Raw genomic sequence first — 72,089 nt, 5'->3', positions numbered from 1 at the left:
CAATGATACGTTTCCCCTAGGCCAGTGGTCTCTCTTTGATGACAGCCATCTGAACAGCAGTGAGAATTTTCTCAGTGGGAGCAAAGCTTTGATCTGCTGTAGAGTACAAATGTGATTTATATGCAATCGGGATGGCCTCACCCTCATTGAATGTTACATAGGTGAAACCAATGGCACCAGCAATTATTCTGATGACCAGGTATTTTTTGTTGTCCCTTTTATGTAGATATTTTGCTTCAGGCATGTCTCTTTCAGCAAACCCCCCAACAATGCAGGCTGCCCGTCTTATATGTTGCATGAGGTCATTGTCTGTAAGGTAGATATCATCCACATATGACATTGCCTCAGGGTCAATCTTGTGTAAAATGGATGTAGCATGAGCTGAGAACAGTCCTGGACTGTTCCTGTACCCCTGTGGGAGTCAACAATTTTTTTTCTGAGAGCCTAAGGCACTGAAGCTTGTTAAGTCCCTGGTTTCAGGTGCTATATTTTGGCAGAAAAAACGGTTGGAAATATCCAGGGTCATTTTGCATTTTTTACGCACTACATTGTTCATAAGTGCTGTGCTGTGTGCATTTTGTATAGCAAATATGTGAGTGTTACTGTTAAAATGTCTGTATTCCAAAACTATTTGTATGAATGGTTCGGTTTAGCTACGGGGAGCAATGGAATGTTCATTGGTGTGATACAGGGTTCAATTGCGCCCTGGTAATCTAAATGTTTGAGGATTTCCCTCATGGGTGGTTTAACTTCCTGTTTTACTGTATATTGGGGTTGAGGTTGAGATTTGATTAGTATTACGTGATAAGGGGAATCCTTATCCCACCCTATGTGGTATAATGCAGGGGCCTGCGCCACTGCTGAATCAATGGCATGTATTTCTACAAGCTTTCTGGGGAAATGGTGTGACAAAACTTTTTCAATAATGTCTTCTCCATAAGGGAGATCACGGACAAATTCTGGTGGCCAATCCTTTTCGGCCAGTACAGTATCATAAATGGTGACAATACGGTCCCAAAAGATAGTATTGATTGTGCGTTCAATGTCTCCTTCTAACTGTATAGTTACTTTATACACCCTTTTGGGTGTGGAGACACGCATGTCTACAGTCGCAACTTGTACGAAGTCATCAGTTGCTTTCTCTTGCAGATGCTCTTGAAGATCCTAGTGAACCATTGTGACCTCTGCTGTACTGCCTAGCAATGCCAATGCCCACTTCCTGTTTTTCAGTAAAGCCTTCTTCCTGAGTGGCATGTCGTATTGCAACTGCGGCTACTTTTTTCTTTTTGAACTGGGTTTTTGTTTGAGAAGTTTCTTTTCTTTCTTAACAGAAACTTTGAACAAGCGCTGTGAGTCCTTTCTTGGTTTCACTTACTCTGCTCGCTGCTCTGACTCGCCCCCTCTCTCACTGCATTTTTCCAGAGAGTCCTGAAAGGAACGAGATTGGCATGTATCAGTATATTGATATCTGTCAAGTGTTTTTAAATGATCTCTATTTCTGTGATTATATCTATTTTGAGGGGTCTCCGAATGCAGAGATTTTACCCTTTCTTTTTTAGGTGTTTGTTGTTTTTTATCCCAGCACTTTTTGGAACCTTCAGGTCGCTTACTTAGTATAATTTTTATTGGATCTACCTTGGAATTATGATTTAATGGATCTGGCCCACACTATCACAACCAATACTAGAGTAGGTCTTAGCGATAATCTTTGGCAGCTCACATTCTTGATCCTGTACAGGAACGTCCCAGAGCCACATACGTACTGCTAGTGCAACTGCCTCCCCTTTAAGGTTACTTAATATGATTGAAGACACAGTGGCAACATTTCCCATTAACTTCATTCCCAAGTCCAGGGCGGGGGAAGCCCTGTATTTGTCTGGAATTTGTTTTAACACTTCTGGGAGATTGGCAAGTGCTTGTGTACTGTGTGCAGTAGTATAGAGCATGGCAAATACCATGCCTCATGTGTTGCAGTTATCTACTGAGGGAACCATTCCATATGTCAAGCACATAGTGAGGATTCTATGTTTATTCTGAGGACCCTTATGCGGAAAGACTACTCCTAGCCCATTTGTTTTTTGAGTTAACCAAAACGGGATTTCCTCCCGTTTGGTGGGTGCTTGTAAACACCAGAACAGTACGCGCTCTATTGGCGTAAAAAAATGCAAAAAAACATCACTTCAAAAATAACATGATTCATGCATTGTGCTGATATGTTGTATTTTACCCTTTTGCATTGCAGAGTTCAATCCTAAACACTTATTCTTAATATGTTTACAAATACTGTTTCTTTGCAAGGTATTGCTACAGGTTTTCAGAGTGGGTTAGGGTGTGGCCTCTTTCCAGGGCCTTCCAGAGACTTTCCATGCAACATGCCTGGGCGTGGTTCTGGGCTGGGCCAAGACTCTATATAAGGAGAGTCATCCCAACTCCCAGTGCTCACTATTCAGAGGTTCCAGTGCAGAAGAGCAGCTATTTCCAGAACTTCAGTTCCAGTGGCCTTTTTGATCTCCCAGTTCTGCTTTGAAATCTTCATTGGTGCATCTTGTTCCTGGGTGGTAAGACGGTAGTTGGGTTTATTCCCAATACCGTTTATTTTATCTAGAATGATCTAATTCTAAGATCTGATCGTTTATTTATGTTAAAAATTTGTTTTAAGGTCATAGTCATAAAAAGTGCACTCGAGTATTTTTGTTAAAGTGTGTACATGGATGTTTATGAAACGGCAAGAAGCGCGATTCGTTTATAGTTTTGAAACTCATGTTACATTGCGCGCCAGTGTTTATTGACATACACGTGGATATTTATGAATCAGCAGGAGGCGCGATTCGTTTGAAAACCTTTGAAATCTTGAGTTGCATTGCGCGCTGGCATTTATTGACACATACATGATTGATCACGAATCAGCAAGAGGCGCGGTTCGTTTATGAAGCTTTAAAAGCTTGTGGAACATTGTGTGTTACTATTTATTGACATTTAAAAGAAGGTTTTGAAGTGGCACGATGTATAATTCAATTTAAGATAATTTCAAAACCTGTCGCTATTTATTGTGCAACCATTTCTTGACTTTGCATGGTGGCATTCGAGTCAGCAGGACATGCAATTTTTTACTAGAGTTTATTTATGTTGTGAACTGCATATTACCATTCCAGGATAATTGCTTGGTACAATTCGAGTTGACAAGTATGGGAAATATTTCTTGAACTATTGAACCCATTGAAAAATATTTCTTCTCTAGTGTTTTAAGAGTGTAATCTGTGTTGAAAACATTTCAAGGAAAATATATATAGGATCAGAAGTTCTAGATGCAATATTATATGCTCCTATTATGCATATTCTTGTTATTCTAATTCATGCTTGAATAAGAAAAGTTTTATTTCAATTAATCTTGATTCCATTACAGGTATCTGATCTTCACAAAATCTGTTCATTTTTAAAACTGCAATTCAAGATTGCTCATATTTTCAGAAAGACTATGTTTATTAATATTTACTTCAGGTTATATTGTGTGTTCTAACCTTTTTTCCCATTAAAGGTCTCCTTCCCAGCAGTACCCTTCCTAATCCCCTCTTCCCCTCTTGAACTCTCACAGTCTCTGTGAATTGTCTATCAGAGTCTTGGAGTTGTTCATTAGAGGACGTGTTGGGAACATGCGCAAACCCCGAGGATCTGGTGACTCTGACAGAATAGTGAGCCCACGAATTATTATCCTCCTGGTTTGTGTATGTTCTCAGCATGGCCACGCTAGACGAGTTAGTTAAGGCTATCACCCAGCTCCAAGCAGAGGTGGTATCATCCAAAGAATTGACAACCAGCTTAGCAGAGAGAGTGAGTCAGTTGCAAGATAAAGTAGAGAAGAAGGAGCAAAGTCCCACAGGGGTGTTTTGGCCAGGTACTTCTTGTCAGGCTTCTGGAAGTAGTCCAATTTCCCTAAATGTTCCTGCTGCTATTCCTTTAGCTCCCCCAGAACGTTTCTCAGGTGACCCATTGAAAGCGCAATCTTTCCTGGTTCAAGTGGAACTACACTTCACCTGCAGACCAAATACCTTTCCCGATGCCCAGTCCAAAGTAGCTTTCTTGTTATCATATCTGACTGGAGATGCAGCTACTTGGTCAATTCCTCTTGTGCGTAAAAATAGTCCCTTGTTGTATAATTGGAGAAATTTTGTTCGTGAATTTGAGAGAGTTTTTGATCGTAGAACTGTAACACAGTCAGAAGATCATGAATTATTAAACTTACGCCAAGGAAATTAAGACCTAGTGTCGTATTTAGCCAACTTTAACCGGCTGGTTGCCGAGACTTCCTGGCCTGAAGAAAAACAAGCGGTCTTGTTTTACAAGGGACTCAAAGAGGAATTAAAAGATATCTTAGCGCAAATCGATCCACAACCTACAGACTGTCAAGAGTTAATAAATCTTGTCTTGAGACTTGACCATCGTTTAGCAGAACGTAAAGGAACGCACAGAAAGATTGAAAAATATTCATGGCGCGTTCATGATAACAGAGATTCAACACTCCGAAAGAAAGAACGTCGGAACCGATGGAAATTGGAACCATCAGAAGACCTTTGACTAAAGATGAAAAGGACTTACGCAGAAAAAATTGACAATGTCTTTATTGTGGGCGAAAAGGTCATTTTGCCAAAGATTGTCCCATCAAACCAAAGAACAAGCAAGGTCCAGTTCAGAAGGTCGCAGCCAATGCACCAGTCGAGTTGGAAAACTAAAACACCTGAGATGCAGAGAAGGGTTGTTCTTGAGTGTCACCGTGGACCCTTCACAATCTAGACATCTTAAACTGGAAATAAGAGTTCAGGTCAAGAAAGAGATCTATTTCAAAAAAGCTCTAGTCGATTCTGGACCTACTGGGAATTTTGTTGATGTCCAATTGGTTCGTGCATGGGGGATCCCATGTATTGAAAAGAAAAACCCAGAAATCATCCAGGCAGTCGATTGAAAACTCTTGACTGGTGGTCCGGTAACTCTTCAGACTATCCCCTTGTCAATGATTTGTGAAGATAAGATTCTAAGAAAGAAACATGAAGAGTCTAGATGTGATCCAGGCTCCCCAATGTGGGATTATCCTCGGCTTGCCATGGTTAACTCATCACAATCCAGAAATCAATTGGGCAGAACGACAAATCGTGTTCTCATCTGTGCTATGTAATGAACAATGTCTCCAAAAAAATCAAGTACCAACAGTTTGCAACTCTAACATAGCTACTGCTGCGGAGAAAGAAACTCAGTTGCCCAAACAGTATTCATCGTACAAAGATGTATTTGATGAGAAAGGAGCAGAGACTCTACCTCCTCATAGATCTTATGACTGTCAAATTGACCTAGCCCCAGGTGCGACACTTCCCAACTGTCGTGTATATGCTCTGTCAGAACATGAAAACCAACATTTACGAAAATACCTAGATCAATTTTTGGAGAATGGCTTCATTCGCCCCTCTAAGTCTCTTGCAGCTTCGTCTTTATTTTTTGTTTCAAAAGCTAATGGAGAACTTCGAACTTGCATTGACTATAGAGGTTTAAACAAAGTCACCATCAAGAATAAATATCCTTTACCCCTAATTCCGGTTTTATGGGAACAAGTAAAGAGAGCAAGGATCTACACGAAGCTTGATCTTCGAGGTGCTTATCATTTGGTCAGAATGAGAGAGGGTGACGAATGGAAAACAGCGTTCAAGACAAGATATGGCCTTTTTGAATATACCGTCATGCCTTTTGGTCTGTGTAATGCTCCAGCAGCTTTTAAATTTTTCTTGAATGACGTTCTTAGAGAGTACCTCGACATATTTGCCATAGTCTACATCAATGACATTTTGATATACTCAGACAATGAAAACGAACATGTACAACATGTCAAGAAAATTCTTGCTGCCCTTCGAAAACACCATTTATATTGTAAACTAACCAAGTGTGAGTTTCATGTTACCACGGTGGAGTTTTTGGGGGTTATTCTTACCCCTCAAGGTATGGTGATGGCAGAAAAGAAAGTAAAAGCTGTATCTGAGTGGCCCATTCCAAAAACTGTTTGTGATGTACAGTGGTTCCTGGGGTTTGCAAATTTTTACCGGAGGTTCATAAGTCATTTCTCCCAGACAGTGGCTCCAATCACTAAGCTACTAAGAAAGAAAGAAAAGTTTGTATGGTCCCCAGAAGCTGATCAAGCCTTCTCGACTTTAAAGAAAGCTTTCTCCACTGCCCCAGTTTTAACTCATCCTGATGCGAATCAACCTTTTATAGTGGAAGCTGATGCTTCAGATGTAGCAATAGGAGCCGTCTTATCACAACGAAATAAAGACACTGGTCAACTTCATCCTGTAGCTTATATGTCTCGGAAGTTGAACGAAGCAGAACAAAACTATGTCATTGCTGAAAAAGAACTTCCGGCAATTCGGGACACCTTTAAAGAATGGAGACATCATTTATTGGGTGACAAATACACTGTTACAGTATATACTGATCATCGTAATCTTCAATTCATGAGCTCCGCCAGACTTTTGACCCCTAGGCAATTACGCTAGATGTTTTTTTTTGCCGAATTTGATTTTGTAGTAACCTTCCGGCCTGGTAAAGATAATCGCAAGGCTGACGCCTTGTCCCATCAAGAGTCTACCACGTTGCCTGCATTTCAAGCCTCCAGAGCTATCATTGCTCCAGACAAGGTTCTATGTATCATAAAAACTGAAGATTTCTTTGAAGAAATTCGCAATTCCTTCACTGTTGAAAAATGGCAAACATGGGCCCAAGCTGATCCCAAAAGGTCAATCAAACAAGGTTTACCCTTTCATGACGCTCGTTTATTCATACCCACTATCAAACTTCGCAAGATAGTGTTTCATTGGTTACATGTTATACCTACGGCAGGTCATCCAGGTATTCCTAAAACTCTTGAACTGATCCAATGTTATTTTTGGTGGCCTACCCTAACAAAAGATGTAAAAGCAATGGTAAACAACTGTGAAGTTTGTGCTCGCATTAAAACAAGTCATTCTAAACCAAAAGGATTATTACATCCACTTCCAACTCCAAGTCGTCCATGGGAACACATTTCATTAGACTTTATTACAGGTCTGCCAGTGGTTCAACAGCATTCAGTAATTCTGGTGGTAGTAGATAGTCTCACAAAATATGAAATTTTATTGCCTGTAAAAAATTGCCCACTTCTAGTGAATTGGCAAACATTTTACTGAACAGAGTGGTTCGTTATCATGCACTACCAAAGGTTATCCTCTCCGATCGGGGGTCACAATTTTACTCCAATTTCTGGAAGACATGGTGTAAAACACTCCAAGTGACATCTACACTATCTACTAGTCACCATCCTCAAACAGATGGTCAAACAGAAAGACTAAATCAGACTTTAAAACAATACCTACGTGCCTACGCTGAAAAGGCACTTCATTCTTGGACATCTATGCTCTGGTTAGCTGAGTTAGCTTACAATAACTCATTCCACACTTCCATTGGCGTTACACCCTTTTTTGGTTTATTTGGTTATCATCCTGACACCTTGCCCATCACAATTCCTCAAGAAAGTTCTCTTACTCCAGCTGTGTCAGAAACCATTCAGCATTTACATCAAACCCAGAAGCTGATTCAACAGTATCTAGAAAAAGCCAAACACAAATATAAAAGACATTATGATAAGAAACATTGTGAGGGACCGCAATATCAACCAGGTGACAAAGTGTGGCTTTCCACAAAACATATAGACTTCAAGAAGAAGCACATGTTTAACCCCAAATTCATAGGTCCTTATACTGTCCTTCAGCAAATCAATCCAGTGACTTATAAACTACAATTGCCCGGATCCTTACGGATTCATCCAGTGTTCCACACTTCCCTCTTGAAAAAGGCAGTCCAAAAGGTCCATCCTCATCCAGCTCCTGTTTTAGTACAAGGGGAAGAAGAATATGAAGTCAAGAAAGTGTTGGATTCTAAACTGAGAGGATGTAATCTTTGCTATTTAATCTCATGGAAAGGTTATGGTCCTGAAAGTAACTCATGGGTTTCCGCATCTGATGTTCATGCTCCAGTACTTGTGAGACACTTTCATCGTCTTAATCCAAGCAAACCAGGCCCTAGAGCGCGTCTGGGAGAGGGGAGTACTGTCAACACCAGAACAGTACGCGCTCTATTGGCGTAAAAAAATGCAAAAAAACATCACTTTAAAAATAATATGATTCATGCATTGTGCGGATATGTTGTATTTTACCCTTTTGCATTGCAGAGTTCAATCCTAAACACTTATTCTTAATATGTTTACAAATACTGTTTCTTTGAAAGGTATTGCTACAGGTTTTCAGAGTGGGTTAGGGTGTGGCCTCTTTCCAGGGCCTTCCAGAGACTTTCCCTGCAACATGCCTGGGCGTGGTTCTGGGCTGGGCCAAGACTCTATATAAGGAGAGTCAGCCCAACTCCCAGTGCTCACTATTCAGAGGTTCCAGTGCAGAAGAGCAGCTATTTCCAGAACTTCAGTTCCAGTGGCCTTTTTGATCTCCCAGTTCTGCTTTGAAATCTTCATTGGTGCATCTTGTTCCTGGGTGGTAAAACGGTAGTTGGGTTTATTCCTAATACCGTTTATTTTATCTAGAATTATCTCATTCTAAGATCTGATCGTTTATTTATGTTAACAATTTGTTTTAAGGTCATAGTCATAAAAAGTGCACTCGAGTATTTTTGTTAAAGTGTGTACATGGATGTTTATGAATCGGCAAGAAGCGCGATTCGTTTATAGTTTTGAAACTCATGTTACATTGCGCGCCAGTGTTTATTGACATACACGTGGATATTTATGAATCAGCAAGAGGCGCGATTCATTTGAAAAGCTTTGAAATCTTGAGTTGCATTGCACGCTGGCATTTATTGACACATACATGATTGATCATGAATCGGCAAGAGGCGCGGTTCATTTATGAAGCTTTAAAAGCTTGTGGAACATTGTGTGTTACTATTTATTGACATTTAAAAGAAGGTTTTGAAGTGGCACGATGTATAATTCAATTTAAGATAATTTCAAAACCTGTCGCTATTTATTGTGCAACCATTTCTTGACTTTGCATGGTGGCATTCGAGTCAGCAGGACATGCAATTTTTTACTAGAGTTTATTTATGTTGTGAACTGCATATTACCATTCCAGGATAAATATTTCTTGAACTATTGAACCCATTGAAAAATATTTCTTCTCTAGTGTTTTAAGAGTGTAATCTGTGTTGAAAACATTTCCAGGAAAATATATATAGGATCAGAAGTTCTAGATGCAATATTATATGCTCCTACTATGCATATTCTTGTTATTCTAATTCATGCTTGAATAAGAAAAGTTTTATTTCAATTAATCTTGATTCCATTACAGGTATCTGATCATCACAAAATCTGTTCATTTTTAAAACTGTAATTCAAGATTGCTCATATTTTCAGAAAGACTATGGGGGTTATTACAACTTTGGAGGAGGTGTTAATCCGTCCCAAAAGTGACGGTAAAGTGACGGATATACCACCAGCCGTATTACGAGTCCATTATATCCTATGGAACTCGTAATACGGCTGGTGGTATATCCATCACTTTACCGTCACTTTTGGGACGGATTAACACCTCCTCCAAAGTTGTAATAACCCCCTTTGTTTATTAATATTTACTTCAGGTTATATTGTATGTTCTAACCTTTTTTCCCATTAAAGGTCTCCTTCCCAGCAGTACCCTTCCTAATCCCCTCTTCTCCTCTTGAACTCTCACAGTCTCTGTGAATTGTCTATCAGAGTCTTGGAGTTGTTCATTAGAGGACGTGTTGGGAACGTGCGCAAACCCCAAGGATCTGGTGACTCTGACAGAGCTTTACCCATGATTGAATGCAGAGTTGTAGGGTTAATGCGTGGGGTAACTGCATGTGGTTGTGCTGGGGCAGCACGTGCTGGGTTAGTATTTAATGTTTGCATTAGAAACTGTACTAACAGTCTGTGTATTCTAGTGAGCTCTGTATGTAAGCGGCAAACCTCAGCTAACACTAAGGTTGCTGCATCAGGGAGCGGTGTATATGTGGACCATAAAAGCCAGGTCGGGCCCTCATTGCTCAGAGGTCCTAACCTAACCTGTAATTCTGTGTGTGGTAGGGCACCATCAAGCCAATTATTATGGTATTGATAAGATAAAGTTATTTCTAAATATGCTTAAGCTCTGTAATGTACAGGTATGTTTGCAGGTGTATAGTGATGAAATGTATTTGTGTTCCCATCAACTGCTAGAAAAGTGACCCAAGAATAAAATGTTTCTGTTCTGTAGGCTGATTGAACCTCAACAACAAATGTGACTTGACCCTCTGTATGCTACGCAAGACATTCAAGTGGATACCGATAGAAACCAGAAGAACGATCACCCACGCCCTCGTCAACAGCAGACTGGACTACGGCAATGCCCTGTACGCGGGGACCACAGCCAAGCTTCAGAGAAAACTCCATCTCAGATTTATTGAAGTAACTGCTTCTTAGGTAAAATGGCATGTATTGCAATAATTAGGATAATAAAACACAGCAAAAGCAAAAGGGTGACAAGGAGTGTGAAACACAAAAACAGTCCCACCATACTGTCACTAGGAGTGATATATATATATATCTTTCCTACCTAAGCTATGTTAGAGCACAGCATAATAATCATAATCCACCATTCAGGTTTCCCCCCTGCGGAGACATTATCCCCCACACTTGAGCAAGGAAGCCTATAGTCTAGAGAGACATAGGTGGTCATTCTGACCCTGGCGGTCTTTGACCGCCAGGGCGGAGGACCGCGGGAGCACCGCCGACAGGCCGGCGGTGCTCCAATGGGGATTCCGACCGCGGCGGTAAAGCCGCGGTCGGACCGGCACCACTGGCGGGGTCCCGCCAGTGTACCGCGGCCCCATTGAATCCTCCGCGGCGGCGCAGCTTGCTGCACCGCCGCGGGGATTCCGACCCCCCCTACCGCCATCCAGATCCCGGCGGTCGGACCGCCGAGATCCGGATGGCGGTAGGGGGGGTCGCGGGGCCCCTGGGGGCCCCTGCAGTGCCCATGCCACTGGCATGGGCATTGCAGGGGCCCCCGTAAGAGGGCCCCTACATGTATTTCACTGTCTGCTGCGCAGACAGTGAAATACGCGACGGGTGCAACTGCACCCGTCGCACAGCTTCCACTCCGCCGGCTCGATTCCGAGCCGGCTTCATCGTGGAAGCCTCTTTCCCGCTGGGCTGGCTGGCGGTCTGAAGGCGACCGCCCGCCAGCCCAGCGGGAAAGTCAGAATTACCGCCGCGGTCTTTCGACCGCGGAACGGTAACCTGACGGCGGGACTTTGGCGGGCGGCCTCCGCCGCCCGCCAAGGTCAGAATGAGGGCCATAGTCCCCATACAGGCCAGGGATTCGGTAGTCAAAGCAGGCTGCTGTAGCAAAGGCAATCAGCAATCAGCATGCAGTCGTGATCGTCTGGCTGGAATCTCTATCTAATGTGTATGGGGCAAAGGAGTGTTTTTATAATAAAATAGTTTGCTATTCTAAGAAAGGGTCCCCACATAGGAGTATGTGTATTTCTGTGAATGTTGGAGACACATTGTACCACTTTTGTCGGCAATCCAATCTGACTGCAGCCTTGAGGAAAGCACACAGTGAAATGAAAGTCTTGCTAAGAACATAGGGGGTTATTCTAACTTTGGAGGAGGTATTAATCCGTCCCAAAAGTGACGGAAAAGTGGCGGATTTACCACCAGACGTATTACGAGTCCATTATATCCTATGCAACTCGTAATACGGCTGGTGGTATATCCGTCACTTTACCGTCACTTTTGGGACGGATTAACACTCCTCCAAAGTTAGAATAACCCCCATAATGCTTTCCTAGAGGAAAGAACAACTATATAGAGAAAAATAAAACAATACCACAAATGTGGCTAATGCTAGAAAAATAAAGGGATCAGAATAAAATATACCTGGGCTAAAGTGCACAACGAGAGGCCTAGTTTTGCTAAAATAACATTTATAAAATATGGCTAAAATAGCTATACAACAGTGTATTTTGATTGGCCTGATTGTGAAGATTGCCATCTGAAGAGGGATGAAAAAGTATTACAAGGTGTCTCTGAAATATATTGATTGGAAGAACATTGACAGGACATCCCACGAGTCGAAAGAGCTGATTCATGCATATTATGAAAGATTGTTGCAGACTTTCAAACAGCATAGTGGTACAGAAACAATCAATACTAAAGATAGGGGTCATTTCATGTTTAGGTTTGTGCAAGGATTGAAGCCAGACATTGGTGGGATGATTCAGCAGCTCCTGATTTTTTGCAGAACAAACTGATTGATGAGATCCTATACAAAATACAGCAGCAATGAACTAGAGTTGAAGAAGAAGCTTAAGGAAAAGATAATGGTGATGCAATTAAAGGCTGCACAGAACGTTAATCAGAGTCTGCAGATGATGGTGAAAACTGGTGGAATGTAAGGTGTGCCACAGCAAGTGACAAATGTTGTTCAGCCTAGAGGTAGAGGACATGGTGTTCATGCAGATCAGAGTGGAAATGTTGTTGATGCTAAGACTTTGAAGGAACTAATCCTTGTCATGCTTGCAGAATTGTCAGACACTGGTGGAGGGAGTGACCCTATAGCAATTTCAATACTGATGTTCAGAATGTTGGAGTTGCCAATACACAAGGCTATAATCAGGTTCAAATCCAGAGTGTTCAAATACCCTGAGTACACAATGTGAATGTGTTCCCAGGAAAACAGATAAAAGTACCCCAACCCCAGATGGCTCAACAGCAAATGGCTGTTCCCCAACAGAACATGAACAACATCAGAAATGCAAATATGAATCAGATAGCCTAAAAATTTCCCCTGATAGACCTAGCCTGAGTGAAGAGGAACTTTCAGAAATTCATGAAGCTGATAGCTCAGATGATGAGGATTGCATGTTAGAAATAGATCAATGTGGTCCCTATGTAAATGCCAACGTTATGGGACTGGAGCAACATGTTCCACTGTCAGAACAGCAGAAGTACCAAATTTGCCCCTTTCAGAAAATAGTATTCAGGTTGTAGGAGTTGCAGATGAGCAGTTAACCAACCCTGAAACAGAATATGTCCCTCTAAAATAGAATCATTTAAAGATGAGCACCAATTTGTGGTTTGTGATTCAAGTCTTGTAAGCTTACTTGGACGCGACCTGCTGTGTATACAAAATTGTTCTATTAGTTGCACACTCCATGGAATAGACATCCAAACAAAAGAAGAAGATGTGCCTTGTAAAATTGTGAAAGAGTATCCGAGTGTCACATTGTACTCAATGCTGACATGTAATTATTTGCCTGAAGAATTACAACACACAATTACATCAGAAGTTTAGAATTTTTAATGAAAAGGACTCATTAAAGGATTTGAGCCTGGTAAAATAACAGTGGACCCAAATGCAGTGTATTCAAAGACACCCCCATATAATAGGACACCAGAGACAACTGCAGGTATTACGCCCTAAATAAACAGTTTAATTGAGCATGGTATCCTGAAAGAAATATTGGAAAGTCCATGTAACTCTCCCATTCTAGGGTTGCAGAAGCCCAATGGAAAGTATTGCATAGTCCAAGACCTGAGAAAAGTGAATGAGGTTGTTGTTCCATTTTGTCCGGTAGTACTGAATCCTGTAGTGGTTTTATTTCAGATTCCCTATAGAGCAGAATGGTTTAGTTAAATTGAACTTTGTTGGGCTTTCTTTTTCATTCCCATGCATGAGGAGGGCCAATTCTTCTTTGTGTCCAATTCAGCAGTCATATTTTGGCATGGTGCCAAACTCCTCACGGGTATACTGAGTCACCATCCATTTTGAACCAGATCTTGAAAAAGAATCTGGAGTCCCTTAAATGCCCTGTCATTCAATTTAAGTGCAGTATATAGATGAAGTAATTAATTGCCTCTAATTCCCCAGAAGCATGTAGAAGAGATGCAAAAGCTATCTTGAATCATTTAGGGGAAAATGGGCATAAAGGTTCCCCAGCAAAATGACAGTATTACAAGAAAGAAGTCCTATATTTAGATCACCATATTGAGAAAGATGTGAGGAAGGTGTCACAAGAAAGAATCTCAGCAATCATGCCAATGAATCCCTATGTCACCCAGAAAGAAGTCTGAATGTTTCTGGGATTCTGTGGCTACTGTTGCCAGTGGATTCCAAACTTTTCCCTTTTGTCCAGGCCTTTCAAGAGTCTGACACACAAAAGTGTGTGTGATCTGGCACCATTGAATGAGAACTGCATGAGTGCCTTCACAGAGCTGAGAAAAAGCCTATGCTGAGCCCCAGCTTTGGAAATGCCTGATTATAGCAAATGATTTTCTTTGTTTTTTTGTGAGAGTGATGGACATGCTCTCTCAGTTTTGACACAGCTGCATTGAAATGCAAACACGCCTGTGGCTTATTTTACTGCTACACTTGGTCCTGTAGCATCAGCATTGCCTGGTTGTTTAAAGGCTGTCACTTTCATTAGTATCACTATTGAGTAGTGAAAAGGCATTGTTTTGGGCCATCCCCTCAACATGTTTACTCCCCACTCAGTGGAAATTTTGCTGGCCTATACAAAGACACAGCATTTAGCAAGTGCATGTTGACCCGTTTGCCTCCCCGAATGTTAAGATCAAATGCTGAAATGATTTCAATCCAGCTTTTGCCCAATCCTGTTGAAAATATTGATGACCGAGAGGATGAGATTGAGCAGTACTGTCTTGATGTAACTGAACTGTGCACCAAACTAAGACCTGGCATTAAAGATGTACCCTTAGATTAAAATGACTGTCATGTTTGTTGATGGCTCCTGTTTAAAAGATGGCCCCCTGAGAGCTGGTTATGCAGTTTTCATGGTCTCAGGTGTGATAGAAGCCTCCTGGCTTCGAGGAGCCTTTTGAGATCAAGTAGCCCAAATGGTCACTCTTACCAGAGCCTACTGTGTTTCTGAACAGCTTAAAGTGACTATCTTCACTAATAATCAATATGGTTTTGGTGTTCATGATTTAGGACAGTTGTGGTCCCTATCTTGAATGGTAATAAGATTTACAATTTGTTGAATGCATTGCGGTTGCCTACAAAAATTTCTGTCATGAAATGTGTTGCTGATAGAAAAGTCACTGACTATGTAATGTTAGGAAATGCGTAAGATGATGAGGTGGTGAGATATTGTGCACTCAGCTGCACCTCCTTTAAGGGGGAGTGGAGTGGAGTGCACCTCCTTTAAGGGGGAGTGAAGTGGAGTGGAGCAATAAAAACAGTGATGAGACAAGTTAACATTTCTTTTTAACCGCTATTGATATTTGAGAAGAAGTTAAAAGGAAGAAATAATAGAGGAATTTAGCAGAGTTGGGTCAGAGCAGGATGTATCAAAAAGAATGAGATGATGTTTGGGTGTTGAAAGGACAGTGTTGCCAAATAGCTTATTGTGCCCTATGACTAGACATTACCATGGGCAGGTAGATATAGATATGGATGCAATGAACAGAACATTCAGACAAAAATGGTTTGACCCTAGATTCAGATATATTGCGAAGCCTTGGGCCACAGATGTGTCACAAGTCAGCAAATGAATGTAGAGAAGTGTACTTTTGTTGCATTGAGGCAAATCAGGGTGACTGTTCAACAGAATGTAGCTTGACTTTATAGAATTACCTGTGCGAATTGGACTTAGATACATCTTAGTTGTTTGCGTTTTTTGACACTGGGTCGAAATGTAACTGACCCGGAGAAATGAAAGTCTCTCAGTAGCAAAGCTGTTACTTAGAGAGCTCATTCCACTTTTCGGCTTTCTGACTTCTTTGCAATTAAACCAAATAACTCATTTCAACAGTGAGATCCGTAAATTGTTGTGTGTGGCATTATGGCCCTCATTACAACCCTGGCGGTAAAAGGCGGTTACCGCCGTGCAGAAGACCGCCAAAACACCGCCGCGGGCACGGAATTCCGCCACAGCTATTATGACCCACATCTTGGAATCCGCCGAAATTCAGACACCCACACAACTCCGCCACACCAAAGGTCAGTGTTAAACTGGCGAAAACAAAACCTCCACCGTCACGCCAACAGAAATACGCCCACTCTTTCACGACCCACGAATCCAGCCGGCGGTCTTTCAACCGCGGTACTCCATTGGCGGTACACACCGCCGCGCTCAAAATACACACACATCTCCAAAACACCGCCACATTGGACAATTCGAAATACACACACCTGATACACATACAAACACCACTCCCACACACCCAACACTATATAAAACACACACCCACATCACCCACAAACCCCTATGACCACAATTCACGGACGAAGGCCAGATAGACAGAGAGCACAGCAACTGAGAACCCCACCACACAGAGGCACACAACACCATCACCCATACAACATTACACGCACAAAACACCACACGCCACTACACATCAACACACACATCAACACTTACACCACCCCACACATCATCCACACCACCCCCTGTCACGCCAAAGACATCCCCGGTTTACTGAGGAGGAGCTCAGGGTCATGGTGGAGGAAATCCTACGGGTAGAGCCACAGCTATTTGGCTCACAGGTGCAGCACAGATCCATAGCCAGGAAGATGGAGCTATGGCAAAGAATCGTGGACAGGGTCAATGCTGTGGGACAGCATCCAAGAAATCGGGAGGACATCAGGAAGAGGTGGAACGACCTACGGGGGAAGGTGCGTTCAGTGGTCTCCAGGCACAACATCGCGGTACAGCGGACTGGCGGCGGACTCCCACCTCCTCCCCCACAACTAACAACATGGGAGGAGCAAGTCTTGACCATCATGCATCCAGAGGGCCTCGGAGGAGTCGGTGGAGGAATGGACACTGGTAAGTCAAATCTCAACTATCATATCCCCCACCCTACCTGCATGCTATCACACACCCCCACCCCCACCCTCACCCCCTCCCCTAACACTCACACTCCTCACTAATGTCCTAATAACACAATCCACTCATCCCAACACCAAGCCCTGCATGACACAACTAAGCATGGTCACCCCTCACCAAAGCATGCTCACTGCACATACCCAGAACAATCCCCTAACCATCATCACACAAACCCACATACAGGAATGCTTGCACTGGGGTACACAAACACCCACCCATTGCACACCATTACACACACACATGCAATAATCATGCTCTTATATCCCTGCAGGACCACTAAGGAACGTCACCACACCGGAGGGTCCAGACAACTCCACTCCACCCACAGGAGAGGCCCACAGTGACGACAGCAGCTCTGCCCTACTGGATCCTGATGACCAGCCCGGACCATCGTGGGCCTCGGGACAGTCGGTTCCCCTTGCACAGGCACAGCCCAACACTGACTTTCCACCCTCTGGTAACACCAGCACAGCACCCACCCAACGGGCCCATACCTCCGTACCCAGGACACTTCAATCAGCGGTGTGTCCACCACTACAGGGAACCCAGGATAACCCACCACCCCAACAACAACAGAGACCTGGGGGCAGTGGTAGTGGGCACACGGTCCAGGGGACGGAGGCACAGGAACACAGGGGAACTGGGAGGGCTGCTGTGCGACAGGGGGCGGACAGGTCAAGGGAACCCACTCTCCACGAGGCCCTCTCCTCCATCATGGGAGCATACCACCACTCCCAGGAGACGATGGCGACCGTCCTGGACAAGTTTCAGGAGACCCAGTGCCTGCAGGAGGAGCAGTATTTGGGGTTCAGGGAGGAGCTCAGAACCATCTGCTCCGCCCTGGGCACCATCGTAGGGGTGCTGAAGGACATACATGAACATGAGGGACACCGTGGCACTCCAAGGGGCCCCTGACACTAGCCAGGACGATGAACTGCCCACCACCTCCGCCGGCGCTAGTGGACAGGACGCCCCGCCACAGGACCACCACACCAGCACCCCACCCCCTGCAGACGGACAACCACCACGCAAGCGGTCCCTGAGATCCAGGATCAGGACAGAGCAAGATGGCAAGACCCCCGCCAGGAAATGAGATCACTCTGATTGTCCTCCCACTGTCCCACTTTGTTACCCTGTCCATACTGAAACTGCCCCAGCTTCACTTCCTATGCCCATATGGGCAGTGCACCTGTGAGACTAATAGACTGGACTCTGCCATGGACATTCCTCCACCGTCCCCCATCACCATATTACTACCCCCCTCCATATTAGGGCACTTAATTAACACCCTTGAACCACAAAACAATCTGGAGTCAGTCTGTGATTTGGTAAATATGTATAATCAATAACAGTGTCAAAATGCGTTTCCAATTGTAAAGCCAACATACCTATGTCACACATCACAAGTCCTTGAAGGATGCAAGCAGATGACACACATTGCTAACCACACATGTGAAACCGTAATGGAAAGGTACAACTCACTGACCAAATACTGCTATGAAATAACAGACAGGATAGAGGTAAAGTGTGAAAGTGAATGTAATAGTAAAAAGAAAACTGTTCTCACCTGTGTGTCACTGGAAATATTGCTGTATGACTGACTCCCTGTTGTCTATGTCTCCTTCCTCAGCGTCCTCCTCATCACTGCCACAGGCTCCACAGGCTCCACAGCTGCCACAACACCGTCATCTGGACCATCCTCCTGCAGAAAAGGCACCCGGCGTCGCAAAGCAAGATTGTGAAGCATCGAGCAGGCGATGATGATCTGGCACACCTTCGTGCGTTCAATCATCCTCCTAGTCCGCCCATGGGCCTCATTGTAGCGTTCCTCTGCCCTGGTCCTGGGATTCCTCACTTGGGTCAATAGCCAGGACAGGTTGGGGTAACCAAAGTCCCCTAATAGCCACACGGTGCCTCTGGAGTTGACCCATCATATAAGGGATGCTGCTATTCCGCAGGATGTAGGCGTCATGCACTGAGCCAGGGAACATAGCATTTACCTGTGAGATGTACTGGTCTGCCAAACATACCATCTGTACATTCATCAAATGATAACTCTTCCTGTTCCTGTACACCTGTTCACTCCTGTGGGGGGGGACCAAAGCTACATGGGTCCCATCAATAGCACCTATGATGATGGGGATATGTCCAAGGGCATAGAAGTAACCTTTAACAGTAGCCAAATCCTCCACCTGAGGGAAAACGATGTAGCTCCTTACGTGTTTCAGCAGGGCAGACAACACTCTGGAAAACACATTGGAAAACATAGGCTGAGACATCCCTGATGCCATGGCCACTGTTGTCTGAAAAGACCCACTTGCAAGGAAATGGAGCACTGACAGCACCTGCACGTCAGGGGGGATTCCTGTGGGATGGCGGATTGGTGACATCAGGTCTGGCTCCAACTGGGTACATAGTTCCTGGATAGTGGCACGGTCAAACCTGTAGGTGATGATCAAATGTCACTCCTCCATTGTCAACAGGTCCACCAGCGGTCGGTACACCGGAGGATTCCGCCATCTTCTCAAATGTCCCAGCTGACGGTGCCTAGGAAGGACAACAGCGACCACAGACTCAACAAAATCCCAGGTATGTACCCACAGATATACAGAACACGACACCAAAGACAAAAATCTTCCTGTATGTGTGTCGAGTGTAGGCCTAGGTATGTGTGACGCAGTAGTAAATGAAGCCATGTGGGCCCCTGAAATGGCGGCTGCCTGACCTCTAAACTGGGACAATGGGGTAACTGCGCTGGCGTTGTACACCGTCGCGGTAGGCGGTCGTAGACCGCGGCGCAATGCTGCATTGGTTAATATTGGACCCTATGGGTCCCAGGAGCCAATGACTTGACCGCCATTTTCTATCTGTTCAATCACTCGATACCTGATCTTCGACAGGAGAGGACCTACACTGCAAGTGCTGCTGTGACCACGGTCTGGAAGAGACAATGGCTGCTGCGTCTGGGGAAAGGGCCCCTGCCTTCACTGCTCAGGAGTTGGAGAAGCTAGTAGACGGGGTCCTCCTCCAGTACACGCTACTCTACGGTCCTCCAGACCAACAGGTATGTACACAGGGAGTATGTTGTATGGGCTATGCCTGTGTGGAGAGGGCTGGTTGTAAGAGGGAAGGGGGAAGAGTTCAGGGAACATGAATGAGTTGGAATGCATGTGCCACATGGCAAGGGCAGGGATGTGGGCCACTCACTTTGACGGTGCAGTTGGTAATGACTTCTCTTCTTCCCCTGTGTATGTCATGTAGGTCAGCGCCCACCAGAAGAAGGACATTTGGCATGCCATCGCCAAGGATGTACGGACCCTGGGGTCCACCAGAGACGGGGCACCCACTGCCGTAAAAGATGGCAGGACATTCGCCTCTGGAGCAAGAAGACGGCGGAGGCTCAGCTGGGGATGGCCTCCCAACATGGGAGGGGTGCCCGTCGCACCATGACCCCCCTGATGTTCCGGATCCTGGTGGTGGCCTACCCGGAGTTGGATGGGCGCTTGAGGGCATCACAGCAGACACAAGGGGGTGAGTACACCCTCATTCTAGGGACTTTGCACGCAGTTGAGTGGTCTGGGTGGGGAAGGAGGGCTCTGGCTTTCCCTAGGCCAGGGCGACTTCCGTAGGCTAGGCCACTCCGTAATGCATGCCATGTGCCACTCCACCCCACCTCAGTAGAGTGCTAAGTACAGGTATACATGCCCCTGTGGCATCCATGTGCGCAGATGGCCACCATAGCGATGTAGGCCAGATCCCAGGAATAGCATCTGTAGAGGCCTAGAGCGCGGCATAGTGCAGGGGGCTGCTGTGTCTGTATTGTTCGCCAACGGTAGCGGTAAGCCATGCACTCAACCTCTTTTTCTTCTGTCGTCCCCCCCTTTTTGTGCTCTCCCTGTTCTTTTGTGCATCAGCATCATCAGGCGGAGGTACAGTGGCACCGGGGCACGAGGGAGCTGCATCCCACATGGCCATGGAGGGCCACACCACGGACTCAGAATGCACCAGTGGGACGGAGGGCGAGGGGAGCTTCACGTCGGTCACCGGATCACCAAACAGCGACACGGACTCGTCTGCCGATGGGAGCTCCCTTGTGGTGGCGGCACCATCTGTGCCCACCACTTCTACAGGTACAGCCGCCACCTCCCCTACCAGCACCGCCCTCCCAGCAGCCCCTCAGCGTTCGTCCCGTGCCCGCTCACCCAGGAGGGTGGGCATCACCTTTGCCCCAGGCACCTCAGCCCCTGCCCCTGTCACCCCTGCTGCCCTCGGTGAGGAGGCCATTGACCTCCTCAGGTCACTCACTGTTGGGCAGTCTTCCATAGTGAATGCCATCCAGGGTATAGAAAGGGAGTTGCAACACGGTAATGCATTCCTGGAGGGCATTCATTCTGGTCAGGCTGCCCTTCATCGAACCCTGCAATCTCTGGCCTCAGCACTGATGGCAGCCATTGTCCCTGTGTCTAGCCTCCCCCCTCCAACTTCCTCCACCCAGACCCAATCCCCTCTACCTCAGCCTATCCCAAGCACGCCATCAGACAAGCATGCATACACCTCAACACACAAAAGTAGCTCAGGCAAACATAGGCACCACACATCCCACAGGCACTCACACAAGCATCACACACATACAGACACAGCAACATCCACTGCCTCCACTGTGTCCCCCTCCTCGTCGTCTCCCTCCTCCCTCCCAGTCTCGTCTACACTCTCACCTGCATGCAGTACATCTACAGGCACTAGGACTCGCACCAGAACACCCAGCACCACACCCCGCTCACCTGCACTCACCACCCCCACTACCATTTACACGTCCCCTGTGTCTTCTCCCAGTGTGTCTGTGACGCCCCCTCCCAAAGTACACAAACGCGGGCCCCCACACACCCAACATCCATCCACCTCACAACAGCCTCCAGTACCTGCACCTGCACCCAAAACACCTAAAGTGACATCTCCTACAACCACCTCCTCTTCCTCCACTCACAGACCCCCTCCAGCTACCCATCCCAGTGTTCGTCAGAAACTCTCCCTCAGCAACGTTGACCTCTTTGCCCCCACCCCCACCCCCACCCCTCCAATTCATAAGTCACGTAGTAGCGCCTCAGCCAAAAAGACTCCAGTACCAGTGGTGCGTGTTCAAGGTGTATGGAGTGACCAGGCCACCAGGGCAGGCAGTGTGACACGGAGCCAAAGCACTGCCAGTCCACCCCCTGTAAAGCATCTCAAGTTGGAAAGTGGCCGACGGGACAGGGTGAAGAATCCTGGTGGACAAACTGCTCACAAGGGTCCCATGGGGATTGCTGAGTCAGCTGTGACTCCTCCAAAGGTGGTGAAGTGCCAGAAGAAGTCTGCGCAGTCTGGTAAGAGCGGCACGGCGGAGAAGGGCGCCATCCTCCCCGGCGGCCGGCACGCCACCGCCAGCACCGTCGTAACTGGTCAGGAGACCACTGCCGGAGTCAGTGCCCAGGAGGGCAGGAGTATCCCATGTACAGCTGGGACAGTGATGGAACAGGAAGCGTCACGGGGAGCCTGATGCAGTGTGGGCACCATTCCCCCTCCAGAACCAGTGGAGACATGCATCCACTCCGTCTGTCCTTAACAGGATGAAGCACTCTGGGCACCAGTCCACCTCCAGAACCACTGGAGACTGTTATCCACTTGAGAGACTGTGGCTTTGCACTCCCCAGGATGTAACGGTGGGCAAACCAACCACTGTAGAGACTTGAGAGACTGTGGCTTTGCACTCCCCAGGATGGAACAGTGGGCAAACCAACCACTGTAGAGACTTGAGAGACTGCGGCTTTGCACTCCCCAGGATGGAACAGTGGGCAAACCAACCACTGTAGAGACTTGAGAGACTGTTGCTTTGCACTCCCCAGGATGTAATAGTGGGCAAACCAACCACTGTAGAGACTTGAGAGACTGTGGCTTTGCACTCCCCAGGATGGAACAGTGGCCAACCCACCCACTGTAGAGACTTGAGAGACTGTGGCTTTGCACTCCCCAGGATGGAACAGTGGGCAACCCACCCACTGTAGAGACTTGAGCGACTGTGGCTTTGCACTCCCCAGGATTGAACAGTGGGCATGGAGCCCTGTCGTGGATCTGGCGTGGTACTGTCATCCGGCTGAGGTGCCCCCTCCTTCCCTTCCCCCTGAGTTGCCTGTTGTATTTCTATCTGATGCCCCAGCAGTGTTCTCTCCGTTTGTGGACAGGTATCTAATGTGGGCCTCGTCCATGCATTTTTGGCCCAGTGGTGCACGGACATTGATATGTGCATACCTGCACTACTTCTCGTAATGTATAAGAGCTGGAATGTGTATATATATCTGTATATATTTGGTAACTGTATTTTGATACATTACAATTTTTGGACTGATTTCCTTTGGTCTTTGCATTCTTCCGGGGGGGTTTGTGGGTTGTTCCTGTGATTTTGGAAATGCATTGGTGTGTGTGTTGTAATGTGCGAGGGTGAGGGTGGGGGTGGGGGTGTTGCGTGTGTGTCCGTGACTTTTGCCTCCCCCCTCCCCTATGTCGTAGGTGCAGTACTCACCGTTGTCTTCGGCGCCGCCGTTGCTGGTGTTCGTAAATGAGCAGGAAGACAAGGGCAGGTAGGATTTGTAATTCCGGCTCCATGGTGTCCTCCTTCCTCGTGGGATGTGTAGAAGGTGAGCGTTTCCCCATTGCAAAAGCTGTTTCCGCCGTGTTTTTATCCACGGTGAATCCGCCCCGGAAAAGGTGGCGGATTGGCGGGTTGTGATACTGTGGGCGATACATTGTCTCCCGCCTGTCTGTTGGCGGTGACCTCCGCGCTGCTTGTCTGTACCGCCGTGGCGGTCGGAGTGTTAAAGTGGCTGTCTATCTTGGCGGTTTCCGCCACGGTCATGATTCCCTTTTTTTGTCCGCCGGCCTGTTTGCGGTATTACCGCACCCTTTAACACCATCCGCCAGGGTTGTAATGGCCCCCTATGTGTTGAGCAAAGACTGCATTGGAGCTACAGACCTGAGGCTTCAGGACTTGTAGAACAGATTAATGGTGCCCTGAACTCCAGACTGGCGAATGAATGCGCATTGCCTGTTGTTTTAATGAGTATGCACAGTACACCTGACTGAAAGACAGGGTTATCCCCCATTGAGATTATGATGGGGTGAGCCATGAGATTGTCAGCAGTGCCTGCAAATGCACTGGTGAAAATAACAGATGACTTTGTACTTAATTATTGCGAAGGACTGGCTGATATGGTTCATTCTTTGTCTCATCAGGTTGGAGAAGCCACAGTGCAGCAGCTTTATCATAACATAACATGTGCATTTGTTTCATCAGGGCACTGAATAACAGATGTTTATTGTTACCCAAATCCATGGTACTCATTTTATCGACCTCAGAAGGATGATAGGATGAGTGGACTTGCTGGGATTTGAACCTGTTACCATGAGGTTGAACGCAGGCCCCTACAGTGGACGCATTAGTCCACTAAGCCACCAGACCGGCTATGTCCTGCCTTGACCAAGAAGCAAGTGAGGAAAACGTGCTTGGGACATTGTTGGAAAGGCCCTCACCAGGTGTTTCTAGTAACCACCACAGCAGTAAAGTATGCTGGTCTCCCGAACTGGGTGTATGAAAGCCACACTTGCAAAGTTGAAGGTCCCCCTGATAATACAGCACCTGTTCCAGAAGGGTTGGTTACAGTTAGTGGAGGGATTAGTTTAGCCAAGCTGTTGGGACTGGACAAATGGCTGCTGATGCACAGACTCAGTCTGATGGGGTTCTGAGGAAGTCAACAACAGTGGATGGTACAGATGGATCGAGACAGAATCAGTTGACTCATGTAAGCTGAGATGCTGACAAATGATGTGTCATGCTAGATAAAAGATTTGCACCTGGAGACAATTGACCTAAGACACATTCAGTGCCAGCTGTAGAAGGGCCTCCAACAACTGCTGAGGAGATTAAAGAGTTGAGTCAGAATGACAGTATTACTGAGGGTCGAGTAAACAGAATATCAGAGACAAAGAGTGCCAAGTCGAAGATACTCAGCACCTGAATGGACATAGTTTGCTGCAAATGCCTAGGATAAGGAGTTTGTCACCTTTTGTGCCAACAATTCAAATCCAGTTCAACTTTCTAGAAATTGAAATTGCGGTGGAGTTGAACTTTGAAATCTAATTGTTGTTTGATGAAGAGAGACATTACACTTTGTAAGTAATTATTAGTGAATATGAAATGTGTCTTTATTAGAGACATTTAAGGGATAATTTTGACCCCAGCTGGAGGCAATATGTGGCGGTAGTACCGCCAACAGGCTGGCCGTACATACCGCCACATTATGAACATGGCGGTCCCCCAACGGTAGTACCGTTGGGGGACCGCCATGGTGCCGCCAGCCTGCAGCCTGGCAGTCCCGGTGGTTGTAATCCACCAGGGCAGCACTTGGCATAGGCATTGCAGGGGCCCTCATGCACAGCCCCATCGCGCATTCCACTGCCCAAATTACGGGCAGTGGGGTGCGCGACGGGTGCTGCTGAACCCAACGCACCTCAACATTGCTGTCGGCTCCATTACAAGCCAGCTTCAATGTTGTGGTGACTTTTCCGCTGGGCTAGTGGGCGGAAATGCTGTTTCCGTCCGCTGGCCCAGCGGAAACATCATAATGTGGTGCCAAACATACCACCAGCACTGGCGGTATGTTGGCACCCGTGGCTTCGGCTGTCTTTTCAAAAGATTGACGAAGTCGTAATGAGGGCCTTAATGAACTTTCTAGAAGAAAAAGGAACTTAGGGCCAGAAGTATGAAGCCTTTTTCCAGTCGCAAATGGCATATCGGGCCATTTGTGACCCAAGAAATGCTTTTTGCCATGCACCAAAGGTAAAATGCTACTCAGTAACTTCCTACCAAATCACATTTCACTTTTGTGATTCGGTATTAGGAAGGTGAGTGTTTGGGGCATCCCTTCCTAATACCGAATGGCACTGGTATGTATGAATGTTTTGCGACCGGAATGTGGTTGCAAAACATTCATATTTTACTGACTCTGTAGAGGAGGTGGTAACCCATTTGCAAATGGGAAGGAGCCCCAAAGGACCCCTTCCCCTTTGTGAATACATGCAAAAACATTTTTAAGGGCAAGCAGTGGTCCCATGGCCCACTGCCTACTCATAAAAAATGAAACTGAAATGTTTATTTTTTCTTTTTCAATTGCATTCTGTTTTCCATGAAGGAAAATGGGCTGCATTTGAAAAAAAACTTGCTTTATTTAAAAGCAAGCAAACATGGCTGTCTGCTGTCCCCAGCAGGCCACCATCCTTGTGCTTTTAGCCGTTCCCAATGAGAAACAAATTGCGGCCTAACTCATGAATATTAATGATATAGATCAAATGCACCCACATTAAGAATCGCTAAATGTGTCAAGGACACAGTACAAAGATTTGCTACGAGAAACTCACAAAATGGAACCTACGTCAATGTAGCCCTTTGTGAATAATTTGCATTTTTGAAAAGACTATTTTTGTTTTTGATTTTTGAATTCTGACTTTTTTGTTTGAATTTAGAAAAGTCATGGAGTCGAATCACAATAGGTGAAGCAAATGCAAGTATGTATTTATAGGTCTAATAGTAGTGACAGTAATTATGATCATATTAATGTTCATCAGATTGAGTTTACCATTAGAAAGTGATTCAGAGAAAGTTACATCCACAAGTACCCCATGCTCAGTATATCCCTTTGAAAATCAAGATCCCCTGTACGAAGACAAGAACTTTTTACACATTGATGATTCTAGAGGTGATTTGTCACCAAATAAGTATTACAAGCTCTTGTATGAATATGTAGATACAATGGAAGCTAGAGACTGCCATGTGTGTATACAGTTGCCTTCATCAGTAAGTAGGGGAATCACATATCATAGTTTACCCCTAACTTATGGAATTTCTTGTAGTCTTGTATTAACACTATTGTATCAGTAGTACTACTCAAAATATGTCCTAGTGTTTTCAATGCCCCATCATAAAACATTTGAGTAGAGTTGCTAAAACAAATAACCTCAACACAGTGGGAGGTTTCTTTGAACCAACATTGACATTTGGAACAGTTCATAACCATGAGAATAATTTGACCTGTATTCTTATCCCAGTAGAGAAGGAGTTCATGGGACAACTTGAGGAGAGATGAAGAGCAATGAAATCCAAAATAGAAAAAGGAATATTTTTACAGACTTGGGAAAAGATTCAACATATTCACTGACTGGACGTCAAGGATTCTTGGCCTTAGATTGGCAACATGTAGGAACATTATGTGTACATAGACCTAAATCAAAGACACACACTTTTTGTAGGATCTAGTGAATGTAGACGTGTTTTTGTTTAAAAGTGGTTGGACGTTTATTTTGAATGGACAGGATCCCGCCATACCATGTGTTTATTTCATATGTGGGAAAAGTGCCCATTACAAGCTGCCGAAAGCAGGCATAGTACATGTTACCTGGGAGTAGTTTTTCCAAATATATATCATGTGGACTATTTTAATGATCCAGTCTGGGGTGAGAAATCTTATTTCAGAGTCAAAGAGCAACTAGTGGTTCAGAGATTGTGGCAGATATTTTTGGTGCCATAATTCTATCCATAGGTATCATCTTGAATGATATCAAAATTAGAAAGCTGTCAACAATAGTAGATACGTTTTCTACAGACACTGCAGTTGCTGTATTGTTAAAGGGCATGGAAATGGTTGGTATGAGATCAATGGTTTTGAAAAATCGCCTTGCGTTAGACATTCTTCTCACAAAAGAAGGTGCAATTTGCAAAATATTACATGTGCAGAAATGTTGTACTTACATACCACTATAGTAAAGAGATAAGAAAGTACATTGCAAACCTGACTGACCAGAAGAAGAATTTGAAAGGATTGACAGCAGCGGGTGCCTGGGAAGTTAAGGTTGTGGTTTTCAGCTATTGGAAAGTAGCTTGGAAACTTGGGAAGAGGAATTTTGGGAACCATTCTGAGACCCCTGTTAATCATAGCTCTGTGTGGGCAAAAGTGGGTAGGGCTAACCATCAGCTGTGGGTAACTTCAATCCATTATTAATGACTATGCCAAATCACCACCTGCAGAGCCCCCAGCCCCTCACTCCTTCTCGTTATCCGAGTGGCCCCGCATGGCATGAGAAGAGAGACACATGTCCTTCAGCCTGAGCCACCCCTGGAGACCTGCTTGTCTGTTGTCTGACACCCTGAGGGAGAGCAAATGCCCTGGACCTCCCAGCCTGCATACCTTAGAGCCCAGATCGGTATGCTGCCTCAGCAGGGCCCGCTGCCTCTTGTGACCTGCACTTCGGGCTGGATATCTCCAAGCTACCACCCACCCTTAGCTAGTCCCTACACATTGTCATGACTCATTGTGACTCATTGCACTTGTAAGGAGAGTCCACTTTCCGGGCCCATCTGACATGAGGAGCCACATTGGGGAAGACCCAAACCCCTGGTGGAGTGTACATATTGCCACAAATCAGATGGCTAGCCCTGTGGTGTTGTTGGCGGGCAACCTCTAGCTGCAATGTAGTTTTCAACTGGCGAAAAGAGATCCAAAGCTGTATGGGGCCCCAGACGCCATTATACAACTGTGGTCGCACCTGTGAGTGGGAGCTTGGCAGTGTCACAGGGGAGGACTACATCTCTCATTCAGTACCTAGGTCCCAGGAGGTGGTCCTGCTCACCTGCCTGTGCTTAGCGCTATAAAGCTCCATCATCTTTACCACAATGCGGGACGGGCGCAGGATCTGTCCAGGCTCATCTTTGTCTGTCGTCGCCTGGAAGAAGCTGGGCTGGGCCTCCCTCTTTCACCCAACACTCAACAGGACCACTTGCCAGGTATGCCTTCTATTTTTCTCTGCATTCCTTTAATTACTGCTTTATTTCCTGGGAACACCGTGCAGGATTTTTGTGTCTATTGTAGAATCAAAAGATAGCGAAGCACACCATATGTAATTCCAAGCACATTTAACTCATATAATAAGAGATAATAGAAACTAAATGAGAAAGGATGATAAATCCCTTAATTTGAAAAAGGTATTAACAAAAATGTATGAAAGTGTTCAATCTTCTATCTAAGTACAAATAACAACCAATATGTACACAGCTACAATATTAATAAGTAAATATAAAGAATAAATGCACAAAACAAAACAAACGTATAACAAAATGATACATATATACAAAAAATATTATATGCAATATTACATAAACACAGACAACGTGATATATTATAATGTTCACAAATACTCCAAATTTGAAAATGAGAAGGGCCAGATGAAGTAAATTTCGGCCCCTAGGCTAGTGCTTCATGTCTATTGATCTACTGAGTTTGTACATCCTGGATGCCCATGGAAAAGCAGAAGCTGCAGGGACCCAAGGATGCTGCCCCTAGATTTACCAGCAGTTCCACCCTTGATTCCTTTTTGGCACGAGCAGTGGGGGTGATCTAAAAAGATATTGACTTGGCGAACCGAACGGTCTCCTTGGATGTGGGGGAGGGGCTCAGCACCCTGCTAGGTATTCAGTCTACCCACTGTGTGCACTCTGCCCACATCCACAGCCATGTGTGGAGTATATTCCCAGCTCCCCTAACTCATCTTCAGCTGCCCAGGAATTAATGACTGAGAGTGTTGCATTTGATGCTCTTAACAATAGCATTTGTCCACTGCAAGATAAAAGGAAGCGTCAACTGGGCGTACCAATACAACTAAACGCTTATTCCACTCTCCAAGAAAACTGGATTTCTCTGGTCAATCAGAGTCTCTGGCTATTTTAAGCTCAGCTTGGGGACATATAATTGACAAATTTAAAGGCACCATTGTACAGTGTGTTGCCCCACTTGTGGAAAGACTGCACCATCTGCAGTCAGTTGTGTCAGATTTGACCAAATCAATTGCATCTGTTATTGTGGATAATAACTCCTTTCTCTCCGCAGACTCAGATTCTTCTGCAACGTCTAACACAATCAATGGTGTGGATAAGCCCCCCGGTTCTGTTCTTGAACATTCTGAACATTTTTCTCCAAGCACTTCATTAACCATTCATCCTACTTAGCAGTCTAGTCAACCTCTGGTGGTGAATACCTCGGTACTTACATTTGGAGGTGAGAGGTCAAACAGCCGTTTGGCTGATGTTCCTGACACTGGATCTGACAGTGGGAGGGGGCTCCAATCTGCTAAAGATCTGCCTGGTCTATATTTACCTTCTGAATGCAGTCCTTATGTGGCTATTTTGACTGGGGTTCCACATATTAGTTCAAACACCAGTGAATCTACTTCTCAATTAAAAAGCTAAGTTTGTCACTGGCTGTGTACAATGCTAACTTTAATGTTGCTGAGTACAATGACATTTCATTTGTGAGAGGGGTAGGGTGGGTGGGTCCTGCGACTAAAACCTTGTAAGGGGATTGCATAGTGATCAAATGTAGCTTGCCCAATTGGCCAGATGTTTGATTACCAGTACTAGTCAACTGCCCCCAAGGGATCTGGGAATTAACATCCTTCAGTTGGGCTTTTTCTGTAGCATTGACAACTTAAGCCTCTTCCGCCTGTCATCAGGAGGCCCCATCCTTTGACACAGCCCACTATACCCAAATCAAACCGCTTTCTCCCTTTGGAGGATTTAGATCACAATGACTGACTTCAGGCCCTTTCTCTTCTATCCATCAGCTCAGAGGCCAGCACGTCAGCTCTTCCGATTCCACCCTGGGACAATCCTGGGCTGTGGCTCAGCCCTAAGAAACCTCTGCTGGAATTTTTCTGGCATCAGGGCCAAGCTCCAGGATCCTGAATGGTTTAACTTTTCACTCAAGTAAGATGGAGTCATTTTGTAGGAAACCTGGGCTCAAGAATCAGTGATTGTGGATGGCTTTGACAGTATGATTGTTGCAGCTACTTCTTCCCCGGGTCATAGGGTGCATAGGGCCATAGGGCACATGGTGGATCAACCACCCTGGTCCATATTTCTAGGCAATTAAGGGTTGCACCAATCCCTCTTAGACACACTGGGATATAGATTCCATAGGTGGTTTGTTCTTGTTAGTTCCACGTTTTCCTTGTCAATTTTTTTTAACTCAATTAGTGAGTCTGGGTGTCAGATTGAGGGTCTTTTTCAAGGTTATCCATCCTCAAGGCCAGATGCCTTGCTCACTTTAAGTCATTCAGTGTTATACTGGGTGGGAATTTTATTGGGAAGCTGGGTGCGAATCAAATCGACTCTGATCTCTTTTTGGTTGAAGCTCACTTTTTCAGTGTATATACCTCAGACCACGGGGGAAGCTGTTTACATTTTTAGGGCATACCGGCTTATGTCACATGATGTCTTCAGGGGTAAATCCATCTGCTGAACTACCAACCTTTGTTGGTCATGGAAAAGGATCCACCATTGATTATGTTTTCATCTTGTGGTCTCCAATTGGTATTGTTAGTACAGGGGTGGTGTATGAAACTTGTTTTAGTGATCATAACCCTATAGAAATTAGAGTGGTAATAATTGGAGGTAGTACCATGGACCATGTTTCGGGCCTGATTGACTTGTCTTCTAAGGATAAGGGACTCAGGGTAAAATGGCATAATCCCCCAATCCCGTTTTTGCTCCAAACCCTAGTTAGGGCCAATTTAGAAGTAATTTTAGAGCCCTTATTATCTTTTGAATCATCCCCCGCATTGGTCTTGGATTCTTTTCCCCACCTGAATAGTTCCATCAATGTTATTATGAGGGAGTTGTCGGGCCCTGTAAAGTTGTTCAATGTGACTGGTTTAACAAAGCTTATAGGGTGGCCAAAAAACAGCTACACAAGGCCCTCAACACTAAGCCGCGTATACAGCATAACATTACAACCACCAGACTGACTTATAAACAAGCTATAAGCAGCACTCAAAGAGGCATCTTGGGAGCGGCTTGTGTCCACTTGTGATGCAGGGGACTCCAGGGGTTTTTGGGCTATCATCAACAGGAAGCAGCTTTGTGTGGCTTCACCCAGCAATATAGGCTCCTCTATTATCCCTTCATGTAGGGTGGCCCAGGGTCTATGCTTTTGAAAAGGATGTACCCCTAGCCATGGACGGGAGAGCTGCTTGTTCCCATTGGAGGTCAGGTTTGGCCTTCGGAGGTATGTGCAACAATTATGGCTAGTAATTCAAACAAAGCACTGAGCCCGATCAACCTTTACAATGCAGAGGTCTCTCTTTGGCCTCTCATCCTCACAAATGCTCTAAATGCAGCTGTAAAGGTTAGCTTGCCCCCCTCATGAAAATCTGCAGTCATAGTGCCTGTTTTAAAAAGGGGAACAGACATGATCCTTCCTGTTAGAGACTCATCTTCCTTTTAGATTCAGTGCTGAAGGTGGTGGAACACAACATTTTACAGCATGTGCAAGACTGGGCCCGGGCAAATAACATTCTCTGTCCCTTACCATATGGTTTTAGGGAAGGAAGAGGCACCATGGAGCAATGTTTGAATGTAAACTTACTGACAGGGAAATACGTTGTTGCAAAGCAAGGGTCCATCTACTTGGCACTCATGGACCTCAGTATCACCTTTCACTGGGTTAATATGTCAAACTCTGGAACAATTTAGCAGACCTAGGGCTACCTCTCCCATTGGTTAACTTTTTTAAGAGCTCTGCATACTGACGTAAATGCGTGTGTCAGATATGGTGTGGGAGGGATGTGCAGAATCATTTAGCCTTCTGCGGGGGTTATACAAGGCTGTGTGTTGGTGCCTATCCTTTTTTTGTATATTAATGGCCATAACACCTATTTGACAGCCAATGGGAAATATCTGCCCAAGGTAAAGACAGTACCTCTACCCTCCCTGTTCTATGCTGATGACATGCTTTTACTGTCCAGAACGGCCAACTGCCATAAGTTATCTGATGATCTCTTTGTCCGTTTCATGGATGAGCTGGAGTTGGATACTAACACCACTAAAACAAACTATATTGTCTATGGGAGGAAATCCCTCAAAACTAGACCCATCGCTATTAGGGGGAAGATAATTTCCAGGGTGCCTTAATTTCCCTACTCAGGGTTTCATTTGATCAGCAAAATAATTGGCTCACTTGCATATCCAATCACTGCGTATGCTTTAGCCAAGCCTGCAGTGCCCTCTTTAGGTTTGCAACCTCGGTAGGGTGTAAGCCCATTCTGCCACTACTGCAAATATATAAAATAAAATGTCTCCCCGTACTGCTGTATGGTGCTTCTATCTGGGGGTATCATAAGCTAGAAGAGAAATGTTTTTGTAGGAAGCTTTTGGGCTTGGGTTTAAATAGCCCTTCGTTGTTTTTTCATGAGCAGTTGGTCCCCAACTGGCACCATTGTTGTTGTGGATTTCAGTATGGTATGGTAGACACACAGCGTTCAATAGGGATGTGATTGAAGATTGTCTTGGGCTTGAACATGGCCATAAGATATCATGGATCTTATAGTATATTAACTTTATATTAAGTTGACTTCCCAATCTTATATTATATTAATTTTATATTAAGTTGACTGTCCAATCCCTGGACTATGCTGACTTATTGAAGAGACCCCACCTCCTTAAAAGGAGGATAGGAGAATAGCCAGGGAGACATTTTCTAACCATCTAAAGGGAAATAAAGAATCTACGATAATAGACAAATCCTTCACCAGATGCCTTTTGCTTCTGAAAACTACTGTTGGCCCTGAACCATGCCTTTCTATTATCAGACATTCATGGGAAAGATCACTTCTAACTAAATTTCTGAATATGATGACTCAGTTGTTTTCCTCTTGGTCAGTTTGATCCTAAAGTATGTCCTTGTGATGGCTGCTCTTCTCAGATTCTGGAGCGTCTGGTGTTATTTTGCAGCAAAGGTACCTATTACCATTCCTAAAGTCTAGGGGCTTTCACCAGTTCCAGCCAGCATTTCTCCATCTGTAGTTGTGACCTGACCATGCTGTAATGCTGGCTGTTTTGTCTTTTCTGAAAAGTGTCTTAAATTGCAATGAAAATCATTAACTTTTAGATTGTCCTATTGTCCTCTGATGATAAGACTGGTCAAACTCATTTGACTTATTTTATATATTTTATTGAAAATTGCTTTATTTGTTTTATCCAGAGTTAAAGTAGTAGTAATTGTAGGATTGAGATAGTTTTCTTCTATTTTGATCTAGGTGCTTGGATTTACATGTTTTATGTTTTATGATTATGTTTTATAATCGAATAAAGATCTATTGACTCCCCCTGACTCCATAGCTTAGTGTGCCCTTGTTGCCCTTGGCCTATACAAACTGATCGAAAGGCTGAAAGAAAAGAGAGCAAGGAATAGACAGAGAAGGGAGGAGAGTGAAATGGAGACTAGGGGAAGTATATATTATCTTAACACTAAACTGTTGAAGGATTGCAGAAGGTCTTGTCAGAATAAGCCTCAGAAATTTGGAGCTGTCTAATTAATATGAGAATTGGAGTATTTTGTGATGGCCAAAGTCGCCATCAAAGAAGGGACTGATGTAGTCTAAATATTAGTGGTATCCCCATATCAGTAAAGTCATCAAAATGTGACAGTTTATGCATTATGTCAATGTAGGAGGCTGGCCTGGCTTATAGTGGGTACCTGATGGTACTTACACCTTGTGCCAGGTCCAGTTATCTCTTATTAGTAGATTAGTAGTGTTCTAGCAGCTTAGGCTGATAAAGGTAGCTATAGCTGAGCAGCTTAGGCTGAAGTAGGAGACATGCAAAGCTCCTACTATACCACTTATATCATAGAGCACTATCTCATAAGAAGCACAATACTCAGAGTTACTAAAAATAAAGGTACTTTATTTTAGTGACACTGTGTCAGAAATATCTCAGAGAATATACTCCCATAGGAGATAAATAAAATACACAAAATATACACACAAACCAAAATCAGGTAAGTAAACAGTTGGAAAAGTAGTGCAAACACTGTAGAATACAATAGGATGCAATAGGCCTAGGGGCAACACAAACCATATACTAAGAAAGTGGAATGCGAACCACTCAGGGACCCCAGGCCTAGTGTAGTGTGTAGAGGGTCGCTGGGAGTGTAAGAAAACACTAAGGGTGTCCAAGATACCCCACACAAGACCCTGAAAAGTAGGAGTAAAGTGACCCTACTTCCCCAGAAACACACTAAAGTCGTGATAGGAGATTCTGCAAAGACAACAACTGACTGCAAAGCACTGAAGAGTGATTCCTGGACCTGAGGACCTGCAAAGTCCAAAAGTCACGAAATGTTCCGGGGGGGCAGGAGCCCACTGAGCCCCAGATGAAGGTGCAAAATGGCTGCCACTGGGTGGAAGAAGATGAAGATTCTACAGCAACAGAAGATGCCAGGAACTTCTCCTTTGCACAGAAGATGTCCCACAGTGTGCTGGAGGATGCAGAGTTGTTTCCACGCAGAAAGACTGCAAACAAGCCTTGCTAGCTGCAAAGGTCGTAGTTAAAGAAAATGGGTGCTGCCCAGGCCCAGGAAGGACCAGGAGGTCGCCCCTTGGAGAAGGAGACAGAGGGGGCACTCAGCAGCACAGAGAGCCCAGGCAGAACCAGGCAGCACCCGCAGAAGCACTTGAACAGGGGTTCAAGAAATCTGAGCATGGCGGTTGTCTCAACACTCCAAAGAAGAGTCCCACAAAGCCGGTGGTCAACTCAGCGAGTTGAGCAAAGCAGGATGGAGTGCCAGGGACATGGGCTATGCTGTGCATAGAGGATTCCTTGCAAAAGTGCACAGAAGCCCTAGCAGCTGCAGTTCACGCAGTACACAGGATTACTGTCTGGCGTGAGGAGGCAAGGATTTACCTCCACCAAATTTGGACAGATGGACCATTGGACTGTCGGGGTCACTTGGATCCAGCTCCTGTGCTCCAGGGACCAAGCTCATCCAGATGAGAGGGGACCCAGAGGACCAGTGATGCAGAAGTTTGGTGCTTGCGTTAGCAGGGGGAAGATTCCATCGACCCACTGGAGATTTCTTCTTGGCTTCCAGTGCAGGGTGAAGGCAGACTGCCCTCAGAGCATGCACCACCAGGAAACAGTCGAGAAAGCCGGTAGGGTTAGGCGCTACAATGTTGCTGGTAGTCGTCTTGCTACTTTGTTGCGGTTTTGCAGGCGTCCTGGAGCAGTCAGCGGTCGATCCTTGGCAGCATTCGAAGAGGGCGATGCAGAGGAACTCTGGTGAACTCTTGCATTCATTTTCTGACGAGAAACCCACAGGAGAGACCCTAAAAAGCCTTCAGATGAGGATTGGCCACCTAACCAGGTAAGCACCTATCAGGAGGGATCTCTGACGTCACCTGCTGGCACTGGCCACTCAGAGGCCTCCATTGTGCCCTCATACCTCTGCATTCAAGATGGCAGAGGTCTGGGACACATTGGAGAAGCTCTGGGCACCACCCTTAAGGTGGTGATGGACAGGGGAGTGGTCACTCCCCTTTCCTTTGTCCAGTTTTACACTAGAGCAGGGGCTGGGGGGTCCCTGAACCGGTGTAGACTGGTTTACACAAGAAGGGTACCATCTGTGTCCTTCTAAGCATTCCCAGAGACCAGGAGAGGCTACTCCTCTCAGGCCCTTAACACCTATTTCCAAAGAGAGAGGGTGTAACACCCTCTCTCAGAGGAAATCCTTTGTTCTGCCTTCCTGGGACTGGGCTGCCCAGACCCCAGGAGGGCATAAGCCTGTCTGTGGGTTGGCAGCAGCAGTAGCTGCAGTAAAAACCCCAGAGAGCTAGTTTGGCAGTACCTGGGGTCCATGCTGGAGCCCCCGGGATGCATGGGATTGGCACCCCAATGCCAGATTTGGCAGTTGGGGGACAATTCCATGATCTTAGACATGTTACATGGCCATATTCGGAGTTACCATTGTGAAGCTACATATAGGTATTGACCTATATGTAGTGCACGCATGTACTGGTGTCCCCGCACTCACAAAGTTTGGGGAAATTACCCTGAACTATGTGGGGGTACCTTGGCTAGTGCCAGGGTGCCCTCACACTTAGTAACTTTGCACCTAACCTTCACCAAGTGAGAGTTAGACATATAGGTGACTTATAAGTTACTTAAGTGCAGTGTAAAATGGCTGTGAAATAAAGTGGATGTTATTTCACTCAGGCTGCAGTGGTAGTCCTGTGTAAGAATTGTTTGAGTTCCCTATGGGTGGCAAAAGAAATGCTGCAGCCCATAGGGATCGCCTGGAACCCCAATATCCTGGGTACCTGGGTACCATATACAAGGGAATTATAAGGGTGTTCCAGTGTGCCAATCAGAATTTGTAAAAATGGTCACAAGCCTATATTGACAATTTTAAAGGCAGAGAGAGCATAAGCACTGAGGTTCTGGTTAGCAGAGCCTCATTGACACAGTTAGCCACCGCACAGTGAACACATTTAGGCCACAAACTATGAGCACTGGGGTCCTGGCTAGCAGAATCCCAGTGTGACAGGCAAAAACAAACTGACACACAAGTAAAAATGGGGGTAACATGCCAGGCAAGATGGTACTTTCCTACAGTCAATCAAAAGCAGACAGGTTGTAGAAATTGCACTGACGCCTTATTTAATGTGTTTTCATTTACATATTAAATGTCCATGCAAAAATTAAAGTACTTCTCCATCATATCTAATGAAATGTATTAACAAAGTACTTTCTCTGTTTAAAGTGAATGTAATCCATATTAGTGAAGCATTATTCCTGTCGAGTTCTATTATAAGTGTGACTATTAAAACTAATTAATTAATGCTTTAACTCACTTGTGTTAGCCTAAGTGAGGCCTGTTAGATGTGTATTTTGTTACTGTGCAGGAAATGCTGATTCATTATTTACATGAGCTTTCTTTCAGACTTCCTTCTCATGAGAAGACTAGCTTTGGTAGTAGACCCTATTGTTTAGACAGAGAGAAAGTGTAACTGTGTCCTTGAAATCAGAACATCCTAAATAGATGGGCTAATAAATTATACATATGTTTCAATCAAGTGTGGAGCTACATGGATAGATGAGGTTCCCATGATAGACCTGGGAATTGATATAGGTTTTGCAACTTGGAGGCATGTGATCGGTTTCTTTTAGACAATGACCGTTCAACATAATATGGACTGCTTTTTGGAGCAAATCAAATTGTTTTATGAACTTTAATATGCTGTTGATCAGTTGGACTTTGGACAGATGCTTTGCAGATTTCCAGATGTCCTGTGACCAGAACCTTTGCTGATGAAGAAACCCGGAAGCTGAACCTCTTGATAGGTATCTTCCTCTCTGCTTGCCCTTTTGAAATGCCCCACTGAGACTTTAAGAATCTTTCCTATACTCTTTCCAGAAGACTTTTCTTCAAGCTTCTGACATGCTGATGCTGTCCCTTTTTACCTATCTTTTACCACCTTAGTCCACGCCCTTTTGGCCAAGATTTCCTTTTCCCAATGCATTTTGCCCTTTTTTGTCCTTTTTGTTTTTTGCCCACATGTGTTCCACCAACACATAATGGGCCATATGTACGAACACTTGTTCCCATTGACACAGAATGGGAAAAACCCTTTGCTACATCTGGCCCAACAGTCCTTAATTTGGACATGGTAGGGTTTCCCCTTGCTCTGCTGATAATTACAAATTTAATGATTTGAAACTGAAGCTTGCTAAGCCTGAGCAATATTTACTTTCTATATCACAGTTGATATTAATAATGTTTTGGGTTTTTCTTATATAATGCTTAGTCCTATTAATGCTAGTCTGCCTAAATCTATTTAATCAGCTTGGGCAACCCTTGGTGATTCTGTTGCTTTATAACTTTGCCTTGAAAATTATTTACCTGACTTTGAGCTTGAGTTTGTAATAAATCCCTTAATTTTATTAGTGACTGGAGTTTTCCTTGTATGGTCAAATGGGTCATAAAGTTTAATTTAATTGTTCTGTATTAAAATTGAGTTGCATGGTTCTATTACACCCTGTTAAAGGATTCAAAGGCCTGTTGGCCTCAATGAGCACATGTGAGAAAGTAGCCTCTTTCAAGCATGTCATGGGACCCAGCTAGTCAGGACCCCAGTGCTTATGGTTTTCGGCCTGTTTGTAGGAATGTTTGACTGTTTGTCAGTATGCTTGACGGTGTCACTGGGATCCCACTAACCAGGACCACAGTGCTTATACTTTCTCTGTTCCCACATTTGTCACTACATACTGGTAACCCAGTATTTCATCCCAAATTGGCATACTGGTGCCCCCTTATAAGTCCCTAGTATATGGTACTTAGGTAACTAGGGCATTGGGGTTCCAGAGGATCCCTATGGGCTGCAGCATTACTTTTGCCACCCATAGGTAGCCTATGCAAAGGCATCTACAGGACTGCCATTGCAGCCTGTGTGAAATGGTGCATGCACCATTTCATAGCCATTTACACTGCACCAGGTCACTTATAAGTCACCTATATGTCAGGCCTTCCAACCATGAAAGCTGGGTGCAAAGTATTTGTGTGTGAGGGCACCGCTACACTAGCAGAGATTCCCCCACGTCATCCAGGACCATTTTCCCAGACTTTGTGAGTGCGGGACACCATTTTATGTGTGCACCAGATAATATGGTCAATACCTTTGTCCAGCTTCACAATGGTAACTCTGAATATGGCCATGTAAGGTGTCTAGCAACTGGGAAATGTACCCCAACACTGATTCTAGTATTTGTTTTACAATTCTATGCACTCTGGGGGTTCCACAGTGGACCCCCAGCACTGCCATACCAGCTTTCTGAGGTTTTCCAGGAAGCACCAGCTGCTGCCTCCTCACAGACAGGTTTCTGCCCTCCTGTTGCTTGAGCAGCTCAAGCCCAGGAAGGTAGAACAAAGGATTTCCTTTGGGAGAGGGGTGTTATACCCTCTCCCTTTGGAAATAGGTGTTACAGGCATGGGAGGCGTAGCCTCCCAGCGCCTCTGGAAATGCTTTGAAGAGCATAGATGGTGCCCTCCTTGCATAATCCTGTCTACACCAGTCTAGGGACCCCCAGTCACTGCTCTGGCATGAAACTGGACAAAGGAAAGGGGAGTGACCACTCCCCTGTCCATCACCACCCCAGGGGTGGTGCCCAGAGCTCCTCCAGAGTGTCCCTAGGTTTTGTCATCTTGGAATTCAAGGAGGTGGGGCACTCTGGGTGCATCTGAGAGGCCAGTGCCAGCAGGTGACATCAGAGCCCTCCCCTGATAGGTACTTACCTGTGTAGCTAGCCAATACCCCTTTCAGGGCTATTTAGGGTCTCTCTCCTGGGTGTTTCCTCAAGTTCGGATTACAAGACATCAGCAGGAATCCTCTGCATCCTTTACTTTATCTTCTACCGAATGAAGCGCAGCTGAACCCTCCAGGAACCCTACAAACTGCAACAGAGAAGCAAAGATTACTTTTGCAACACTGTATCTTCAGCTTCTGCCAGCAATTGCAACTGTTTCCAGGTCGTGCATCCTCCGAAGACTGCCTGTCTCCAGCCTGCAACAGAAGAACCAAAGGAATCTCCTGTGCAGTGATGAGTCACTTGCCAGCTTCAGCAGGCACCTCTCTGCAGTGATGACCAGTGGCATGGGTCTCCTCTCCAGACAATGAGCGTGGATCCATCAACACAGGTAGTGGACTAAAGTGACCCCAACAGTCCCAACTTCCAGCTGTCGAACTTTAGTGGAGGTAAGGACTTGCCCCCCCACACAAGGCAGTACCCCCATCCACCGTGTGACTTGCAGTTACCAAAACTTGAAGTTCTTTGTGCACAGCACAGCTTAGGCCCCCAGTACTCCATCCTGCGACGCACAGCTTCCTTAGTGGTTCTCCGGCACAGTGGGATCCCTTTATGTCATGCTGCATGGGCCTCCATTTGCACCTTTTTGTCCCCGTGTTGTGGGTCTCCTGTGCACGCTGCCTGGTCTTATGAGGGCTCTCTGAGTTGCTGAGAGACCCCTATGTCTGCCCCCCCTGGGGAGAGGCCACCAGGTCCCTCCTGGTCCCAGGCAGTGCCATTTTCTGCTAACTGGAATCTCTGTGTGTTCCAAGGCATGTTGGCAGAATCCAGCGCCGCAAACCAGACTGCAATCATCCATCCGGCATGGGACATCTTCTGCACCAACCAGGAACCTACATCTTTCTTCTTGGTTGCATAAATGACTTTGGGGGTCATTTTGACCTCAGCGGTCTTTTTTGAAGACCGTTGAGGGACCGCCGGGCGGAAGACCGCCATTGGTGGCGGTTTGCCGCTCGGCCTATTATGACCGTTGGCAGCTCTCTGTCCTTTTGCGGACAGAGAGCCGCCAACAGCCATACTGGCGGGAGGCGGGGAAGTGGAGGTTGCTCCACCTCCACCGCCACGCCAACAGAACACCGCCCAGCGAATCACGTCCTGTGATTCACCATGGCGGTGTTCTGTTGGCGGTGTGGTGTCGGCGGAGCTGCGCCCATGGCTCCCGTCCCCTCCCGGAAGATCGTCGGACCAGGTAAGTCGATCGTCCGTGAGGGGAGGGGGGTGGAGGGTGTTGTGTGTTGTGTGGGTGCGTTCAGGTGTGCGTGTGTGTATGTAGAGAGGGTGTGTGAGTGCGTGTATGCCTGCGGGGTGTTGTGTGCATGGGAATGAGTGTGTGTATGTCTGTGGGTATGTCTGTATGGATGTGTGCGTGTATGTTTGAATGTGGGTGTGCGTGTATGACTGTGTGCGTGGATGTAGGCATGTATGTCGGCGTGTGTGCGTGTAAGTATGTAGGTGGTGCCTGCGTGCGTGTCGTGTGGGTATGGGTGAAGTGATGTTGGGGGTCGGGGTGGGGAGGGGGGCCCTGCCACCTTTGTGGGGTGGCAGGGGTGGTGGGGGGGTAGGGGAGGGAGTCGGGGTGGGGGTGGGAGGTGGGTGAGACCCCTATCAGTGCCAGGGAAGGTATTCCCTGGCACTGATAGTGCTTACCCCCATGGATTTCATAGCGGTTCAAACTGCTGGAAATCCATGGCGGTAAGCCGGGTCCAAATACCGCTGGCGGTATAGTGACGGCCGCCAGGCTGGAGACCCAGGTCTCCAGACCGGCGGTCGTCTCCGTCCTGGCGGGCGGAACGGAGAACCGGCGGATGACCATGGCGGTAACCGCCATGGTCATAATTTCACAGAGTGAGACCGCCAGCCTGTTGGCGGTCTTACCGCCGGTTCTCCGCCTTCCGCCAGGGTTGTAATGACCCCCTTTGTCTTCTCACCTGTGGTTCTTCTTTTGCCCCTTCATCCGGGTTAGCAGGGGCTCCTGTTCTCCCTGGACTCTTCAGTGCTTCTTGGACTTGGTCTCCTTCTTCCACAGGTCTTCAGGTCCAAGAATCCATTGTTTGTGACTTGCGGTCTCTTCTGGTTCTTGCATAATCTTCTATCATGACTTCATGTTTGTTTCAGGAAACAAACTGTGATTTACTCCTGTTTTCCTGGGCGCTGGGGTGGGTTCTATTACTTACCTTTGGTGTTTTCTTACACTCCCAGTGCCCTTTACACACAACAGTTGCCTAGGTGGGAGACCGACTGTCGCATTTCACTATTTTAGTACATGGTTTGTGTTCCCCCTAGGCCTATTAAAACTTATTGTTGTTTTCACAATTTGCTGTTTTCTAACTGTTTTTACAGCTATTTCTGCATTCTAGTGTATATACTGTGTATATTACTTACCTCCTAGGAGAGTATAGTCTCTGAAGTATTTTTGGCATTGTGTCACTATTAATAAAGTACCTTTATTTTTGTAACACTGAGTATTTTCGTTCATGTGCGTGAGTACTGTGGGACTACAGTGGTATTGCAAGAGCTTTGCATGCCTCCTAGATCAGCCTTGATTGCTCAGCTACAGCTACCCCTAGACAGCCTGGCTGCTAGACACTGACTACATTTCACTAATAAGGGATAACTGTACCCCGTATAAGGTGTAAGTACCTTTGGTATCCACTGTGAGAAGTGTGCCTGGTTAGGTGACAAATCCCCCTTACAGGGTTATTTAGGGTCTCTTCCTGGGTGTTTCCTCAGATTCAGTTTTGCAAGATTCCAGCAAGACTCCTCTGAAAACTCTGCTTCACCTTCTACCATTGGATCAAACTCAGAACTGCTCCAGGAACTCTACAACTGCAACAAAGTATCCAAGAAGGCTACTGAAACTCTGTAACTTCAGCTCCTGTCAGCAACTGCAACAGTTTCCAGGTCATGCACACACTGAGGACTACCTGTCTTCACCCTGCACCAGAAGGACCAAAGGAATCTCCCATGGAGTGACGGAGTCACTTCCCTGCTTCAGCAGGCACCTCTCTGCAGTGATGATCGGTACTCTGGGTCCCCTCTCCTGACGACGAGCATGAATCCTGGAACACAGGTGGTGGACCAAAGTGACTCAGGCTGTCCAAAGGTCCAACTGTCCAAATTTGGTGGTACCCCCATGCACGGCGTGACTTGCAGTTACCAAGGTTTGTTTACGTCCTTCTAAGAAGTTCTTTGTGCACAGCAGAGCTTAGGCCCTCAGCACTCGACTCTGTGATGCACAGCTTCCATAGTGGTTCTCCGGTGGCGTAGGAATCCTTTGTGTCATGCTGGGCCTCCATTTACACCAATTTGGTGGAGGTAAGAGCTTGCCTTCCCGAGCCAGACAGTACCCCTGCACACCGTGTGTTTTGCAGCTCCTAGGGCTTCTGTGCACTTCTCCAAGAAATCCTTCATGCACATCGTAGCTTAGGTCCCCAGCACTCTATCCTGCGACACTCAGTTCCCTGAGTTGTTCTCCCATGGCATGGGATCCCTTTGTGTAGTGCTGCGATGACCACGCTTTGTAACTCCTTTGTCCCCATGCCCTGGGACTCCTGTGGGTGCTGCCTGGTCTTCTTAGGGCTCTCTGAAGTGCTGAGAGCCCCCTCTGTCTCCTCGGTCCGAGTTGAGACCCCCAGGTACCCCCCATAGGTCTAGGTAACGCCTTCTCCCACCAAACATATCTTTTTGCGTGAGCTAAGGCTTGTTTGCGGAATCCAACGATGAGAACCAGACTGCATTCTTCTTCTTGACGTGGGACATCTCTTGCCCCAAGCAGGAACCTCCAGCTGTCTTCTTTGGTGAACTTCTGACTTTTGCTTCCAACCGGATAATCCACTTTTGCACCTTCATCCGGGTTAGCAGGGGCTCCTGTTCTTCCTGGGCTCTTCAGCTGTTCTTGGACTTGGTCTCCTCTCTCCGCAGGTCTTCAGGTCCAGGAATCCATTGTTGGTGTCTTGCAGTCTTGCTTGGTTTTTGCATAATCCCTCATCACAACTCCTAGTGAGTTCTGAGGAAACTTGCTGTAGTTTACTCCTGTTTTCCTGAGCTCTGGGGTGGGGTACTTTACTTACCTTTGGTGTTTTTTTTTACACTCCCAGTGCCCCTCTACACACTACTCTTGCCTAGGTGAGGAATCAACTTTTGCATTCAACTATTTTAGTATATGGTTTGTGTTGCCCCTAGGCCCATTCAAGCCTATAGTGGTTTTCACTATTTGCTCTATTTTATGACTGTTTACTTACCAGATTTTGGTAACTAGTGTATATTTTATGTTTATTACTTACCTTGTAAAGGAGTATAGCCTCTAAGATATTTGTGGTCTTGTGTCAACTAAAATACAGTACGTTTATTTTTGGTAAAACTGAGTATTGTCTTTTCTTGTGTGTAAGTACTGTGTGACTACAGTAGTATTGCAAGAACTAGCATGTCTCCTAGTTCAGCCTTGGTTGCTCTGCCTACAGCTACCTCTAAACATCCTGGCTTCTAGATGCTGCACACATTTCACTAATAAAATATATATATTTACTGAAAAACTAAGGTTAAAGGATCATTATAGTTAGGTGAATATGTCAGTGACAACATTAATGTGATGAACTCAAATAAACACAGACATTTTCTTTTACTAGCCATGGTTAGCAGAGAACTATAACTTTCAGTCTTGCAATGCCTTGCTTATGACCTCACATATTACATCATTATGACGTTCTCTGACAACATTTATGACATCACTGATAACATCTTGAATGTTATCACTGATTATATCATCCAATGAGTGTACTTGTTTGATTGTGGATAAAGTGTACCTAATGTAAACCTTAAGTGGTCCTATTTGGAAACCGATTCAAAGTAATATTAATCTGGGTGATAATGTTTGTAAGTGAATGACTGAGTGGATGTGTGTGAGATACAGAAAAGCTGGATCAAAAAGCTGACTATAGCATACCGGTAACAGTTTCTAGCATTATGAAGGCCATCCATTGGTGGGTGGAAGGGGGGGGGGCAACCATGACTTTGGCATACTAGTGGCAATCTATAACATGTGGATCACCAATGGTATATAGATGCAATCAATAGCAAATGTATTGCCTGCCATGTTGCATGTAATTATTGACAAAAAGCGGTAGATACAGTGTGTTCCATGACACATTGATGACATTTGTACCCCCCTTGGCCTTTCTAGAAGAACTTGGGCTAGCTCACTTAGATTCTGTGTAAATATTACACCCCACTAATTTCAAAGATCACCAGCCACCACTGAATATCTGGCCTCACACAAACTATGCAAAGTTTTCTCAAGGGGCCTTGCAGCTTGCTCTGTCTCAGTCTCACTGCTCAACCCCCTACGTGCTACGTGCATTGGCCCATTGCAGTCAGATTTACCACCTGTTCATAGCAGGAGCAACATCTGACCAGAAAGTCCCCATAATGGGGCAAAACCTCATTCATTTTGTGAAGTCAGGACTTTAGGACGGACATGCAATACGGATTATGCGCACAACAACTTCCCCTCTAAACTCCTGGCCCATGCTTTTTAAAAATAATTAGTAAAAATTAGGCATGGGCAAAATCTTACTTATGCTGTCGAGTTAGTGTAATGTTGGGAATTCTGTTTTATGCAGGTAATGCTAGGTTCCTGAAATAAGGCCATTACTCTGTGTTGTGTAGTTACATACAATGTGTGGTAAATATTATCATGAACGCACCATCATAGTAAAAATATAAAATGAATAAACCTGAATACCAGAATGCAAGTAGCTGTTTTTCATGGTGCTTTTGTTTGTTTTTTGCACTAGTTTTAAAAAATTGATGCAAGGACACATTTCGCACAATAATATAGCACTGAATGAAATATTTTCATTCTGCATAATCACAAGTAGGTTTGAGTAAATTTAGCATAATATTGCCAACATTTCATGAAACTATGAACATTTCACACACCCCTCGTAAAACCAGGTCTACCAGACAGAATTTTGTGACAATTACTCGAATGACAACTATAATGCAAGAGCTGTTCACTGCAAAAAACAACGTTCACAATTGAAATATACATTACAGTTAAATAAAGGTTCTGAAATTTAAGTAAGTGGAGGACAGACAGAAAATGTAGCATGTGAAATACTGAAAGGGTAGGTTAAAGTAAAAAAGTCAGAGGAGCAGTAAAATTAGAAGTTAATGTTCAAATGTCAAAATACACCTTAAAATACATTTGAAGCCCACAACTATGCATTCAGAGTCAGTAAGACAGCTGATGAACTGCACCTAGAGTGACACAAGCATGCTGCCTGTGGCAAAAATTAACACTGCACAAATTGTTACAATACTAATGATACTGGTGTTGGTAACTATTTACTTGTTTGGGATTCCTAGTGCGAAAGTGATTATTGGATCTGACTTCTCCTATGTTGTGGTAGAATCCAGGAAGCCTGATCTGGGAGGTGCATTTGTTGGATGAAGAATGCCTCATGCATTGTAGCCCTAGAGTCAAGTTAATCTAACATGTGCGAAGAGGCATTGGCCTTTCCCTGGTAATATGAGGTCCTAGACCTGCCGTCTGACCTGGAGAGGCACTCCATTGTGCCCTCACACTAGGCAGTGGGCTACTGATTTGTATGGGTGTTTCATCTTAAGTTATGATTTCACTGTCCCATTTATAAATCTATTTTGCAACCTGACCTTTTACCTGTGTCACAGTTAGTGCATTCTATTTACCTCATTCAAATAAATTTCCACTGTGTTGTGAAACCTTAAATGAGACACTGTCATAAGGTGAGCATATCAACATGTGTGTGTGTGTGGGTGAGTGTTTGTGTGCACACAGTGCATCTGTGGCACAGGAATAAATGATAGGACTATGTGTGTTGTGTGAGTCTAAGTACTGGGGCCAGTGGGCTCCATTCTAGATGTCCCTTGTTTAGAACAGGCACTAGGAGGATATGGTTAGCTTTCCGCAGGGAGTTGAAGTGTATTGCCTACATTTTGTGGCTGTAAGGTATGAGGCTCTTGCTAGCAAAAAGCTTCTGATTAGTTGATCCTGAGCAATGCCATTTGGAAGGTTGCAAAGGTCAAGGTGCCCCTGTGTGAGGAGCACTCAAGGAAAGTTGACTGGTGAAGGCTGGAATTACTCCTATTATGATGGTGTGTCCCCTGTCACTCAGCATAGCTTCTTTGTAAAATGAATTGTAGATTTTAGCTGAACAACTATTTGTGTCACTCAGCAGATTGCAATGAACTGAAAGACTGGTGCTGCTGCTTTCAATGCATAACCAAATAAGATCATCATCGCAGAGTGAGAAGCCACCAATCAACCTGTAGACTGTATCTGCCTGAGGAATTCAATGTGAGGTAATGAACCAGGAGTCTGAGTCTGAACCTACCACCACAGGATGTCACCGTAGCTAGTCACAATGGCTACAGCTGCTTAGACCAGGCATTGTTGCACAAGAGAGAAGTTGATCTGCTCCATGCTGCCTATACATCAACAGAAGTCAGCACATAAAAATATGGGGCTCAGCCTTGGCAAGGGACTAAATAGTAAACATGCACAAATTAGCCTGCTTTACTCACTAAGGCTTTTTTCCAAGAAACATTAACAACGCATTGAGCTGAAGTTTTTCAATTTAAGTGTGAAGGGAATTAAGCTATCTCCACCTTTGTCTAGTCCATTCCTAAAACCCATAGTGTGTTAGTGACTATGAAAGTTGGGTCTCCAACATAGCTGGAGTAGAAAGGAGGATACTGGGAAGACACCATAGTATAAGAAGAGTATTGCCTCGATGTCTATCATAACATGGTTTTCAACCCTCTTTGTCTATTCCATTCATTGTGTAGTATCTAGTTCTGCTATGTGATTTAAGTACTTTTTTTTTATAAATGATAAGTACTGGGCTGGACATGATGTTATTGTGTCTGTTGGTTGATTACTCACTTCTGAGCTCTTGCACCTACTTGACTTCTTTGAGAGGCCCTTAAAGTCAAATGCAGAAAAGGGGTTGTATTTGGCCCAGTTTGAAGTGCCATAAAAGGACTGGCCCTATGACGCGAGAGGCAAAGGACCTCAGCTACCATAGATGAGGTCCAGCAACTCCTGTCTGGCCGATGCCACCCACCAAAGTGGTCTGACAGATAACAATGGTGGACTCCCAAGCTGAGGTGTTTGATAGAACTGTTGCATTTGGCACAGAAATGACATCAACACGGTCTGGGTGATCTGAACAAAGGCAGTCAACTCTCAAAGTCTAAAAATATCTAGTAAAGCTTAATTGTGCCCAAAGTAAATAAACAAGATCATATCATTTTTGTGAAGAACAGATTTAAATATTTTATAATTTTCACTTTCAATCATTATAAACAGACGTACTGATTGCATTCTGATATAATATTACAGTTGTTTTTAAAATGCTTTATTACTGTATAAGTGTAAGAAACATTTCAATTTACAAATTGAATGTGGTGTACTTACTGCTTTAGTAACTGAAAGAAATCGATCATAACTTATAAGAACAATGGTGCAGATGGACGTCACACACAGCACAGTGTCTACTGATAACCAAAGTTTGCAAAGAAACCTGCCCAGATGCCACTTTCCAGTTAACACATACGGTATGTAGAGAGGAATTGAGAAACTTCCTTGAGAAATAAGGAAATATTAAAAACTTTACATAAAATATTTCACAGCACCTTCTTTACAGTAACAAAAATCATCTATTAATAGAGATTGAAACATAATTGCAAATAGTAAGTTAGAAAATGGAGTAAAGTCCATGAAGTCTTGTTATTTAATCACAGTAATTGCTACATGAATTGTAAAAATATTACGACTGCAATCAAAACTTAGGGGCATATTTACAAGCACTGTGCTCCACTGGTGCATCACTTTTGTGATGCACCGACGAACCATAGTGCAGACCCATAGCTACAAGTGGCGTTGCGTGGCTTTTTTATGGTCTTGTAGGTATGGCGTAAGGCAACACAGCGAGTTACTACGTTGTCTGACAATGAGTCAGGGAGGCATATCATGGGCATTCAGGTGGGTGTTTCCATTCAACACTCATAGGTTTAGATGCATTCCCAGATTTACAAGAATCTGTAAGCCTGGAAATGTCTCAAAACTGTATGCCTCGCCAGAGCAGGTCCTAAGGGTGAAATATCTTTATTTCTCCCCATTGTTTCCTCTTTCTATGTGTGCTGCATTCCACAGCACACATTGAAAGAGGAAAATGCCTCCCAGGATTGTTTTTGTGTAGAAAGGTGACCCTTCCTGCACAAAAACAATCTTGCCAACAATGCAGACACCCTTCAACCATGGGTGTGATATAACAGAAATGTTTGGAGTGCCCCTTATGCAATAGTACTCATTTTTAGACATGGTAGAAAATGCATCAAGTTAACTTAGAATTATGAGTTTGAAATTTAGAATTAGCGGCATGTAGTCATCTTAAATGTGCACACATTTAATCAAATGCTAGAAACCTTGGTGGTATTTGAGTTTTATTGAATGTTACTGAACTGAAGTGATGTAATCATGTATTTTAGACACTGCACTAACAGAATATATGAAAACGATATTACATTTCTAGTAATTTATGTTTCAAATATGTATGCAAAAATGTAGTAGTGTATCATAAATATTAAAATGTGCCAGAAACAATAATACACTTTGAATTAATGTAACATGAACACTAATGAGCTGCATTTAAGTTAAATTTACAATTCACATAATTAAATAAATCTTTATTTGAATGTAAATGTGGTATTTTTTTTTGTTGCTTTAGCTTAAATAAGTCCTAATTCAATTTTGTGACTGTGACAGGACAGAAATATGGTGTTCTTATAACATACATGGGAAAGGATGACAGTGTAACTTTTAGAGTCATATGACCTATTTCTATAGATGATACCCCTTCAACGTACCGTTGACTGGCCATTCTGGTGAATCGGGTAAATGTGACCCTTTTGATATGTTGATGAACATTTTGATTTGTGTCAGTTCCTGAGAGAATACCCTCCGGTACTGACTGCTGATGAAGAGTCCCGTAGGCTGAACCATTTGGAGAGGTATATTCCTCCTTGCCTTTGCCCCTTTGGATTTCTTGCTAGAGCTTTGAGAGTTCTCCTTGTGCCCTATCAGAAGGCGCCTGACAAAGCTTCTGAGATGCTGATGCTTTCACTCTTTACCTATCTTTTGCCAACCTCAGTTAGTTATTTGATGACCACGTTATCTTTCTCCAAATTATTTTTGCCCTATTTGTACTTTTTACTTTTTGTCTTTATGTGTTCATTCCCACACATGCATCTTCCTAATTATGATAGCAGTAAGGTTCACACGCTTTGCTCAGCTCTTTGACTTTGTAACTTGAAAGTGAACTAATGCTATTTGGAAATGAGCAACATTTATTTTCTAATTTAAAGAATCGGTTGCTTATGCTCTGTGTGATCTTAATTGAGAGTCTTATAATTTTTATGTTTTTTTGTTTGCATTTATTTCACTGCCTTAGTCAACCCTTGGTGATTCTTTATTTCTATAATTTTGTCCTTAGAATTGTCTACATGACTTTGTGCTTGCGGTTGTAACAAACTCCCTAACCTGATTCCTAAATGGAGTTTTCCTTTTATGGCTACATTGATTATACTTTGAAATGTGTTTGGCTTCAACCTGAAATTGTGTTATGGTTCTACAAAGTCCAAAGATCCATAGACCTCAGTTGGCATTTGATTCCTGCAAAGGATGAAAAATGCTTCAGCAGTTCTGATAGCAGAATAATTGTTTGACCTAAAAGGAGGGAGAATCATTTGGTTCAGTATTAGGGAGAAAAAATTTGCCCCATGCGATTGCCCAGCCCACATCTTGTTTGCCCCAAATTCAGCCCCATGGTCTGCTCCAAAGATTTATGTAGTTCCAGTGTCATACCTACAAGTGACTGATGCATGAGTATGAATAGGGTTTGTGCTTGCATTGCGTTTGCCTTGAAGATTGTGGTGAAGTGTTTTGTAGATTCATGGTACTCAAAATGATTGTGGTGCTTTTTGCTCTAAAATATCTGTGGTGTTGCTGTTGTTGTTGTTGACACGTCCATTGTGGACCAAGATCCTGGGAGAGCGCACAAGCGTATGAAGGTAATTTATTGTCTGCAGTGAGGTGCTTGTCAGTGGACATCATTGACAGTACCACTAGTTTTTCCTTGAGGGATTGTGTGTTGTTGTAGGGAGCTGGTCTGGTTTGTAGTGGGTACCTAAGGTACTTACACCTTATACCAGGTCCAGTTATCCCTATTACTGAAATGTAGGCAGTGTTCTAGCAGCTTAGGCTGTCTACAGATAGCTGTAGCAGAGCAGCATAGGCTGAATTAGGAGACATGGAAAGCTCCTGCATTACCACCATAGTTACATAGTACTTATACACAATAAAAGACAATACTCAGTGTTACTAAAAATAAAGCTACTTTATTTTAGTGACACAAGACCAAAAATATCTTAGAGGCTATACTCCCTTAGAAAGTAAGTAATACACATAAAATATACACTAGTAACCAAAATCAGGTGTGTAAACAGTCATAAAAAAGAGCAAATAGTGAAAATCACTCCTTCTGTATGTAAGTATTATACACAATATATACACTAGAGACCAAAATCAGGTAAGTAAATAGTCATAGAATGGTGAAAACAGTAGAAAATACAATAGAATACAATAGGCCTAGGGGCAACACAAACCATATACTAAGAAAGTGGAAAGCGAATCACGAATCCCCCCCCAAGTGACCCAGACGTCTCAGATGGATTCACCTGTACAATATTTTGTTCTACATCAGCATATACCCATGTTTAGTCCAGCTTTGACAATACCAAACATTACCCCAAGTCACACAAGACAGAGCTTTAACTCAGTTTTGACCAGACAAAGTGTAGAAATGACATTTCCTCAGAATTCTACAAATCATGTAGGTGCCGAAGACTTAACAGTTTCTGTGACCATTGGTTCCGTTATGGCACTGTATGCCCCAGGTGCAACTGGAAATAATGCGAATGTCCCGACAAATTCTGATATACCAACTATGTCTACTAGAATGTCCCAAATTAGTGTGCAACTAGATCCCACATGTAACTTACAATGCTCCGCCAGGATTAGTATCATACAATACACCAGAAAGAATGACAAATTTCCAGACCACAACTCAACAGAGCTTTTGTTCATCAACAGCCTAGGTAGCCCAAAATGATCATGTGAATTTGAAAGGTTTCACTGCACAACAGCTGACTGAATGGCTAGATCATTTGAGTCCTCAAGGTGCAACAGGTAACGCACACTGCAATGCCATAACAGAAGAGATGCCTGAGAGGGACAGAAATTAAATGTGCCTAGTCTGAAATTAGAATTAAATGAAATGATTTCAGGAACATTAGATCTTGTCCACTTAGAGAGTTACACAGAAGATGAACTATGGTTCATGTGTAAGGATGTCACACAGCGTGCAGGAAGAACTTACGAGAAATTAGCGGATATGGCTGAGAAATATGGTATGGATTTGGAGAAGTCAAAACACCTAAAGCCCAGTTACAGATTGGAATCGAGCACAAAAGACAGGATTAACATGAGATTCCAGGAATGAAAACACACATTAAATAATTAGTTATACATGTACATAAATGGGAAGCCATAGATGAGTTGGAAGGCAGATTGGCTAAGAAAAAATATCAAAAGAAAGCAAAGCTGATTGTGCCTTCGGCAGGGATGAATCAAGCTGAGAGTCAGGTGAAAATGATGCCCTTGAGAGAAATACCAGGTGGAGGTTGTGTGCATGTACCATGGAGTAGAGGTGATATTTTATCATACATGAATGATAACCTGATATTGAGAGAAACGCCTGTGGAGTGGTGCAAGCAGACAGAGAGATTTGTGAAGCTTTCTAAATGCTTGTTGGAGGATTTGAATACATTGTTTGACATTGTGGTTCCCACTAATTTGTGCAATGCTTGCAAAGTTCCTGTTGATTGGCCTGACAGTAAACCTCCAAGCGATCCTGTTATTGGTCTGCCATTTGAAGATGAGATGAAGAAATATTACAAGGTGATTGAATATATGGAAAATAAGGTGTCCCAGAATGATATTGATTGGCAGAAAAATTATAGAACTTCTCAAGAGTCTGCCGAGTTGATTCATGCTTATTATGAGTGGTTTTTGCAAGCCTTTAAACAGCATAGTGGCACTGAGACAATTGAAGCTAAATATATGGGTCGTTTTGTGTTCAGACTTGTGCAAGAATTGAAGCAAGACATAAGTAAAATGATTCAGCAGCACCTGCTTTGTTGACAGAATAATCCGATTGATGAGCTACTACAATACGCAAAGTATTTCAGTGACGAATTGGAGATGAAGCAGAATAAATTGAAAGAAAAGATGATGGTTTTTCAATTGAGGGCTGCACAGAAGGCTAGTCAAAATTCACAGGTGTTGGTGTAGGTATGCAAGGAGTACTTCAACAGGTAACAAATGTTGTTCAGCCTAGAGGAAGAGGACATGGTGTTCACGTTGATCAGAGTAGAGGTGTTGTTGACATTCAGGCTTTAAAAAAAGTGTCCTTGTCATGCTTGAGTAAATCTTGGACATTGGCAATCTGAATGTCCTTATGACAATTTGAGTAATCAAGCTAAAAATGCTGGAGTTGTTCATGTACAAGGTAATAATCAGGTTCAAGTTCGACACATTCAAAGACCCACAGTACAAAACGTAAACATGCCCTGTGTACAACAGGTTCAGGTTCCCCAAGCTTCAATGACCCAGCAGCAGATGATTGTACCACAACCAAACATGAATCAAATTTCAAATGCAAACATGAATGAGGTTGCTTCTCAATTTCCCCTTTAGGTTTGGGTGATAAGACATGCTGGGAAGTGATAACTCTGATGATGAGGATTGCATGTTAGTGAAATCCTTAGAAGTTCATCAACGTGGTCCCTATGTACATGCCAATGTAATGGGATATGATGGGTCATTTTTGGTTGACACTGGAGCTACTCATTCAATCAATCAATCAATCAATCAATAATTTGTAAAGCGTGCTACTCACCAGCTAGGGTCTCAAGGTGCTGATAGGAGAGGGGGGAGGGAGAAGTGCTACTGCTCGAACAGCCAGGTCTTGAGGCATTTCCTGAAGGTCAGCAGGTCCTGGGTCTGTCGTAGGCGGATGGGGAGGGAGATCCAGGTCTTGGCGCCGAGGTAGGAGAAAGATCTGCCACCGGCTGTAGTTCAGTGGATGCAAGAGACAGTGGCCAGAGCGAGGTTGGCATAGCAGAGTTGTTGGTTGGGAGTGTGGAAGGTGAGTCGTTCGTTGAGGTAGGCAGGGCGAGCGAGGGGGAGTGCTTTGTGTGCGTGGATGAGGAGTTTAAAGGTGATCCTCTTCTTGACGGGGAGCCAGAGTAGGTCTCTCAGGTGGGCTGAGATGTGGTTGCGGCATGGGATGTCAAGGATGAGGCGTGTGGAGGCGTTCTGTATATGCTGCAGTTTTTTATGGAGCTTGGTCGTGGTTCCCGCGTAGATCAGCTGCTGACGAGGGCGTGGGTGATCATCTGTCTTGTTTTGGTGAGGATCCATCATTGCACAGTTAGGTCTTCAAAAGTGCAAAATGTTTCCCTTTCAGGGATGTTCAAGTTCTAGGAGTTGCAATAGGCAACTGACTCATCCTGTAACAGAATATGTTCACGTACAAATTGGATAATTTGAAGATAAGTATCGATTTCTGGTTTGCGATTCAAGTCCAGTGAGCCTTCTTTGACGTTATTTTTTCTGTAGGCTAAACTGCTCCATTACTGGCACACCCAGGGGGATTGAGATTTAAACAAATGATGAATATGTGCCCAGCAAAATTGAGAAGGGCTATTCCAATTTAGCATTTACCCAATGCTGACATGTAATGATTTGCCCGAAGACTTAAAAGACACAGTGGCATCTGAAGTTTTGGATTTTACAGTAAACGATATAGGACTCATCAAAGGAGCCTATTAAAATTACAGTGAAGCCCAATGCAGTCTATCCCAAGATATCTCCATAAAAAAATTTCCCCAGAAGATTGCTGGAATAACTCTATTGATTGAATTCTTTATTGAAAGAAGCCCATGTAATTCACCAATTTTAGAACAGCGAAAGCCCAATGGAAAGTACCACATTGTCCAGGATGTAAAAAAGTAAATAAGATTGTTATTCCCTGTTGTCCTGTGGGAACGAATCCTGCAGTAATATTTTTCCAAATTCTGCATGAAGCCGAATAGTTCACAGTCATTGATTTATGTCAAGCATTTTTCTCTGTGCCATTGCACAATGAAAGCCAGTATCTTTTTGCCTTAAAATTTGGCAGGCATGTTTTGTCACGGCGAAGAACTCCTCAAGGGTATACTGAGTCACCATACATTTTTAATCAGATTTTGAAAAGGAAACTTGAGTCCCTAAAAATAACCTATCACTCAGTCCTAGTCCAGTATATAGATGACTTCTAGTCTAATAAAACACGCAATAAACATGCAGGAGAGATACAACTGCACTCCTGAATCATTTGGGAGAAAATGGATATTAGATTTCCTGACAAAATTGCAGTATTGCAAAAGATAAGTTTTGTACTGAGGTCACCACATTGAGAAGGGTGTGAGAAAGGTGTCCCAAGATAGAATCTCAGTGATCATAAAAATGAATCTCCGTTCAACCCAGAAGGAAGTTTGAATGTTCTTGGGAAAGGTTGACTACTGTTGTCAGTGAATACCAAGCTTTTCCCTTCAGGCCAAGCCTTTACACACAAGGTTTTGTCTGATCTGATACTAATTTATAATTATTGTATACGTGCCTTCACTGAGCTGAGAGAAAGCTTGTGCTGAGCCCCGGCTCCAGGAATGCCTGATTATAACAAATGTTTTTCACTATTTTGATGAGAGAGAGATGTGCACTTCAGTTTTGACACAAATGCATAGAAATGTAAATAAGCCTCCGGCTTATTTGTCTGCCGCATTTCATTCTGTGGTTTCAGTGTTGCCTGGTTGTGTGATGGCGGTCGCCATATTGAGCATCAGCATAGAACTATGCATAGGCATTGTTTTGGATAAGCGTTGAATGTTTTTGTTCCTCATTCCATTGAAATTTTGTTGATCTGCACCAAAACCCAATATTTGACAAGTGCCCTGTTTACTTAAAATGAGCAGGTCATTCTGGCATCTTCCAATATCACACTCAAGAGACATACAATTCTGAATCTAGCTGTTCTTTTGCCTAACCTTGTTAAAAATGATGAAAACCATAAAGATGAGGTTGAACATGTCTGTGTTGATGTGACTGAATTGTGTTCCAAACCCAGACCTGACATTCAAGATGTTCCCCTTGATGAAAATGATTATATAAGGTGTGTTGCTGGTTCCTCTTTAAGAGACATTGATGGCACCCTGAGAGCTGGTCATGCGGTTTGTACAGTCTAAGGTGTAGTGGAAGCTTACTGGATTCAAAGAGTCTTTTCTACCCAACTAGCTGAAATGGTTGCTCTTACCAGAGCATGCTGTGTCTCTGACTAGCTTAAAAGACCATCTTTACTTACACCCAATATGGATTAAGCATTGTTCATGACTTCAGACAGTGGTGGTCACAGAGAGGCTTTATGACCTCTTCTGGTTCCCCAGTCGAAAACGGTGAAAGAATTTACGAACTCTTGAATGCATTGCAAATGCCTACTAAAATTGTAGTAGTCAAAAGTAACACCCATCGGAAATCTACTGATTATATTTCCTAGGTAATAATTATGTTGAAGAAGTGGGTAGGTATTGTGCCTTAAGTGGTACCTCTTTTAGTGGAGAATGAAGTGGTGATGCAGATGTTGAGACAAGTTGGCATTTCATATTAAATGCTGTTGATATGTAGTAGTTAGTTAAGAGATTGCAGGAAGAAGTGACAGAGAAAGAACAACAAAGTTGGGTTAGGGCAGGATGTGTTAAAATGGATGAAGATGATGTTTGGGTCTTAAGTGAAGGAAGAGCAGTATTGCCAACTTGTCTATTGTCACTCACAGCCAGGTTTTATCATGGACAAGCACATATAGTGAGAGATACAATGATCAGGACACACAACAGACATGATATACTCCCAGATTTAGATTAGATGCAGAAGTTGTTATTCCCAGATGTGTTATATGCCAGCAGATAAACATAGGAAAATGCACAGTTGTCACATTGGCATATCAGGAGGTCCATTCAACACAATGCAGTTAGATTTCATAGAATTTCCAGTGTGTAGCAGTTTGAGGTACATTTTGCTCACTGTCCTTTTTCACACTGGGTACAAGCCTACCCAACCAGGGGAAATGATAGTCTCATAGTAACAAAGCTGTTAAGGAGTTGATCCCGAGGTTCAGTTTTCCAACTTCTCTAGAATCAGACTGAGAAACTCATTTCAACAGTGAGGTACTAAAAATGTTATGCAAAGAATACACTGGAATTGAGCAATGACTACACTGGAGTTAAAGACCAAAAGCATAGGACTCATAGAACAGATTAATGGAACCCTGAGGTCCCAACTGGCAAAAGTTTGGGCAGCCACAACTGTGAAATAGCCAGATGCATTGCCGTTTGTCTTGATGAGTATGTGCAGCACACTTTACAAAAAGACCTGGTTGTTGCCTCAAGTGATCCTCATGGGGAGGTCCATGAGATTGGCAGCAGTGCCTGCAAATGTGCTTGTGAACGTTACTGATGACTTGGTGCTGGATTAATGCAAATGACTGGCTGAAGTGGTTCGCTCTTTGTCTTATCAGGTTGGAGAAGCTACAGCCCAGCCGCAACTTGAGCTTGAGCTTTGCCATGACCTAAGTCCTTGAGACTGGGTAATGGTTAAAAAGCATATAAGGAAAATGTGTTTCAAGGTGCATTGGAGAGGGCCTTACCAAATGGTATTTGTGACCACTACTGCGATGAAGTGTGCTAATTTCCTGCATTGGCTTCATGCAAGCCACACTCACAAAGTTCCATGTCCCTTGAACATGGTTACAGAGTGCCAGCAGGATCAGGTTAGTCAAGCTGTGGGGACTGGACAGGTGGCAGCTGCAGTGCATGCTCAGTCTTAAGGAGTTCTGAGCGAGTCAAAACCGGTGATTGGTACAGACAGAAGCAGTTGACTCATGCTAGCTCAGACGCTGATGAAGAAAGAGCTGCAGTAAGTAGAAACGCTGTACTCAGAGGCAGTATTCCGTATCAGCTATTTCTCACATAGCACATCCTCATGATTCAACACCCATTGCATGCTCTGCAAGACCTTCAGATGGATCCCTGTGGAAACCAGAAGAACGGTCACCCACGCCCTCGTCAGCAGCAGACTGGACTACGGCAACGCCCTCTACGCGGGAACAATGGCCAAGCTCCAGAAGAAACTCCAGCGCATCCAGAACGCCTCAGCACAACTCATCCTAAACCTCCCTCGCCATGAACATATCTCAGCCCACCCCAGAGACCTCCACTGGCTCCATGTCAAAAAAGGATCATCTTCAAGCTCCTAATCCACGCTCACAAATCTCTCACAATGCCAGACTGGCCTACCTCAACGAGCATCTCAACTTCCAAATCCCGACACGCCAGCTCCGCTACGCCAACTTTGCCCTCGCAACCGTCCCCTGCGTACACTGTACCACAACCGGCAGCAGATCATTCTCCCACTTTGCCACCAAAACCTGGAACTCCCTCCCCATCAACCTACGTCTGACCCAGGAACTCCTGACCTTCAGGAAGCGCCTCAAGACCTGGCTCTTCGAGCAGTAACACCCTCCCAGCGCCTTGAGACCCTTCCGAGTGAGTAGCACGCTTAACAAATTACTGATTAATTGATTGATAAAGAAGTACATCACAAACAAGACAAACCTAAAATAGGACCTAAAGGACTTAACACTGATAGGTGCATGGGAATCTGTAGGAAATGGGTTTATTGCCATTGGTAGATGGTTTGAAAGCTTGGGTAGTGTTATAGTGGGAACCATTGTAAGACTCCTGTTAGGTATATTCTTGTGTGCCCTAAAAATGCTTGGTCTTCTGAAACTTTACAAGAAACTGAAGGAGAAGAGAGCTAGAAATAGATAGAGAAGAGAGGAGATTGAAATGAAAAATAGAAGGAACATTTATTACAGTAATGTAAAATTAGTGGAGGAGCTTAGGCAACTACGTCGAAACAGACTGAACTTTTGAATTGTCTCATTAAAATGAGAATTGGGTCTGAAAGACTGATATAGCAGAAATGTTTGGAGTGTCTCTTATGCCATAGTATTAATTTTCATACATGATAGAATATATGAAAATGATATTGAATTTCTAATGATGTATATTTCAAATACCTATGCAAACCTAACAAAATGTAGTAGTGCATCATACTCATTGCAATGTGCCAGCAACAATAATACATTTTGAAATAATGTAACATGAACACTAATGAACTGCCTTTATGTTACAGTTACAATTCGGACAATGAAAGAAATCCTATATTTGAATATAAACTTGTTATTTTATTTGTTTGCGTTAGTTAACTAAGGCCTAATTCAATTTCGTGACTGTGCAGAAATTGCACTGTCATTCTGCTTAACGTGAACCTTCTTTCAGATTTCTTTCCCATGAGAGGCTAGTTGATAATAGAATAATACACTGCATGGACTTAGAGAGATGTGTAGTTTTGGCCATGGAATGAGAGCATCCTGGACTATGGATTGTGGGGCTGATTTAAGAAAAGTGGCACTGCACCCAGTGCAGCACCACTTTCCCTACCCCTCCTAGTGCTTAAAATATGAGACAGCATGGCGCTGGTTAGGGAGCAATAACATCATTATTTTTTATGGTATTGATGTACTCTGGAGGAGCAGCACCACAATTTTGGCACTTCTTCTACAGAGTACATAGCCGGCCATTGTATTCAATGGCATGCTCCCTTTACAATGCATTCTCTGAGCAGGCATTAAAAGTGCTGAAAACAATAATGCAAAGAAATCTAGATTTCCTTGTGCCATTTGTTTAGCCTCCCCAAACAGAGGAACACCCCCTTTGCATACAGTATGCCTGGGGCAGGCATAATCGAGCACAAGGGGGTTACAAAATGGCGCAATGCATGCATTGCGCCACTTTGTAAATATGATGTGCCCTTTTAGGCCATCTAACGCCACATTAGCGTAAAAACTAATTATGATGCTAATGTATCGTTAGGATGGCGCTAGGGGCTCTTTTTTTCAGCCCCTAAAAGTTTAAACATTGTTGGAAAATGGGTTATTGGTAGGGCAGGTAGGTACCTACACCTAGCAACAAGCCACAAACCTCCACAAAAGTACAGTTAGGTCTCAGTAAATTAATCCCAGCTCTACCCTTGGTAGCTTGGCATCGAGCGTCAAGGCTTAACTTAGGAGACAAAGTGTAAAGCATTCAAATATCACAAAACAGTAATTAAATAAAACACAGGAAACAGTTTAAAAATCCAAAACCAATTTATAAAAATAGCTTATATTTTTATCTTTAAAATGACACAAAAACGATTAAAATCGGTTCAGGGGAACCGGAGATATGAATTTTTAAAGTATTATTATTTTCTAGCGCTTAGAAACAAAAAGCGCCAATCGGGTCATCTGGTTGCACCAGGACCGGGGCAAAGTCAAACTTTCAGGCCGACCGCGATGGAGCCCTGCTCGGCTACAAGTCGCGGGAGGCCTCGGTTAAAAAGTTACCTTCTGACTTAGTCTTTATTTTGAAGTTTTTCTTCACCGGGACGAACCTGCCAGTTGAATCCGACCTCCTGGAGCCCTTGTCCGGATACGCGAAGTCGGTTTCCTCGGTGGTGATTTTTACCTTCGGACTTAGTCGTTTTTTCGAGATGAAAATCCTTCGACCGGGGTAAACCTGGATCTTGATCCGACGTCCATGGAGCCCTTCTCGGATACGATGGCTGGGAGGTCCCGGTCAACTTTTTACGTTCGGACTTAGTCTTTTTTTTGGATGTTTTTCTTTACCGGGACGAACCACGAAGTCAGGCCGGGTCGCGGTTGAGGCAAGCCGGCTAGAATTTCCGCGTCGGGTCGGTCACTTTATGGAGCTTTTTTCCAAAAATTCTCCAATCTTTTCCAAACTTCTGGGGCTTCACCCAGATGTTCTTTTAAGGTTCTTTTGGGGTCCACAGCTCACCCCAAGGGTCCAGAAGTTCTGTGATGGTCCTTGGGAAGTGCGGACTTCAACTCCCAGAATGCACCTGGCGCAAACTCCTTTTTGGCCACTGGACAGTGGTCAGCTGGTCACTTTTTCAGGAGTTGGTGCAGGGGACTCTGGTTAGCAATTTTTCACCTGTAGCAAACAGGGAGTCCCTCCTTGAACCAGTGGAAGCCAGGCAAAGTCCTTCTTGTGGTGAAGCCCAAGTGTGCAGCTGGTGCAGTCTTTCTGAGTGCAGGGTCCAGGTGCAGGCCAGGGGTCCAGCAGGGCAGTCCTTCTTCTCCTTGTAGTTCCTTCTTCTTGAATTCTGGAGGGGATCTGAGGCGTGGGTGCAGGTCTGCCAGTTTTATCCTTGCTCCTGGGTGAAAAGCAGGGGGGCCCTGGTTCTCCAATCAGGGACAGGGTCGTCCCCCTGTGATGACCACTTCCTGGGAAGTGTGGCAAAAATCCATCCCAGAAGGCAACAGTCTCTAAAAATCCAAAATGGATGAATCTGATTTTTGGAGGAGAGATCTGGCTGAGCCCACCCACTGGTGTGGCTAAAAATCATAAACACACCCCTCTCCTGCCCTCTCCTAATCTAATCAAGGGGGCACCTAGCTGTCTGGGGTTGCAGGATGTGGGGGTGTTGCTGGGTGCTCCAGATGTCCTTCTCTGCCTTTGAAGACCAGTTTGGCAGCCCTCCCCCTTCCTGCCTCACCATCTGCTGAGGGGAGATTCTCTCCCCCAAGCACATTCCTTTGTGTGAAGTCAGGCCACTTCACACCTCATTAAAGTAGCCTGGCAGAAGCTGCTGCAGGCTGGCCAATCAGAGCACAGCAGCAAAAACAATGCAGAGCTGAAATTGGCAACTTTTTAGGTAAAGTCTAAAACTTTTTACCTGCACTAGTTATATTAAATCCAACAACTGGAAGTTGTGGGATTTATTATAACAATCAATTTGATACCAAATTCTTGGTAAGTAACATATAAGGAGACTTTAAAATTTAAAATAAAGTCTGCCCATTCTAGCCTATGAAGGCCATTTACTTCAATGAGGGAAAAACGAATTTGGCTGTTTTTACCTCACCAGGGCTTATAAATCTATTTTTATAAAGTCCCTGCTTATAGTTACATGGCACCCAGCCCTAGGGGCACACAGGGCACACCTTAGGGGTGACTTATATGTAAAAATAAGGTAGTTTAAGACTTTGGAAGTACCTTTAATTCCAAAGTCGAATTTGCATATAACTTTAATTTAAAAGCAGCCAGCAAGGCAGGCTTGCTTTTAAAATGACACTGGGCAACTCAGCAATGCACCTAGGTGTGCACCACCTATGCTGTGGTCCCTAAACCTACATGCCCTACCATATACTAGGGACTTATAGGTAGGTTAACTTAGCCAATTATAATTAGCCTAATTTGCATATCCATTTTACACAGAGCACAGGCCCTGGGACTGGTTAGCAGTACCCAGGGCACCATCAGAGTCAGGAAAACACCAGCATAAAGTGGAAAATGGGGGCAAAAAGTTAGGGGGCCTCTGCAATCAGCCCCAGTTTCTCACAAACATTTATTACAACCTTGTACGGAACTCGATGGAGAGATGGTGTACTCATGACATACATGGGAAAGGATGACAGTGTAACATTTGGAGATATATGATTCAATTCTATTGGATGGTACTTCTTCAACGTAACATGGACTGACCAGTTTAATGTGGCCCTTTTGGTACATTGATGATTATTTGGATTTGACTGCTGATGAAGAATTCCATATGCTGAGCCCCTTGGAGAGGTATATTCCTCTCTGCCTTTGCCCCTTGAGATGTCTCAGTAGAGCTTAGAGTCTTCCCCTTGTGCCCTATAAGAAGACTCATGACTGAGCTTTTGACATGTTGATGCTTTCACTCTATACCTATCTTTTACCAACCTTAGTTAGTTATTTGATGACCAAGCTTGTTTTTTTCCAAATTATTTTGGTCCTTTTTGTGCTTTTTACTTTTTGTCTACATGTGTTTGTCTCCAAACGTCCATCTTCTTAATTTGGTTAGCAGTAGTGTTTAGCCTCTTTGCTCAGCTATTTGACTTTGTAACTTGAAACGGAACTAATACTATTTAGAAATGACCATCGTTTGTTCTCTAATTTGCAGATTCTGTTGCTTATGATCTGTATGATCTTAATTGAGAGTCTTGTAATTTTGATGTTATTTTGTTTGCATTTATTTTGCTGCCTTGGTCAACCCTTGGTGATTCTTTATTTCAATAATCTTGTCCTTAGTATTGTCTACATGACTTTGAGATTGAGTTTGTAATTATCTCCTTAACCTGATTCCTGATCGGAGTTTTCCCTGTATGGCCACATTGGTTATGCTGTGAGATGTGCTTGGTTTGTATTTGAAATTGTGTAATGGTTCTACCACACCCTTTACTGGGCCCAAAGATTCATAGACGTGAGCATTTTATTCCTGTGAAGGATGAAAAATGCTTTAGCAGATGCCTGCATTGGTCCTAGGCCAGTGCAGGGGGAAACAACAGAAATGCACTGTATCTTGTAAACATAGTGCATTTCTGTCCTTTCAAATTGGCATAGTGCAGTGCAGCAGAAAGGCTTGCTGCTCTTCCCTTCGCCAATTCCTTTTAAATATGACCCTATATGTGTAGATACAGAAGGACAAGAAAAGAAACAGGAATAGAGAGACAGAGAGATAAATACTGAGGGAGAAAGACTGAAACATCGACAATTCAGAGGTGATTTATATGCAGAGAGAGGGGTTAAAAAGAGTGGAAGAAAGAGAGACATGAGAACACAGTAAGATATTGTGGAAGAGAAATAGCAAGAAAGAAAATGTGAGAGAGAGAGCAAAAGAGAGAGGAGGAGAAAGACTGAGTGACTACTAGATGCAGTTTGCAGTAAACTGCATTGCAGCAAATTCCTCTTGCATCATTTTTGCAGCCTTCTGTAATAAGCAAGTGTGCCCACTCTCCAGCTATAGTATGAAGAGATGTTTTACACCAGGGCATAAAAGGGAAAATAATTTGCTCTAATGTTATTATGTTTATGTAGTTAGGAATCGAACAGTTACTTCCACCTTTAAAAGAGCAAAGTCTGCAGTAACTCTTCAAATACAACCACGAGAAGACAATTAGACCAGCCACAATTATTCAAACTTTCTGTGTAATAATATTTTTCACATTTTCAAAATTACTGCAATATTAAAACAATGGATAACTAATTTAAATAAAGTGTTGTAATACTCAGAGGCCGCGAAAGCGACCAATGTACTACTAAGTCATTAAAGCATTAATGACAACTTCAAACAGGTGGCAAATTACCATACTAAAGTATAACAAGCACTGGCAATGCCAATCTTCAACAGAAAAGCACTCTTTTAATAATTATGTGTGTGTGTGTGTGTGTGGTGTGAAGAATGAATGAGTGGGTGTGGCAATGGGCAGATTAATTAATTCATGACAGCAAGGAGGAGGGACACAGTGTGTCCATGATGAGTCATTTGTGCCTAAACTCACCTTTCTCTAGATAGGCATGGTTTGTCAGACCTTGTTAAAAAACATCGATTTGTGGACTACAAAACTGAAGCATTGTTAAGGGTGCTAGAGTAGTAGCATAGGTAAGGCCTCCATATTTTCTTGCAGTGTAGTTTAATGGGAGACTATCTGACGGGTTAAAAACAATGTTTTATTTCTTATTCTGCTTACAGAATGTGAGGGTTTACAGTAGGAGCTGCTTTCCTGAGTGAATAAATAAACTATAAATATCACTAGCAACTCAAGAGAGGGAGTCACCATATTAAAGGTTGTTTGAAGTTGATAGGCAGTCAATTACGAGCAAGCGCAAAGGGCAGCTTTATCAATTGTTTCGAAGTAAATTATGAAGCATGAAGGTGGAACCCCGGGTGAAGAAGCTGCACCCAGATCCAGATAATTTAGCAAACTCTGACGTATCACCAAATTCCCTTATCCTCAATAGATATTTAAATGCCATGTGTTTTATCTCCTTTTCAAGACTTGCTGAAAAACGAAATGTTCTGGACTCCTTTCACAGCAGCCCCAGCTAAGAGAATGAAAGAGGATCCTTTCTGCTAGCATGGCCAGTGAGCACATGCCTGCATCTGATAACGGAGAGGTCGAGACTGATATGGTTGAATTGGGCAATGTCCATTGTTACAGAATTGTCGCATGTTTACTGATTTCTCACCATTTAAGAATACCTTGAGTAGTAGTTGTAAAATCTTAGATTTATTCATCGTCTAGTATTCAGTGGGGAACCGCCCTCTCTCTCTTTCATCTTACACATTTCAACTGTGGACTTCCCTCTTTCCTCTGTCATAACACTACAACCTAATTAGTAGGGCCCCTGCTCAGCGTCTAGGCTCGGTAATACACTGTATATTAGAAAACTGTCTTCTAACTAGGTGGCAGATTCTTGTCTCGAAATATAGAGGTCAATGAAAAACTTTAAAATGTACGTAGTATGACCATTGGTTGGTTGGTATCTTCCTTTTATACCAGCTGAATTCCTGGGGTTGTAGATTCGGCTTTATCTGTCTGAGTTTTTCCCTTGTTCGTTGAGTTTCCTGTTTTTTAGCCTTGGTAATGCCCTTTCTGACTTGATGGAAGCGATGAGAAAGAAGTCACTACGTCTATGGTGTCGTGTGCACGAGGTATGACTGTCCCGTGGATATAGGAGTCTCCACACATCTCAAAGTGTGTGATCTTCAAGTAAGTGAAACAGGAGGCCATGCTCTCTTATTCTATATAAATCAGGTCTGCCTGGCCTGTCCAGAATCGGATCTACAGTCATATTCCAGTCCTCATTCAATGAATGAATACCTTAAGTATATCAAATTCTACAATAGCTCTAAATAAAGGAGTAAAGAGACCTTGCTATCGAGGAAGTAGACTAAACCTCCTGTTAATACAGGCCGGTGTATGGTGAATTCAGCACAGATATAGCATTCTTCCTCATTAGGGGTCTGTGACATTCAAGTTATTTTCAGTAGCATAATCATATGGAATTTTGAAAACAAAATACTCAAAATTATGTGTAATTTTGCATGATGCATCCTAGTAAAAAAAAGTGCAAATACCACACAATGTACCCGAACAGCCATTTTGATTAGGGTGTTATTCTAGCCTGATTCTGCCGTCCTTGTGTTCCTTAACTTCCCTCACTAATCCTACTCCATTATCTCATTCCTATCAATTTCTTCTATTTTTAAAACATTCTTTAAACGTTTTTGGTCTCTTTCTCTGCACCTGGACTATTACTATCATTATTATTTTTAATTTTTTGCTTGCTGTTTTTGCATAGCTTGTTTTGCTTGTCTCCTCCCTCCCCTTCCCAGTTTCTGCAGAGGCAGGCAGTCAGCCCGGAGACACTCACTCCCAGTCCCACTCTCAACATTGGCCGCCACACGAGAGAGTAACACCGTGCAACATTTATTCAAAGGAGGAGGTGGGAGATTTGTGTTTTTAGTGAGCACCACCTCTCTCTAATGTGAGCAGCAGGTTGCAGGAACAGCAAGGGCTAGACCTTACCAGAGTGGAAGGTGTGCAGCATGGAAGTGCGGTGCAGAATGTGCTGTCCTCACTGGTACTGCACAGACATAGTGATATTGATATTGATAATTATTTATAGAGCACACAAATACCCAAAGGCGTCTTGGAGCTAAGATAAAACAACCACCAACCCATAAAACTGAAGGAACAGAACCAGAACCAACTAGGCCCTAAAGCCCATTGGCTGAACTGGAGAAAACCCAGGAGATTTGCTTGGCCTCTTAATTGATTGGACAGGCTATTTCAAAGCTGGGGTGCCAGTAACATGACTCTTCTGCCTCCCTAGCTAGATTTCCTAAATTTACAAAGCCTGACCAATCTGGCATTGGAGGATCTTAACGATCTACTAGGTATAAACAGACATGATTTTCCTTGAAATATACTGGAGCAGCTCCATACCATGTTTTATGAACAAGGCAGAGGGTCTTGAACTTGACCCTTTTCCTTACTGTCAGCCAGTGTAATCATTTAAAGTGTCGAGACAGATTGAAATTTGTGTATCTTTTTCAAAAGTCTGGCAGCTGCGTTTTGTAGACAATGCAGTTTATTTAAGGAATACTGATGGATTCCTAAATACAAGGCATTAATGTAGTCCAATCTGGACAAAATCAATGCTGTTACCAATGTTTTCTGTAGATCAGAAGGAATATACCTTAGGATTTTATTAATCTTACGCAACAAATAGAAAGAGGAAGAGTCTAATTTATTTATTTGTACATTAAAAGACAGACTTGCATCAAACAGGATACCCAACTTTTTCACCGTAGATAGTGGAGGAGGAGGACCCAACAATTGAGGCCACCAATTCTGATTCCATGCAGGTAGATCTTTTACAAACAAGAGTACTTCAGTTATGGATGAGTTAATCATCAAACTGTTTTGACTCATCCAATTTACAATAGCCTTCATAAGGTTGTGGAACCTCAGGGCTGTATCTTCTATATTATTGGGAATGGAGACAACAAGCTGAGTATTGTCAGCATAAGCAATGGGGGAAAAGCCAAAAGAGGGAATAAACTGTGTCTGAGGGGCCAAATAGATATTAAAAAGAGTCAGGCTCAAGGATGACCCTTGTGGAACTTGTAGGAGGCTGGCCTGGTTTGTAGTGGGTACCTTGGGTACTTACACTTTCTACCAGGTCCAGATATCCCTTATTAGTGAAATGTAGTAGTGTTCTAACAGCTTAGGCTGATAGAGGTAGCTATAGCAGAGCAGCTTAGGCTGAACTAGGATACATGCAAAGCTCATGCAATACCACTTATAGTTACACAGTGCTCATACACAAGTAAAGACAATACTCAGTGTTACCAAAAATAAAGGTATTTATTCGGATGACACAGTACCAAAAAATTCTTAGAAGCAATACTCCTTCTGGAGCTATGTATTATACACAATATACATTAGACACCAAAATTAGATAAGTAAATAGTTGTGGAACAATGCAAACAATAGGAAATCCTATAGAATGCAATGGGTCTAGGGGCAACACAAACCATATACTAAGAAAGTGGAATGCGAATCACAAATTCCCCCCTAGACAAGTGTAGTGTGTGCAGAATCGCTTGGAGAGTAAGAATACAGTAAAGGTAAGTAAATTACCCCACTCCAGAGCCCAGAAAAGCAGGAGTAAAGTACTGCAAGTACACACTACACCTCGTTTTTGGGATTTTGCAGCAGCCAACAAAGTCTGCAAAGAACAACTGCTGGATTATTGGACCTGAAGACGTGCAAAGGAAGGGGACCAAGTCCAGAAGTTAAAAGAAGTTCCAGGAAGGAGAGGAGCCCCTGCCAACCCAGAAAACGGTGCAAAACAAGAGTTCCCATTTAGTTGAAGACTGCAGAAATGCACCCTAGGAAAATGCCAGTGGGTTTCTACATGATGCAAAAGATGTCCCATGGCATGAAGATCGTTGCAGATGAGATTTTGTGTTGGAGGGCACCAACAAGCCTTGGCTACTACAAAAGTACGTTTGGCATCAAAATTGCGCTGGATGGACCCAGGAGGAACCTGGGGGCCTCAACTCTGTGTGAGGAGGGAGAGGGGGCTCTCTGCACTTTAGAGAGCCCTCAGGATACCAGTCAACACCCCCACTAGCTGCAGGAGGTGGAAAACACGGTTAAAGCAGCACAACAAAAGAAGGTCCCACGCCGCTGGAGAACAACTCAGCAAGTTGTGGGTAACAGGATGGAGTGCTGGGGACCTGGACCAGGCTGTGCATGAAGGAATTTTGCAAAGAGTGCACAGAGGCCTCAGGAGGCGAAGAAGACACGGTACTCAGGGGTACCGTCGCTCTCGGGGAAGGCAAGGTCTTACCTCCTCCAAATTGCATCAGCAGGACCTCAGGACAGTCTAGGTTGATGATGTCCACCCTCTGTGTCCTTAGGAGCACGCTCGTTGCTGTGAGAGGAGTCCCAGGGTCTCGGTCGTCGTCTTGGAAGGTGCCTGCTTGGAGCAGGAGAGTGACTCCGTCACTCAACGGGAGATTTCTTTGGTCCTTCTGGTGCAGGATGAAGACAGGGAGTCCCCAGAGTGTGCACACTGTGGATACTGTTGCAGTTGCTGACTTGGAGCTAAGGTTGCTGAAGAAAAGTGTCTCTTGTAGACACTTTGTTGTTGTTATAGTGTTTCTTGGAGCAGGCTGCGGTTGATCCGAGGTCAGAAGAGTCTGAAGCTGTTGCAGAGGATTCCTGAAGGAAACTTGCAAGCAGAATCTGAAGAGAACCCACAGGAGAGACCCTAAATAGCCCCGAGAGGGGGATTGGCTACCTTATCAGGTATGGACCTCTTAGGAGGGGTCTCTGACGTCACCTGCTCAGAGCCCTCCAGAGTGCCCCCACACCTTGCAAATCAAGATGGCTGAAGTCTGGGACACACTGGAGGAGCTCTGGGCACCACCCCTGGGGTGGTGATGGACAGTCATTCCCCTTTTCTTTGTCCACTTTCCCACTAGAGCAGGTGACAAGGGGTCCCTAAACCGGTATAGACTGGTTTATGCAAGGAGGGCACCATCTGTGCCGTTCAAAGCATTCCCAGAGGCTGGGGGAGGCTACCCCTCCCCAGCCTGTAACACCTATTTCCAAAGGGAGAGGGTGTAACACCCTGCTCTCAGAGGAAGTTCTTTGTTCTGCCTTCCTGGGACTGGGCTGCCCAGACCCCAGGAGGGCAGAACCCTGTCTGTGAGGTGGCAGCAGCTGTAGCTGCAGTGCAAGCCTCAGAGAGCTGGTTTGGCAGTACTGGGGGTCTATGGTGGAGCCCCCAGGATGTATGGAATTGGCTTCCCAATACCAGATTTGGAATGCGGGACAATTCCATGATCTTAGACATGTTACATGGCCATATTCGAAGTTACAATTGTGAAGCTACATATAGGTATTGACCTTTATGTAGTGCACACGTGTAATGGCGTCCCCGCACTCACAAAGTCCGGGGAAATGGCCCTGAACTGTGTGGGGGCACCTTTGCTAGTGCAAGGGTGTAGGAGGCTGGCCTGGCTTATAGTGGGTACCTTGTGGTACTTACACCTTGTGCCAGGTCCAGTTATCCCTTATTAGTAGAATAGAGGTGTTCTAGCAGCTTAGGCTGATAGAGGTAGCTATAGCAGAGCAGCTTAGGCTATACTAGGAGACATGCAAAGCTCCTACTATACCACTTATATCACTTAGTACTATATCATAAGAAAACACAATACTTAGAGTTACTAAAAATAAAGGTACTTTGTTTTAGTGACAATGGGGGTCATTTTGACCCTGGTTGTCCGAGACCGCCAGGGCTAAAATGACGGAAGCACCGCCAACAGGCTGGCGGTGCTTCCAGGCGGATTACGACCGCGGCGGAAGCGCCGCGGTCGCACCGCCGGGGCCGGCGGTTTTTCCGCCACTTTTGCCCCGGTGGTGATAATCCGCCAGGGCAGCGCTGCCAGGAAAAGGCTGGCGGAACGGGGAGTCGTGGGGCCCCTGGGGGCCCCTGCACTGCCCATGCCACTGGCATGGGCAGTGCAGGGGCCCCCTGACAGGACCCCATGCAGCTTTTCAGAAAAGCGCGGCGGGTGCAACTGCACCCGTCGCACGGCCGCAACACCGCCGGCTCCATTTGGAGCCGGCTCCTATGTTGCGGGCGGAAACCAGGTTTCTGCCTGCCGGCCCAGCGGGGATCTCCAAATGGCCGTGGCGGGGGTGCGGCCGCATTGGCGGCCGCACGGCGGTCAGATCTTAGCGGGCGGCAATATGCCAAAAGTATCTCAGAGGATATACTCCCTTAGGAGGTAAGTAATATGCACAAAATCTATGCAAACAAGCGAAAATCAGGTAAGTAACAGTTAAAAAAGTAGTGCAAACAATGTGGAATCACAATAGAATGCAATAGGGAGAAATAGGCCTTGGGGCAACACAAAGCATATACTCCAGAAGTGGAATGCGAACCACAAATGGACCCCAGGCCTAGTGTAGTGTGTAGAGGGTTGCTGGGAGTGTAAGAAAACACGAAGGGTGTCCAAGACACCCCACCCCAAGACCCTGAAAAGTAGGGGTAAAGTTACCTTACTACCCCAGAAAGACAGTAAAGTCTAGAAAGGGGATTCTGCAAGGACAACAACTGACTGCAAAACACTGAAGACGGATTCCTGGACCTGAGGACCTGTAAAGGAAGGGGACCAAGTCCAAGGGTCACGCAAGTGTCTGGGAGGGGCAGGAGCCCACTAAACCCCGGATGAAGGTGCAAAAGGGCTGCCTCCATGTGGAAGAAGCCGAAGATTCTGCAACAACGGAAGGGACCAGGAACTTCTCCTTCAGTCAGAAGATGTCCCACGGCGTGCTGGAGGATGCAGAGTTGTTTCCACGCAGAAAGACCACAAACAAGCCTTGCTAGCAGTAAGAGTCACGGTTGAGGTTTTTGGGTGCTGCTAGGGCCCAGGAAGCACCAGGAGGTCGCCCCTTGGAGGAGGAGACAGAGGGGCGCTCAGCAACACAGCGAGCCCATGCAGAAGCAGGCAGCATCCGCAGAAGCACCTGAACAGGCACTTAGAAGATCTGAGGTCAACGGTCAACAGCGAGTTGGGCAGTGCAGGACGGAGTGCTGGGGACCGGGGCTAGGCTGTGCATGAAGGAAGTCTTGCAAAAGTGCACAGAAGCCCAAGCAGCTGCAGTTCACG

This window comes from Pleurodeles waltl, chromosome 2_2 (assembly GCF_031143425.1).
Source record: "Pleurodeles waltl isolate 20211129_DDA chromosome 2_2, aPleWal1.hap1.20221129, whole genome shotgun sequence".
Taxonomy (NCBI): domain Eukaryota; kingdom Metazoa; phylum Chordata; class Amphibia; order Caudata; family Salamandridae; genus Pleurodeles; species Pleurodeles waltl.
Note: the sequence above shows the minus strand (reverse complement) of the source record.